Source organism: Dasypus novemcinctus, chromosome 8 (genome assembly GCF_030445035.2).
Source record: "Dasypus novemcinctus isolate mDasNov1 chromosome 8, mDasNov1.1.hap2, whole genome shotgun sequence".
Taxonomy (NCBI): Eukaryota; Metazoa; Chordata; class Mammalia; order Cingulata; family Dasypodidae; genus Dasypus; species Dasypus novemcinctus.
Window position 1 is genome coordinate 95,324,477 of NC_080680.1, and position 72,089 is coordinate 95,396,565.

Here is a 72,089-nt window from a genome sequence, read left to right on the forward strand (position 1 = left end):
TATGCTATTCTGAGATAATTACTTGTCTATGGATATACAATATACATTATGGTGAAGAAATCACTTAAATTCCCAAATTCCAGGGGCAGAACAGGACTATAGAGCAATTATTCATTATTGGAAGAGAATGTGGGTGGACTCAAAATAAAAATATCTTTTAGAAGAAGAAAAGAATGGATTCCAAGGTGTATTAATTATATATTACTGTATAACAAATTACCACAAACATAGTGACTTAACAATGCACATTATATACCTGACAGTAAGTCAAGAATCCAGGAATGGCTTAGCTGAATCCTTTGTTTCAGGGTCTCTCAGAAGGCTACCATCAAATTGCTGTCCAGGGCTGGGGTCTCATCTGAAGGATCTATTTAAAAGCTTAGGTGGCTACAACAAAATTCCATGAGGGTTGTTGGATGGACACCCTTAATTACTAGCAAGCTGTAAGGTAAGAAGGAAAGTCTGCTAGCAAGAAAGAAGTTACAGTCTTTTAAAACTCATCTTCATGATGTTCTATTAGTTAGAAACAAGTCACTAGACAAGCCAGGGATTGGGGATCAATGGAAACCAATTGAGAATCTCCCTGTCATACTATAATACATCGAATGCCTGATGATGGTGATAGTAAAAAAGTATGTCTATGTATATGCATTTATAGATGAATATATGCATTTATATTCACACATGTATGTCTGTGTATATACATATACTTGAGAAAAATTTATAAGAAATGAGAAGTCTATAATGGCAGTACTATTTGGAGGAGTTGATGAAGTAGCTTCCTGGAAGACAGGAATATTCTCTTTAGTGTGATGGAATACTAGACTCATCAGAAAAGACATGCAATAGAACTGCATTATTTGATTCTGCAGTAAGCAATATTTACTTAGTCAAAATAATGTGAATGTTGCTTATTGATTATCAACTTTTACCTGTAAGAGTTAACTGTGGTTAAAATTCAGAATGTACATGTTTTCAATCTTGACAATATACAAATAAAGGTATAGGTTTCTAAAGTTTGAGGGTGCAGGCATGAGGAATAGAAGTGCAGTAAAGGTCAGAGGTGCTAATATCCTCATGTAACATAATATATAGTTGATGTAATAAGAAGAGTGGCCAATTGAAAAACTAAAATAATTATCAAAAGTTGAGTAAAGGAGAGAAAAGTGGGGATATTGTAAACATAATAAAACCATTTTTTTGTAGTAGAAATTAAAATAATATCTTAAATTGATAAACCAGAAATAGGGATTTATAAGAATGTAGTCTACTTTTTAGAGACATAGAGTAAGAACTCTAAGAAGAGTTAAATTAAACCTGAGCTGGGTCAGCTTAGGACAGGGGCCTTTTCTTTTCATTATATGGTCTCCTATACCATCCTGTTTTGTTTTATTTATTTATTTTAAAAAATGCCACCAAATTATCCTTATTCATATAGCAGGAACACAAAATAACCTCTTGTAGATGTTCCTATAGGGGAAACCTGAGCTGGAAAGACATGAGAATCCCATCCATTATGTTATTCACTAGAAATTAATCATAAATGCAATTGATGATATTTAGCCACTTATACTCTCACCCTAGGTTGGTTTGTTGACATAATGAAATCAGACCAACTCTGAACAAAAGAACAAAGTTAAGCTTCTGGACATACAAAGTTAGGACCAGATCCTCACTCAAGTGGCTCCAGGTTGTAGAGGTTCTTAGGTCTGGTTGGCATTTGGATATCCTTCTCTTCCTTTTCCAAACTCTGACAACCACTAAGGTGTAGTGCTTAAATCTAGTGAAACTACCCAGGATTAAGTCCAGGTTTTGTTACTCAAGTCCAATAAGACGTTCAGCAGGGTAGACTCTATGCTTTAATTTCTGTAATATGGGGATAAAAATAGTTTCTGCTATATTAGATTGTTGTGGGGATCAAATGTAAGATATTTAGCATGCTCTCCAGCATAGCAAGTGCCAAAGAACTCCTCTGTTTAGTGATGCCTTTCTCACTATACAATGAAATTTATAAAAGCAGGGGCCATGTCTGATTTATCCTACTGTCCTTAGTATCTATGAAATTGTGAGATTTTAAGTGTTTGATAAATGAACCTGGAATAAATAAAAGGGTGGATAGATGGATGGATGGATGGATAGAGAATGGCAAGGGCAAGAAATTTTTTGAAAAAGCTATTTTGGAAACCAGAAGCATCCCGTGAAAAGAAAGATGTTTCCTGTAAATTATCCTTGCAGTTAATTGCAATCTTATTTGATCCTAATACTTCTTCTTTGCAGGTGATATGATGTGATGGCCTCTAGAAACAAGACGGAAGTGACTGAATTTGTCTTATTGGGGCTGTCCAACTGGCTGGAGATGCAGCCAGTTATTTTTGGGATTGTCCTTGCCATGTACCTGGTGGCAGTTATGGGCAACACCCTATTAATAATTGTTGCCCACTCAGACCCCAAGCTTCAGACCCCCATGTATTTCCTGCTTAGCCAGCTTTCCTTTATTGACTTGTTTCTGACAACCATCACTGTTCCCCAGATGCTGGTGCACACACTGTCTGTGAATCGAACCATCTCTTTTAAATGCTGCATGGTCCAGTTGTTCTTCTTTATGACTGTGGGCAGCATGGAAGGCCACTTGCTGGCTGCTATGGCCTATGATCGCTATGTTGCCATCTGTGACCCCTTAAGATATTCTGCCATTGTCAGCCGCCACCTCTGTCTGTGCATAACCTTGACCTCATGGGTTGTTGTTAGCCTAAATAGCCTCCTTTATATTGTGTTAGTTACCCGTTTAACTTTCTGTGGCAAACAGGTCACCCACTTCTTCTGTGACATCACACCCTTGCTACAGCTCTCCTGTACCCGACCAGTGGTCAATGAAATGTTAATATTCACTGAGGGTGTAGCTGTGGTGGTCAGCCCCTTCTTCTTTATTTTGGGTTCCTATGCCCGCATTGGTGTTGCCATAGCCCGCATGCACTCAATTGCTGCCATGCGCAAAGCCCTGTCCACCTGTAGCTCTCACATCCTGGTTGTTCTACTCCTGTATGGCTCTGTAATCCGCATGTATCTTCGGCCATCCTCCAGCTATGACCTGGAGCAAGATCGTCAGGTTGCCATCTTCTACACAGTAGTTACCCCTATGCTAAACCCACTAATATACAGTTTGAGAAATAAGGAGGTTAAGAGTGCTGTTCAGAGGCTTGGTAAGAAACTCTGCATTTCAGGAAACTTCCAACCTGGTTCCCATACAAACAGAATGGCAGGGCATCTTCTGAAGTCAAGAAGTTAACATCTAACTGGAGAATGCCTCAGTCTGATGGGTTATACATGTAACAACTGATATTGCTCATATTCCCATGGAATTTTCTTTCCGGTTGGGTAGATTTGGGAAGATTGAAGTTGATAAATAAATGGTTAAGGTCCCTGTTGATCAACATAAGATCTCATAACATTGTAACATTAAAATCACCAAACCTAAACCTCTCATCTTTGTGATGTACCATTTGGGATGCAGAGGACTACTGAAAATAATTATCGGGGGGAGGGGGCAAGATGGCGGCTGAGTGAACATCCCTGTTAGAGTCTTCTGCAGGGAATCGGCTGGGCGGCGTTGGAGACTCTTTGGGACTGGATTGTTTCGGGATTTTTGCTGGTCCGGAGGTGTCTGGACATCGATTTGGAGGGAAGGTAACAGAGAGGATTCGTCTGTGAAATATACACGGAGATCCCAGCTACCTGCAGAGGATTCCCTTCTTGGGTAGGCGGAGACGAGGCATCTAGCCCCGCTCGGTGGGGCTGAGCCAGGCCGGGCCGGGCCGCGGTAGCGTTTGGAGCCGGGCGGGGCCGGTGCAGGCCCCGGCTGCGGGCCGCGGTAGCGCTTGGAGCCGGGCGGGCCGGTGCAGGCCCCGGCTGCGGGCCGCGGTAGCGCTTGGAGCCGGGCGGGGCCGGTGCAGGCCCCGGCTGCGGGCCGCGGTAGCGCTTGGAGCCGGGCGGGGCCGGTGCAGGCCCCGGCTGCGGGCCCAGGTAGCGCTTGGAGCCGGGCGGGGCCGGTGCAGGCCCCGGCTGCGGGCCGAGGTAGCGCTTGGAGCCGGGCGGGGCCGGTGCAGGCCCCGGCTGCGGGCCGAGGTAGCGCTTGGAGCCGGGCGGGGCCGGTGCAGGCCCCGGCTGCGGGCCGCGGTAGCGCTTGGAGCCGGGCGGGGCCGGTGCAGGCCCCGGCTGCGGGCCGCGGTAGCGCTTGGAGCCGGGCGGGGCCGGTGCAGGCCCCGGCTGCGGGCCGCGGTAGCGCTTGGAGCCGGGCGGGGCCGGGTCAGGCCGCGGCGGGTACGGAGCCGGGCAGGGCCGGTCCAGGCCGCGGTGGCGGGAGGTGGATGCCGGAGCCGGCTGGGCCGCTGTAGCGAGCGGAGCTGGGCGGAGCCAGGCCAGGCCAAGGCGGCGTGAGGAGCCGGGCAGAGCCGGTCCAAGCCTCCGCGGCGGGCGGAGCCGGGCCTGCGGAGGGGTTTCTGTTTTTTTTTTTTTTTTTTTTTTTGTTTGTTTGTTTTAATTTTACTTAAATTTTTTTTTTTTTTTTTTTTTTTTTTGAGCATCTGCAGTACTGGGGAGTTCGTGGGCCCTGGGCGGCCTATTGGGGGTTTGTGGGAAGGGAGGTGCTTGCAGACCCATTTGGGCAGACAGACGGGGGGTTTTAGGGCAAAGCGGGGGGAAGTTGTTGTTTTAGATAGTGTTGCAATTGTGACACGTGTGTACCTGTATCTCTCTTCTCCCTATCCGTTCCCCACCATTTGCCCATCCTCTTTTTCTTTCTTCCTTTCTTCTTGCCTTTCTTTTTTCTCTATTATAATTAGTTTGTTTTTTTTTTTGTTTGTTTGTTTTTTTTTCGGTTTTCTCTTTCCCTCTTGTCCCTCATCTTCCACTTATTTTTACTTTAATTCAAGTATACAATAGGTGCTACAGGGAACACCTCACATTTGCTGGGTTTTCCCATCCTCCACTGCCTCATTTCTGTGTGAACTGATTTAGGCTACCTACACTATCCCCCTTCCCCTGCATCTTGATATCCACTATCATCTACTGTCTCTCCTATATTCCACCCCCCACCTCCCGTTCTTTGATCCACAAAGTGTCTAACTCTTAATTTCTAATACCTTTGTTCTGTTTTCTGTCTATTATCCACTCTTGAAACTATTACCTTTCTTTTCTTTTTCCCTCTCTCATGAAAACAATAGCTGTGTAGTTCATACCATATTCCTCCCAAATTCAGTCATCAACTTCATAAAAGGTACTCTACCTACAGCTATAACTCTATACAATCTACATGAATCTAACCTCCATCCTTCCAGATCTCATATTCCTGCTTTATTAACATACATCACCAATACAACTTTACACTTTTCCCTTGCTTACACAATTGCCTTTCCCCAACACTAATACTTTCCTCTAAAGTGAACTTAACCAACAACAAGTAACTAGAATAAGAAGAAAAAAGTGACAAAGAGAAGATATAACACCTGTGCAAAAATAACAACTAATTAACCTCCAAGAGCAGACAAAGAAGCTAAGGAACTGATTAAATTCGTCAAAATAAAGAGATGACCAGAAAGCAACAAAAATCTACGAACCAAACCAATAATCAGGAAAACATGGCTGAATCCAATCAACAAACCAATAATCACGAAGGGGAGCAAAACTTGGCACAAGCAATGAAAGATCTCAGAACATTTATCACCGACAAATTTGATGCAGTAATGAAAGAGGTTAACAACATGAAGACATCACTTGGAGGGGAAATTGCAGACATACGCAAAAACATAACAGATATGATGGGAATGAACACCACAGTTCAAGAAATCAAAAATACACTTGCAGCAAATATCAGCAGACTAGAAGAGACAGAGCAGAGAATTAGTGATGTGGAAGACAGTACATCAGAAATCAAACAGATAGTAGAAGGGGTCAATAAGAAGATAGAAAAAATCCAATTAGGATTTAGGGACCTGAATGACAATGCAAAACGCTCAAACATACGTATTATAGGCATTCCAGAAGGTGAAGAGAAGGGAAAGGGGTCAGAAAGAGTGTTGCAGGAAATAATGACTGAAAACTTCCCAAATCTACTGAAAGAGACAGATGTACATATCCAAGAAGCACAGCGCACTCCACAAGTCATAAACCCCAACAGGCCCACCCCAAGACATATACTTGTCAAATTATCCAATGCTCAAGACAAAGAGAAGATCCTAAAAGCAGCAAGAGAAAAGAAAACCATCACATACAAGGGAAGCTCAATTAGATTAAGTGCTGATTTCTCTTCTGAAACCATGGAGGCAAGAAGACAGTGGTATGATATAGTCAAGGTACTAAAGGAATAAAATTTCCTACCAAGAATACTCTATCCAGCTAAACTAGCATTCAAACATGATGGAGAGTTCAAAATATTCGCAGACAAACAGAAACTGAAAGAGTATACCAACAAGAAACCTCCCCTTCAAGAAATTCTAAAGGGAGTTCTGCAGGAAGAAAGGAAAAAACAGGAAAGGCAAAGTTGGAGGAGAGTATAAGACCAACAACAACAACAAAAAAGACAAAAAAAAATATACAAACAAAATATGACAAACACAAATCCAATCAAAATATGGCTAACACAAATAATTCCTTGATAGTAATAACACTGAATGTCAATGGATTAAACTCACCTATCAAAAGATTCAGACTGGGACACTGGATAAGGAAATATGACCCACCCATATGCTGTCTACAAGAGACACATCTTAGACCCAGAGACGCATGGAGATTGAAAGTGAAAGGCTGGAAAACAATCATACAAGCTAACAATAACCAAAAAAAGGCAGGAGTAGCTATATTAATATCAGACAAAATAGACTTTAAATGTGAAACAATTGTGAGAGACAAAGAAGGATACTACATTTTAGTCAAAGGGAAAATCTGTCAAGAAGATCGAACAATCATAAATATCTATGCCCCTAACAAGGGTGCCTCTAAATACGTCAGGCAAACGCTGGAAAAACTAAGTGAAAGAATAGATACATCTACAATTATAGTGGGGGATTTTAATACACCACTATCAATTCTGGACAGAACATCTCAAAAGAGAATCACCAAAGACACAAAACATCTGAATAGTATATTAGAGGAGCTCGATCTAATAGACATATATAGATCGCTACACCCAAACACAGCAGGATATACATTTTTCTCAAGCGCACATGGATCATTCTCCAAGATAGATCATATGCTAGGCCACAAAGAAAGGCTGAACGAATTCAGAAAGATTGAAATCATACAAAACATTATCTCTGACCACAGTGGAGTCAAGCTGGAGATTTGCAAGGGAAAGAAGCCCAGATTTCACACCACGATTTGGAAATTAAACAACACACTCTTAGAAAAACAGTGGGTCAAAGAGGAAATCTCAAAAGAAATCAATGACTACCTTGAAACAAATGATAATGATAACACAACATACCAAAATTTATGGGATGCAGCAAAAGCAGTACTGAGAGGGAAGTTTATAGCCATAAATTCATATATCAAAAAAGAAGAAAGAGCAAAAATTGAAGAACTAACTGCACATTTGAAGGAATTAGAAAAACAACAACAAAGTAACCCAACAGGAAGAAGAAGGAAGGAAATAACAAAGATAAGAGCAGAACTAAATGAAATAGAAAATAAGAAAGCACTTGAACAGATAAACAAGACCAAGAGCTGGTTTTTTGAGAAGATTAACAAAATTGACAAACCTTTAGCAACACTAACAAAGAAAAAAAGAGAGAAGATGCAAATACACAAAATAAGAAATGAGAAAGGCGATATCACCACTGACCCCACAGAAATAAAGACTATCATAAGAGGATATTTTGAAAAACTATATTCCAACAAAAATGACAATCTAGAGGAAATGGACAAATTCCTAGAAACACATAAACAGCCCATATTGACAAAAGAAGAAATTGATGATCTTAACAAACCAATCACAAGCAGAGAGATAGAATCAGTTATTAAAAATCTCCCAACTAAGAAGAGCCCAGGGCCAGATGGCTTCACAGGTGAATTCTATAAAACATTCCGGAAAGAACTGACACCAATCCTGCTGAAACTATTCCAAACCATCGAAACAGAAAGAACATTACCCAACTCCTTCTATGATGCCAACATTACCCTAGTACCAAAGCCAAACAAAGACATCACAAGAAAGGAAAATTACAGACCAATTTCTCTAATGAACCTAGACGCAAAAATACTTAACAAAATACTTGCTAATCGTATTCAACAACACATTAAACGAATTATACACCACGACCAAGTGGGATTCATCCCAGGTATGCAAGGATGGTTCAACATAAGAAAATCAATCAACGTAATACACCATATAAACAGATTGAAGGAAAAAAATCACATGATTATATCTATTGATGCAGAAAAAGCATTTGACAAAATACAGCACCCTTTCTTGATAAAAACACTCCAAATGATTGGAATACAAGGAAATTTTTTGAACATGATAAAGAGTATATATGAAAAACCTAAAGCCAATATTGTTTACAATGGAGAAATCCTAGACTCCTTCCCTCTAAACTCAGGAACAAGACAAGGATGCCCACTGTCGCCGCTCCTATTTAACATTGTCTTAGAAGTACTTGCTCGAGCACTGAGGCAAGAACCAGAAATAAAAGGCATTCAAATTGGAAAGGAAGAAGTCAAAATTTCATTATTTGCAGATGACATGATCCTATACATAGAAAACCCTGAGAGATCTACAACGAAGATTCTAGAACTCATAAATGAGTTTAGTAAAGTCGCAGGTTATAAGATCAATGGGCAAAAATCAGTAGCATTTCTGTACACCAATAATGAGCAAGATCAGGAGGAAATCAAGAAACAAATACCATTCACAATAGTAAATAAAAAAATCAAATACTTAGGAATAAATTTAACTAAAGAGGTAAAGAACTTATACACTGAGAACTATACAAGATTGTTCAAGGAAATCAAAGAAGACCTAAATAAATGGAAGACTATTCCTTGTTCATGGATAGGAAGACTGAACATTATTAAGATGTCTATCCTACCAAAATTGATCTACACATTCAATGCAATCCCAATAAAAATCAATGCAGCCTTCTTTAAGGAACTAGAAAAACTAACTATGAAATTTATTTGGAAAGGAAAGAGACCCCGAATAGCCAAAGACATACTGAAAAAGAAAAACGAAATTGGAGGAATCACACTACCTGACTTCAAAACATACTATAAAGCTACGGTGGTGAAAACAGCATGGTATTGGCATAAGGAGAGACATATAGACCAATGGAATCGAATTGAAAGCTCTGATATAGAACCTCACATATACAACCACATAATATTCGATAAAGCCACCAAACCCTCTCAACTGGGAGAGAGTGGCCTATTCAACAAATGGTGTCTGGAGAACTGGATAGCCATATGTAGAAGAATGAAAGAGGATTACCATCTCACACCTTATACAAAGATCAACTCAAGATGGATCAAAGACCTAAATATAAAAGCCAAGACCATAAAAACCTTAGAAAGCAGTGTAGGGAAACATCTACAGGACCTTGTAATAGGTAATGGATTTATGAATATCTCACCAAAAGCATGAGCAGCAAAAGAACTAATAGATAAATGGGATTTCCTCAAAATTAAAGCCTTCTGCACCTCAAAGGAGTTTGTCAAGAAAGTAAAAAGGGAGCCCACACAGTGGGAGAAAATATTTGGCAATCAGATATCTGATAAGAAACTTATAACTTGCATATATAAAGAACTCCTACATCTTGAAAATAAAAAGATAAACAATCCATTTAAAAAATGGGAAAAAGACTTAAACAGACACTTCTCCGAAGAAGAAATACAAATGGCAAGAAAGCACATGAAAAAATGTTCCAAATCTCTAGCTATCAGGGAAATGCAAATCAAAACCACAATGAGATACCATCTTACACCCATAAGATTGGCAGCTATGAAAAAAACAGAAGAATACAAGTGCTGGAGAGGATGTGAAGGAAGGGGAACACTCATCCACTGCTGGTGGGAATGCAGAAGGATCCAACCATTCTGGAGAACAGTATGGCGGTTTCTCAAAAAACTAGCCATAGATTTGCCATATGACCCAGCAATACCACTGCTGGGAATATACCCAGCAGAACTGAAAACAAGAACACAAACCAATATATGTACACCAATGTTCATAGCAGCATTGTTCACTATTGCCAAAAGTTGGAATCAACCCAAATGCCCATCAACAGACGAGTGGATCAATAAAATGTGGTATATACACACAATGGAATACTACTCGGCTATAAGAACAAACACACTACAAACACATGTGATAACATGGATGAATCTTGAGAACCTTATGTTGAGTGAAGCAACCCAGACATTGAAGGACAAATACTACATGACCTCAATGATATGAAATAAACAAGCTGCCCTAGATAGCAAGAGACTGAACGATAGGCTTGCAGGAAATCGGAGGGTGGAGGAAGGATATGAGCCGATGTCTGCAGGGGTGGAATTTAAGACGAGATGGTGGTAAGTATGAACACAAAGAAGAGATAAAAGGGGGGCAAGGGGTTGCCTTTGCTTGGGGCTTTGCGGGTTTGAGGGTGGCTGGGGAGGGACGGGTGGGTAACGTTGCCCAAAAGTGGGGGGAGGGAGGGGTAGCATACGAACCAGGAGAGGGTCAGGGGTTGGTGGAGAGTAAAATGCCGAGAAAATCATATCAAAATATAATAAAGAGGGTTACCTGTTTAGAATGCTCGGAGGGGAGGGTCTGATGCAGGACGGGCTCCTGGGGAATGTCTAAATGCTCATTCTGCCAGAGTGGGTGACACCATGGGGTAGAAACCCAAGTAGTGAGAGTGGGGGTGGACCCACATCCTGGGGAGGACTAATGCCATCCAATAGAGGGAACTGTATCCCTCGAGAGAAAGGGTGGCTCCCAGGGCATTGGGGCAGTTGAGCAAGTTAGGCCCTGAACACTATTCCATCTATCTCTGGAAGTGGCTCCTCAGGAAACGGAGGTTGGCTATCACTGAGGGCACTAAGGTGGAAGGGAAAATGGACGTTAAATGTGTGGAACCAAAGTAAATGGGGGGTAAGAGAGGAGTTTCTTGAGAGTACACAAGGATGGATATAAAACATGTAATATTACACCATAACATATAGGAGATGACAGACTGATAATGTAAACCATAATGTAAAACATAGGATAACTAAAAATGTAAAGAACTGTGTATCCTAAAGTATGCACCATAATGTAAATACAGATGTCACCTTGTTAGAAAGCTAATGTCTCAGACTCTGTACATCACTTTAAGTAAATATGATATGAATAGGGCGTAAGAGTATCACTGTGGAAGGGAAAAGGTTTTCTGGTGGATGTGTGGGAGTGCTGTATATTATATATATACATTGCTGTGGTCTAGGACTCCTGTGAAGAAAAGCTGAATAATTAGGGGGGGGGGGGGGGAAAAAAAAAAAGAAAAAAATAGGATGTGGAATTTTTTCAAGTCAACATTCTTTATCTAAGTTCTTTATCTAACTTTATCCAAGTTCTTTATCTATCCTTTAAACTCATCGCTATATGCCATTCCCTAGTAAGGGACCATGACATTATATTGGGCTTCAAATTTCGGGGAGTTCTGGATCACAGAGTGTTTCAACAATGGCAATGGAGGGATACTGGTATGGGATACCAATGACAGATGATATATGACTGACAGGGAGCTGTACAGAACATATGTCCAGGGTGCATGGTAATGTTTGGATATACTCATAGTGGCAACAATTAAAAACCACAGTAGGGGGGGTACTGAGTTCCCGGCCAGTGGTGCTCTGTCGTGGTCCCTAGGGGAGCAGCGACAGTCTCCCAGGTACAGTGGTGGGGACCGGGAGGGAGTGAGGGTTCAACAGTGAGCCCCTGATACTAATGACTATGCTTGTGAGCTGATAAACCCAAAATAATAACAAGGCCTAGAGCAACTTTGTGCCTGGGAATTTCCTTCTGTCAGCCTTCATGTTACTCAAATGTGGCCAGTCTCGAAGCCAAACTCAGCATGTAAATGCAATGCCTTCCCCCCAGCGTGGGACATGACACCCGGGGATGAGCCTCCCTGGCAACGAGGGACCACTATCAACTACCAACTGATGATGCAACTGGAAAATGACCTTATACGGAAGGTTCAATGCGGATCAGCAGAATATCCATGTCTACATAAAATACCATGACTTTAAAATGCTGTTTGACCTAAAGTAAGGGGGAAATGGAAAGGAGAAATGAGTTTATATGGCTACGAGTTTCTAAAAAAGAGTCTGGAGGCTGGCAGAAGGTTTGCCCTCATGCACAACTGAGCAGAGTCAGAGAGACAGATAAAGCAGATACAACCCCCAGATATTGGTTCCTTTGAGGGCTAAAGAGACCCATGGGAGTTATGGTCATGGCTGATGGGGTTAACTACCAGGGCAGATGGCCCCTCTTTGGAAATGGTGTTTATGTGTGATGAATCTGGACTCAGATGGGATCTCCCTTCATAAGACTTTCATGCTAATGTGCTGGAGGTGCAGTTAATGTTGGGGTTTAAGATATATTTAGGGGATTTGAATCTCTGGACTGACAATGTGATAGCCAGATCCTGAGCCTCAACAGACTCCAGCACCTACAATCTGATTTATTGGACTTACCACACTCAGCTAAGATGGAGGTGAAGAAGGACAACCACCACACCATGGAGCCTAGAGTGATTACAACTGAAAATGGGAGGATTGCATCCAGCATCCAGGTGGAATCTGAGCCTCCTCTTGACATAAAGGTGCAATGGACACAACCAATCCAGTGTCCACATAGAAGAGGTGGCATTGGATTGGGAAAAGTGGACATAATGGACAAAGGGTATGGGGAAAGGCAGGAAGAGATGAGAGGTGGAGGCATCTTCGGGACATGGAGCTACCCTGGATGGTGCTTCAGAGGTAATCACCGGACATTGTAAATCCTCACAGGGCCTACATGATGGAATGGAGGAGAGTATGGGCCATGATGTGAACCAATGTATATGAGGTGCAGAGGTGCCCAAAGATGTACTTACCAAATCCAATGGATGTGTCATGATGATGGGAACGAGTGTTGTTGGGGGGGGGGGGGAGAGGGGGGGTGGGGGGGTGGGGTTGAATGGGACCTCACATATATATTTTTAATGTAATATTATTACAAAGTCAATAAAAAATAAAAAAATTAAAAAAAAAATAATTATCAATCAATATGGCTTGCAGAATTTTGAAATTTCAGTTATGATATGGCACATATTTTCTTCTGGAGATAAGTCAAAGTGAGTTTCAAAACCCTTATTTAGAGGAATGAGTTTTGAACAAGGCATAGAATAGTCTAAGCCTCTCTTATAATCCCAAGATTTTTATAGTCCCCACTCATTTCAATGACTTCTCAACTCACAATAATAAAAAGCAGTTGCAATACTTATAATGACTCAATTATTTCATCTGTACCCCTGTGCCACCCAATAAAAGATAGGATGGGTCATCGATAATAATGAGAAGAGGAGTTGGCACAGTGTCTCTAATACCAGGACCATGTGGTCAAATCTGGTATATATGGGAGGTAGAACTGATTAGACCTATTGGTGGATAAGATGTAGTGTGTAAAGGAAAAAGAGGAATCAAGAATGGAATATGGGGAAGTGGATTGGGCTCAACTGATAGAGTGTCCATCTACCAAATGGGAGGTCCAGGGTTCAAACCCAGGGCCTCCTGACCCGTTTGGTGAGCTGGCTCATGCGCAGTGCTGATGCATGCAAGAAGGACTGTGTCAAAACAGGGATGTCCCCCAAGTAGGGGAACCCCCATGCCAGGAGTGTGCCCTGCATGGAGAGCTGCCCCACATGAAAAAAGCACAGCCTGCCCAGGAGTGGTGCCACACACAGAGAGCTGACACGGGAAGATGATGCAACAACAAAAAGACAAAATTCCCAGTGCTGCTGACAAGAACACAAGCAGACACAGAAGAACACACAGCAAATGAACACAAAGAGCAGACACTTTGGGGGGGGGGCAGGGAGGACAAGGGGAGAGAGAAAAAAAGAATGGAGCATGAAAATGGATGGAATCATTATGTCATTTATTTAAACAGGGAATGAGTTGGTAGAGGGCATATGGATGGGGGAGGGATGACAAAAACCAATAGCTCTGTTTTGGCTATGTTAATTTTATGTAATGTGGAGCTGTTTCAAGGTTAGTAGTTGGATATGTAAGTCTTGAGGCTCAAGAAGATGTCTTTTCTGAAGATAGAATTGCCAAATGCAGCAAAATATTCATGATATTTGAAACCATGGGACTGGATAGAATTACCTAGTAAGATAGTATAGAAAAGAGTAGAGAACTATGGACAGAAGCTCGAGATGAGTGGGCACTCAAACATTGGAGACCTGGGAGAGAGGTAGCAAAGGAAACTAAGAAGCAGCCATTGGTAAAAGAAAAAGCAGGTTAAATTTGGAATGTCATATGAATGGAAAGGGAATGCTTTTAGAATGGAGGTGCAGTCATTCTCTCAAATGTAGTTGAGAAGTAATTACTGAGAACAGAGAATTGACTGTTAGATTTGGCAAGATGTAGATTATTTGAAAATTTGATAAGAACATTTAAGTGAAATGCTAGGGGCAAAATTCCAATGAGAGTAATTTTAGGATGGATCAGAAAGAGAGGAAGTGGTGATTGTGATTATAGATGCTTGTTTTTTGATACATTATTATTTATTTATTTAAAAATTTTTAATTAATTTTTTTATTAGGGAAATTGTAGGTTTATAGAAAAGTTGCATAAAATACTGAGCCCTCATATACCACCTATTAACACCTTGCATTAGTGTTGTACAGTTCTTTTTTTAAAAAGATTTATTCATTTATTTCTCCCTCCCTACCCCCCAGTGTCTGCTCTCTGTGTCCATTCACTGTGTGTTCTTCTGTGTCTGCTTGTATTCTCCTTAGGGAGCTCCAGGAACTGATCCTGGGACCTTCTGGAGTGGGAGGGAAGCTCTCATTCTCTTGCACCACCTCAGCTCCCTGATCTGCTGCATCTCTTATTGTCTCTCCTTTCTGTCTCTTTTCATTGCATCATCTTGGTGCACCAACTCTCCACATGGGCCAGCACTCCTGCATGGGGCACACTCCTGCGTGGGGCAGCCTTCTGTGCAGGCCAGCACTCCACACAGGCCAGCACTCTGTGTGGGCCAGCTTGCCACACAGACTTATTTGCCTTTACCAGGGGGCCCTGGGCAATGAACCCTGGACCTTCTATATGGTAGATAGGAGCCCAATTGCTTGAACTCCATCTACTTCCCTGTTACAATCTTGAAAGAACATTTTTATAATTCTACTATAAACTATTGTTACAGTTTGAACTTTTTTTTGTGAATCCCAGAAAATATCATGTTATTAAAACTAATCCATTCCTATGGGTGTGGGGCCCTTTGGTTGCATTATATTCAGTTAAGGGAACTTTGATTAAATCACTTTTTAAAAATAGTTTTTTATTTTATTTTATGTTTTTAAAGATACCTAGGTTACATAAATGTTACGTAAAAAATGTAGGGGATTCCCATATGCCTCACACCCTACTCCTTCCACACTGTCCCAAATTAGCAACTTACTTCATTAGTGTGGTACATTTGTTACAATGGATGAACACATATTGGAACTTTGCCACTAAGTGTGGATGATTAAATCACTTTTAATCAGATCACTTTAGGGTCTTTAATTGGACCACATTGGTGAGGCATGACCCAGATTAGGTCTCCACCTTCTTCCTGGAACCACATATAAACTGAGAACTGAAAGTAGAACACATAGAGAAAGACAGTCACCATTTTGATCCTGCCATGTGTGAGACAGGACTGCAGGAAGACAGAGAAACCCTGAGAGGCTAAGAGAGAGGCCAGAGACTGGAGTCAGATAAACAGGTCCAAAGTGAGGAGATGTCACTATTTTGCCTTGCTATGTGGCAAGAGTCCAGTATCTGACCAGCAGCTGGCCTTTGGTGAGAAAGCATCTCTGATGATGCCTTGATATGGACATTTTTTGCAGCCTCTGAACTGTATGCTTTTACTCTAATACATCCCAGTATAAAAGCTGTGGAGCTTTAGCAAACTAAAACACTGTAGTCCATGGTATACAAGAGAGTTCACTGTGTTGTACAGTTCTATGTATTTTTTTATTCTAGTAACATATATACAACCTAAAATTTCCCATTTTTAGCCACATTCACATACGTAATTCAGTGTTGTTAATTTCATTCACAATAGACCCCTCTTAAGTGCAGTTTTTGCCAATAAGGTAGACAAAAAGTGATGTGTAACTGGAGGGGAGCATAGAGTCAATGGAGGGTTTCTTTCAGTATTTTTAAAGACTAGTTCCATTAAAGCATGTTTGTATGCTGGTGGAAATAATCTAGGAAAGGATGAAAATTAATGATTCAAGAGAGAAAGAAAATCATTGCAAGAAACATATAGTAAGGGGATTATTTTATCCAAAACTGAGCCACTTCTTCCATTGTAACAAAAGAAATGAGAGTATAAGGATACAGATATAGGTGGATTAATGGATTTAGTAGTGAAAAATGACATACAGCTAAAGAGACTTCAATTGAGAGTGATGAGGTAAGGGTGTTTTAGAGAATTATGGAAAGAAATATGTGAAATAATCATGCTGGCATTTGGGAAAGTGAAACACTAGGGAACATTATAGGATTATCTGAAAATATTAAGTGCCCTTTTGAGTATTTTGTTCACAAGTTTATTAGTAAAGACAACATAGTTGGGTTAGGTTCGCCAACAATATTTAAGTACTCAGATGCAGGCATAAATGAGTATAACGTTGGGTTTACATAGAACTGGGATTTTACCAGGTAGAAGAAAAGGGGGCAAAAGAAATACGGGTGTTTGCAAGAAGTTGGTTACGATTCTGCAGGACTACAAAATTTATTCTTGGTAAGTGGGAAGGAAGGGCATAAATTAAGTGATAGTTAATGAAAAATAATTTCAATGAATAGTAAATCCCAATGATGTCAGAAACTTGGAGTGGGAGTACTAAATTAAATAAGCTGAAAGAATAGAAGCTGATAGGAAGTGGGATGCTCAAAACTGAGATTTCATAGTGGTGCAATTATTAGTGAGGGCAAAGTCTAAGATAAGCACATAGACTGAGTAGCTGACATGACTAAAATATAAGATTGTTGAAGTGAAAGATATCAGTAATTGAGAATCCACGGTTTTAGTTAAATAGACCATGCATATGGATGTGGATGTTTCCAAGAATGATAATTAAATAGAGATAGAGAACCAAATGCTGAAGTCATCAGCCAATGAGGGAGAAACACCAGGAAATTAGTAGATGACAGTACAAGGAATGGAAAAGTCTAACTGAGAGAACTTCAAAGAAGTTTGAAATTTTTAAGACATGAGGGTCAAGGTCTCATGATGGATTGGAATGAGGAACTGGAAGGCCATAAAAGCCCAAATAACTACTCTTCCTATGACCGTGGAATAGCATTGGCTCTTGATTTTTCTTCCCTCTGTAAATCTAATTCATTTTTCATTCTTTCTGCAAACCAGACTTTTCTCTTGCTTCCTGTTCTTGAGTGCCCCAGACCAGAGAGAGAATTTGATTGGTCAAGATGGGACCAGATTCACTTTGGTCCAATCTAATACGTCTAGGGAGATGGGAACACATAATGCAAACACAAACCCATAGGCCAACTTTGTATTGTTGATGTGTGATTAAACATGTGTGTGTGTGTATACTTTTGTATATGTGTGTGTGTGATTGTCAAAGTAAAAGGAAACAGATCCTTACATCCAGGAACTTAATTCTCTGTTCTATATGGTAACTGTTTTATGTACATTCACATGTCAAGTTAAAAAACAAAAGTCACATGCAGGACTACATTGCAGAAGCTATTTCAAATGCCTGTTTTAAGTTAAAGAACTCATTAAAAAATTAATACTTAGTAAACATGTGGCACCCTTTTTCCATATACCTCCATTATCAACACAGTGCAGCTTGGCATTGATGCAAGAATATTATAGTACTGCTGTTAAACACAGTCTATAGATCACACCAATTGTAGTTTTCCCATGTTTCTCCATATTCCCATCACCCTGCAATAGTGGTGTACATCTGCTCTAGCTCATAAATGCTCTTGCATTTATACCCTTAACCACAATTCTCAACTGCCCCTGGGTTCACTGTGTTATTCAGTCCTAGATTATTCTTTAGCTTTCTTTCTATTGACATTTACTTTCCCAGACTACATTTTTCAGTCACAATCCCATTTATAAAAGTTGCTACTCACTATAATGTGTTACTATCAATTCTTCCCATCTCCACATTTTCACGGTCAAGTTAATTAAAACTTCTTCATATATTAAGCATCCATAGTTCTTCTCAACCCTCCTCTCATATCCTTATAATCTATACTCTAGGTTTTAATTCCATGTGTTTATTATTTGTATTTAGTTCATATAAATGAGACCATGCAATATTTGTCCTTTTGTGTCTGGCTTAGTTTGCTTAGTATAATGTCTTCAAGACTCATCCATGTTATCACATATGTCCCAATTTCATTTCTTCTTATTGCAGCATAGCAGGTGGTAATAGTCTGATGATATTATCTCATAATGTGTAACAAATGTTTCACCAGGGTGTGGAGTTGAATGGAAAATCTACACATCTGTATGATTGTTTTGCAAGTTCACAATATGTGTAACAAACATACATTAAAAAAATAGTATGGGTTGGGGGAAAAATACACCAAATGTAAGATAAGGACTATAGTTGATAGTAATATTTTGGTGATGCTCTTGCATGGTTTGTAACAAATGTTTCACACCAGTGCAAAGGGTTGGTGGAGGTGCGATGTGTGAGACCCCTGTGTGATGCTATGTATGTTTATTTTGTAAGTTTGCAATCTTTACTATATGCTTATTGTTTATATGTGTTCATGTATGAATGATATACTCCAATAAAAAATTAAAAAATAATTAATATTTAAGGCCTTTAAATGAATTTCTACTACTAACTTAATAAGTTTACATTTTAAGAATGACTATTTATTTTTTAAGAATGATTATTTAGAAAACCTGGTTTACATAAATGTACCTTTAGCAGAAGAGAAAAGGACATTGACCATAAACCATATCAACATTTAAGTGAACTGCACTATGCCCTTGTGGCCAGAAAATTACATTTCTTCTCAAAGGAAGACAGTCTTTATTTTTTGGACTTCTGAAGCTTGAGTTATAATACCTACAAATATCACTACTTTTGGAAGGTTATAGAAAAATTCTTAGAAAAAAAAATTTCAAACATTAGTCACACTTTTGAAATACTTGTCCAATATTAATAATTTGTTCTTCAGTAAGATATGGAATTCTTCATAGCAAACTCCCCAGAGTTGCTCAGTTACCATAGCTATTAAAAACCAAACCTTTAAACAGCAACAATCCCCCAACTGCAATGGCAAAGACCAAAAAAGAAGGAAGGTCCAAAAATGAGCCCTTGATACTAATGACTATGCTTGTGAGCCTGTGCACCTGAGATAAGAACAAGGCCTAAAGCTGCAGGGTGCCTAAGAGTTACCTCCTGAGAGCTTCTGTGTTGCTCAAATGTGGCCAGTCTCGAAGGCAAACTCAGCATGTAAATGTGTTGCCTTCCCCCCAGTGTGGGACATGACTCCCAGAGATGAGCCTCCCTGGCACCAAGGGATTACTACAAGTACCAGCTGAGGATGTAACTAGAAAATGACCTTGAATAAAAGGGTCAGCTCAGACCAGCAGAGTATCTCAGTCTACATATAATACCAGGAGTTAAAAATGCTTTTTGACCTGAATAAAAGGGGAAAATGGAAAGGACAAATGAGTTTATATGGCTATGAGTCTCCAAAAAGAGCTGGGAGGTTTTCAGAGGGGTTGCCCTTATGCACACCTGAGCAGAGTCCCAGAGACAAATAAAGTAGATACAACCCCAGGTATTGGTTCTTCTTAGGGTTACAGAGACCCACAGGTTCTATAGTCATGGCAGATGGAGTTCAGTGCCATGTCAGTTGGCCCTACTTTGCAGTTTGTGTTTTTGTGTGATGGAGCTGGGCTTAGATGTGATCTTTGTCCACAAGTCTCTCCTTTTACTTTTACTGAAACTGTAGTTGTTGCTGGGGTTTAATGTATACCCAGGGGACCTGAATCCCTGGACTGACCATGTGATAGCCAGGCACTGAGCCTCAACAGACTTGCAACTCCTACACTCTGGTTTATTGGACTTACCCCACTCAGCTAACATGGAGGTGAAGAAGGTCAACCACCACATGAGGGAACCAAGAGTGCCTACAACTGAAAGCAGGAGAATTGCATCCAGCATCCATGTGGAATCTAGTCCCCCTCTTGATATAGATGTGGAGTGGACACAACCATTCTAAAGTCCACAAGATGGAGGAATAGAGTATGGATTAGAGTGGACTTACTGATATTCTATTCATGAACTATTGTGACTAGTAATAGAAGAAAATGTGGCATTGGTGTAGAGAAAGTGGCCATGGCGCCTGCTAGGGGTAGGGAGTGGGAAGAAGAGAAGTGATGTGGGGGCATTTTAGGGGTTGGAGTTGTCCTGGGTGGTGCTGCAGGGACAGTTACCGGACATTGTATGTCCTCCCATGGCCCACTGGGTGGACTGTGTTAGAGTGTGGGCTATGGTGTGGACCATTGACCATAGGGTGCAGCAGTGCTCAGAGATGTATTCACCAAGTGCAATGAATGTGACAAGATGATGGAGAAGGTTGTTGTTATGGGGGGAGGAGGGGGGTGAGCGGGATGGGGTATATATGGGTACCTCATATTTTTTGAATGTAACATTAAAAAAATAAAGACAAAAAAAACCTTAAAAACAAAACAAAACAAAACAACAACAACAAAACCAAACCTTTAGCTAAATTAGCCAAATGTTTTTGTAGGCCTTTCCGAACACCTGTAGCTCTATCTTCTGTTGTTTGAATAGGCACCAGGTTTATCTAAGTAACAGCAGACAGCACCTGACAGATACGAACACTAAGCTTACATACTGTACTGAAAAAGCCTAATCTTGGTACATGTCCTTGCTGTAGGTGTACTATCTGATGCACATAAAAGCCAATCTAGTTCGTATTCTTTAAGGACATGAGAGTTTACTTTACTTTGGTTCTCATTCTAACCAGTGAACACTAACTTTTTGTTTATAGTGATACTCTTTTTGAAAAATCCTGTAACGTTGATGGTAAAGGGAGCCCATTAATTCCATCACATGTAGTGCATCTGCAGATTACCGAATGACAGATACATTGCAGGCTGAAAGGAAAAGTCCTATTTAATGACCTAGTAAGGAAAGTTTCAAAAAACATGCACGAATTGGGATCTTTGTAATATTCCAAAAATCCTGTTACAGTGGCAAAGAGAAACACACACAGGTCATGGGCATCAAAACTGAAGTTGTGATTCCACTGTTCAATGTGGGCATGCAATGATCTGTTGTAGTGACAGAAGCTCATAGAGAAGAGGTAAGCCTCTTGCACAGAGTCTCTGAGCAAAAATGTACCTTCAGGTTTCCGTTCAAGAAAGTCTTCTGCTTCATATCAGTCCATCACTCCCCTTTCATCAAATGGCATTTTTGGACTAAATTTGAACCAGCAGGAAAGGGGCATTTCTCAAGCATTAATTAAGAAAGACGTAATTTTCTTTTATTAGAAAAGAGGCGTTTTGACTGCTTGTTATAAGTTCTCACGAGAAAACAACCCAACAGTATTCTATACCTTTGTCTCAGAGAGCGACCACCTATGCCATATAGTCTTTCTCTACTTTGAAGTCCATTTTGAGTTCTACCAAACTTTTACCAGTATCCAATGAACTTTGTGTCTTTGTAGAACAGGAATGTTTTTTCCTCCCACCCCATGGAGCATGTGGAGAATAGGAGGCTCTTCGTGTGCAAGTCTTGTTCCTCGGGTGACACACAAATCATTACCCTTTTCAACGCTTATTTCAACAATCTGAGAGATTTCAGTGGCACAGTTTTGGTTTCTCCTTGAAGAAATCTTTGATGGGCTTAATCCCAGTTGTAAGACAACAGTTTCTCTTAAGGGACTGCTTTGTTGCTGAGGAGTTGAGTCTCCTATACAGATAGATGCTCTTCTCTTTGACAGACAGACATCTGTTGGGAGTTCCTGTCCGTATTTTCACTTTGGCTTCCTCTCTCATGACTGAAGTATGGTATTTGAAGTTATTCCACATTTTCCCCACTTTATCCATTGATTATAATATCGGTCTGGGCGTTTGGGGCGGCCTCATCCAGAGGCACTGGCGGCCAAGCAGGACCTGTCCAGATGGAGCAATCACGGAGAGGGTGAATCCATCGGTGCCCTGGATTGGGTCCCCTCTAACTGCCAGAACCAACCAAGTCTCCTTTCCTCGGAACAGAGGCCAGAGACCCCAGCTCTGCCGGATTCCTCCGCCAGCCTCCCACCCTTTCCCCTGGCACACTCGCCCCCCACCCCCCACCACCCCCCAGTCCCCACTGGAATGGTAAATACCTCGTGTACTTTCAGAAAGAATTTAAGTTGACTCCGAGGTGGAGGAGTCAACGGTGAGATCTTCCCAACATCCAAGGTGCGTTATTCACACACTGTGTTTAGGGTATCTCCCTAAGAGGCTCTTTTTTTCTTAGAAACAAATGCAGCAGTGCTCCAAAATTTATTCATCAAATGCAATGAAAGTACCACATTGATGAAAGAGGTTGTTGATGTGGGAGGAGTGGAGGTGGGGTGGGCTGTGGGGTATATGGGATCCTTATATTTTTTAATGTAACATTTTGTGCAATCTATGTATCTTAAAAAAAAAAGACAATAAAAATTTTTCTAAATAAAAAAGAAATATTAGTATATGCTATAGCATGTAGACTTTAGTACTCTCCATGGAGTTTAGGATTGTTTCACATATATTACTTATACGTATATTGTCAAATAACTATTTGATAATACCTCTTCAAATAAAAATCTATAACTATGAAGGCAAACAAAACAAAACAAAACAAAAACAACCAAAAAACAAGAGTAAAGCAAGTGCTTAAATGAGCAAGACTGTACATTGAAATGACATATACTACTTGCTCCCCCTTATGTTCATTTTGTGGTCTGTGTTCTTGGTTTCTTTCTGTGCTAGGAGGGTAACCTTAGCTTTGAGACAGTGGCCAAAGCATCAGGGCTTAGAATGGTGGTGAAAGAAAAATAGGAAAAAATAAATAGGTGAGGTGAATTAAGAATCTGTGTACAGAGATTATGAGAGAAGAAACGTCTTAAAACCCATCACAAGTATATTAGAAAAGGCATTTTCATGGTTAAGAGCTTGAATTTGGGTGTCACACTGACCCCTGGCAGTCTAGGACATATGGCGGCTCTGTTCAGTAAGGTCGTCCAGACCCAGATCCTTCTGGCTTAGTTCTCTGTCATTCCCATGGTGTTGGCCTTGTTTGCATGGTTGAACCTGGGTTATCAAGACTGTGTCTATATTCTAACCCAAAGAAAGAAGCAAAGAAAATAGTTGAGGGGAAAACAATTTCCTTCTAAGTGAGTGAAGCGAACCTTACTTCCACTCACATGCCAAAGGTGAAAACAAAACATCACATAACCACATCTAAATGCAAGAGGAGATGGGAAAACGGAGTCTCTAGTTGTGCCCAGTTGAAACTGGTAATTCTATTAATAGTAAAGAAGAAGGAACCTGTAGATAATAAGGAATAATTGACAGTTTTTGCTACAAACCTTTTTCCACTTTTAGCAAGGCAGAAAATTCCTTGCTTTCACCTCTGAGTCTCTGAGCTATTCAGCTCTGTGTGTCCTTTCTGTACAATCCCCAGTCAAAGGATATTAGGGTTCTCTAGGGAAACAGAGCCAAAAATAGATACAGATACAGACATATATATTGTCCAAATATTGTGGGATTTTTATAGCAATTGGCTCATGCAGTTGTTGGGATGGGCAAGTGCAATTCTGTATGGCAGGCCACAAGTGGGCAACTCCAATAAAGGTTTTTGGTGAATTCCCCAGGAACAGCTGGCTGGCTGAAGTAGAGATGGAAACTCTCCCTTCTCACTGCTGAAATCATCACGCTTTTAAGGCCTTCAACTGATTGGATGACACTGCTCTCATTGTTGAAAGCAGTTTCCTCAGTTGATTGTAGATGTAATTGCGGTCACCCCTCGGGCTGAAGTGTGGTTTGCTGGCCCAGTGGGGGAGCAGCCGCGGCAGGCCAAGCTGCTGCCCCCATAATAGGGTGGCTGGTCGGACTCACCGCCACCCCTGAAGGGAGCTCGGCATGGGCGCAGAGTGCCCTCGGGTCTCCCCTTCTCGGCAGCCATGCTTCTGCAGCCGCCCCTCCTCCCGGATGGCGCCACGCGATGCCTGTGGGGCGGCACCCTTCTTCTTCTTTCTCCCTGCACAGGCGCAGGGCGGAAAATTCCAGTCTGCCCTTTTCCCCTCCCCCGACAGCAGCAACAGCCAGGCGTGGGCGGAAAAATCCAGTCTGCCCTTTTCCCCTCCCCCGAGAGCAGCAACAGCCAGGCGTGGACGGGAAACTCAAGTCTGCCCTCCACCCCAGCAACAGCAGCCACCAATCCCTAAACCCTGCCCCTTCCCCCAGCAACAGTGACAGCCAATCCCTAACCACCACCCCTCCCCCGTCCAGTACCGCCCACTGACCTTTCACCGGCAACCAATCAGAACAGGGCGTGGCTTCGACCAATCAGCCTTCCCCAGCCCCTATAAAACTGTTGCCTCTCCCTCAATAAAGTGGACTTGCGTGTTTACCTTGTCTCCGCGGTAGTTCTTCTGCCGTGTGCCCTCCAGTCCTGAGAGCCCCCGACAAGGGCCTGGCCTCCCTTGTCCCCAGTTCGTCGCCTGCTTCTCCAGGCGACCCCTTCGTCGCCTGCTTCTCCGGGCGACCCCGTCAGCTGAACCGCGCAAACCCTTGTGAGACCGATCCCTTGTCTGCTGCCGGACCGACCCCTCGTCCCAAGTGGGACCGACCCCTTGTCCCAAGCGGGACCGACGCCTCATCCAGAGCTGGACCGACCCCTCGTCCGCAGCCAGACCCCACCTCTACCGACTGAGCAAGCCGCCGCATGTAATCAGCCATAGATTCAATCATCTGATGATTTAAGCCCACAAAATGTCCTCAAAGTGAAAACTAGACTAATGGTTGCTTGACAGAACAACTGGGCACCAAAACCTGGCCAAGTTGACACATGAACTTAACCATCACACCCAACTTTTTTGAGGTTGCCAAATTTCAGACCCTCTTCAGTTTCATCTTCAAAGAAATAATTCTATAATCTTTCTGCATGGCCCATTAATTTTGCCATATTTCTGTAAATGTTCTCAAGAAGTTTTGCTATTCAAAGTGTGGTCTAAGCACCACCAGCATTTTGGGATCTTGTTAGAATAGCACAGTCTCAGACCCTCCCCAAGATCAACTGAATCAGAATGTGCTGTTTAACAAAATCCCAATTTGATTTATGCCCACATTAAACTCTGAAAAGCACTTCTCTTGGATGATGCAAACCTCAGGATAAGTTATTTAAGTTGACAACAAATGTTTAATTAAGATTGGACTGATCACTCTTCAATTTCCCCTACTATCAAGGAATGTGGCAGGAGGGTAAACACTATTCTCCCATTTCTTACTAATATATACTTCATGCTGCTCCAAATAACAGCTGTATATCTGGAAATAGCTACCTCTAGTTGGGAGAAGGTAGAGGAACATATTTGTTCCACCTTAAACTGTCTAACATCACCAACTACATAAAGAGAAAGATTCCACTCTCATAATCAACTACCTCCAAAGCGTTTTAACTGACCATACACAGTTAGACTTCAGTGTATGGCTTGATGGGGCAACAAGAGCAAAAGGAGACTGGAGTGTGTGAGGGCAGATGAAACCTTGGATGGGTAAATAACCAGATTTTAATCAGGTTCCAAAGGGAGTAACCACAGCCCAATGCTTGGTGTTCAATGGTGGAATGACATGATACCAGCATCCCTGTGAAAATGACCAAGGCACAAGTCTGGGCACCAGTTCCTGTGATTAGATACCAAGCACTGAAAGGTTAAATAGGAATTTGGTGTGCTTGTGGGTACACAAGGACTTCCCAAAGTGACAGGAATCAGGGAGCATTAGAGAGAGTCATGATGTGGTGTGGTCAGCAGGAGATGTATCTGCCCTGGAATTATCAATGTGGCTTTTGATCACTTCTCTAGTGATCAGTATGGGGATTTCATTTATTTTTAAAATTTATTTAATATATATTTATTAACAAGGTATTATGTTACAGAACTTGTGCTATGTGCTTGGGATATGTGTCCTGAAAGAACTTACAAAAGATTAGAGAGAGACTGTAAAGAAATAAGAGAAATGAAATGAAGTAAAGGATTTACAGATTTAGTTGTGGGGGTACAGAAAAGGTAAGATCAATCATCCTGGGGTAAGAGATTATGGAGATCATAAAAGGCTTCATAATTTAGGTGGTCATAAATTTATTGTCCAAATTAGGACAGCTTTAAGAGATAAAAGGGGCAATATTTATAATTACACTAAGACAATAGGAGTAGATAGATCTTTCCTGCATCCATCTCATGTCCCAGAAATTAGTCACTTTAAAGAGATCAAAATGAAAACAGAGTTCAGAAGCCAAATCTAAAATACTGAAATCCTTTGTTGTTGGTGTTATAAGGTAGTGGTTAAGAGGATAGACTCTGGAGCCAGATACTGTGAATTAGATTCCCAGCTTTGTCATTACTTGCTGTGTGATCTTAGATAATTATTTAACTACTCTGCCTCAATTACCCTTTAACAAAGAATGAAATAGTTTTAGTTTTGTTGTAAAGAACTGATGTGTAAAATATATGTAAAGTGGGACTCATAACAGTGACTGACTCACAGTAAGTAGCATATTTGTGTATTCTATTATTATTATTATTATTATTATTACCACCCACAGCATACAGTGAAAAAAGAATGAGAGAAAGGGACAAAGAGCTGTTAAGTAAAGAACTGGATATCTTTCTATTTATATATCTAAAGGCTATTGATGAAATGAAAGTATGGCCAGGAATTAATCTGCCTCATTCTTTTTTTTTTTTTGACTGCATAGTAATTCATGGATTATTTGTATTGTATTTGATTTCCTTCAAAATGCTGCATAAAAAAATACTCTTCAAACCTCAGTGGCTTATAACAACACACATTTAATTTTCACTCAAAAGTTTGCCAGTTGGAAAAACAACTGTGCTTAAGAGTCTGGGTCAGGGTCAGGTCTGCTCCATGGGTCTCATATTCTGAGATGTGGGTTTAGGGACTGTAGCTGTCAGAGATAATCTTTCTCATGATGAAAGCAGGAGCTCAAGAGGGCAAACCAAATGATCCAATCTCATTCAAAACTTTTGATTGAAAGCAGCATATGTTATGCCTGTTCAAAAACTACTGGCTAAGGCAAGTCATTTGATCAAGCGTAAGGTCAATGGGATAGAGACATATATTCTGCCCACAGTGAAGCTGTAGAAAGCACAGAAAAAAAAGGAAGAATTGTGAACAAATAATACAATCTGCCTAAATACCATACTCAATTAATCAAGCTCCTATTGGTATAACTGAAGATTGTTTCTAATTTTTAACTACTACTGTAGCAGTTTGATATGGTTATGAATTCCAAAAATAGATATTGGATTGTTTGTAGTCTGGTTTGTACCCGGGCATGATTAAGTTATGATTAGGGCTTTGATTGGGCCACATCATTAGGGCATGAGTCCCCACCAAGGGCATTTACAGATAAAAGGCATGGCAAAGGACAGAGTGGAGGGTTTTTGATGTTGGAGCTTGATGCTGAAACCTTAAGCTGGTGCCCTGGGAAGTAAGTTCACAGAGGAAAGAGAAGTCAGCCCCAGGAAAAGAGGAATGCTGAGCCCAGGAAGAAGCAAGCCCTAGGAAGAAAGGAACCTTGAACCCAGAGAAAAGCAAGCCCCTGGAAGGGAGGAACCCAGGAAGCCTGAACTCTCGCACACATCAGCAGCCATCTTGCTCCAATACATGAAAATAGACTTTGGTGAGGGAAGTAACTTATGCTTTATGGCCTGGTATCTGTAAGCTCCTACCCCAAATGAATATCCTTTATAAAATCCAACTAATTTCTGGTATTTTGCATCATCACCCCTTTGGCTGACTAATAGAATTACCAACAATAGTATATTGAACATATATATATGTATATGTATAGACATATATGTAATATATATTAATTCATTAAGTATATTCATTCTGTGATATAAATTCCTAAAAGAGGAAGGTATCATCTAAATATAAAATTTTTAATAGAATTGCCAAATTTCTTTTCAAAAACCTTGTACTCATTGACTTTCATGTCCATTTCTCTACCCTAAGAAAGTTCTTTATGTAGGAACGGGGAGAGTCATAGAAGAGGCTACAGTACTAAAGGGTGAAGATAAGCAGATGGTAGAGAATAAAGGGGTTGTTCTTGTGAAATTGAAACTTAGCCTAGTATTATTTATTGCCTAAGAGTTACCTCCTGAAAGCCTCTTTGTTGCTCAAATATGGCTTTTCTCTAAACCAAACTCAGCATATAAATGGCACTACCTTCTCCCCCGACTCTGCCCTGGTGTGGAACATGACTCCCAGGGATGAGCCTCCCTGGCACTGAGGGATTATTAACAAATGCCAAATAGCAATGCATTTGGAAAAAGACCTTGACCAAAAGGGGGAAACATTGAATACAAGTGAATTTTTATGGCTAAGAGATTTCAAAGTGATTTGGGAGGTTATTCCAGGGGTTAGACTTATGTACATTTCAGCAGGATTTCTTTGACTGCCACACTAAACAGTGCCTCATACAGGGGGGTTCCTGAGGGCTCTATAGACAGTTGGACACTATAGGCATGGCAGGCAATCTCAGGAATTTGACACCCTGTCAATGGGCCTTACTTTGGAATATATGCTCCCCAATGTAACAGAGTTAGACTCACTTATAATTTCCCTACACATGGCTCTTCTGCCTCTTTTATATTTGTACCAATAATTAGTACTGTACTCATTAATTATATGTCTCAGAGACTTAAATCTTCATTTGCTCATATGCTATTTGAAACCTAAATCTCAGCAGAGCTGCAACACCTACTCTCCAGTTCATTGGAATCACCCAGGACAACTAACAAAAGAATGAAAAGGATGATGATGGACAATGCCCATACCAAAAAACAGAGAGTATCTATAATTGCCAGCAAGACAGCTCCATCCATCTGCTGCATGGGTTCTAACCCCTCTTTCAGTCAGAAGAAGAGTGGGTATCACCATCCTAAAATTCTCAATATTGAGGAATAAACAAACATAAAGGAGGAATGCAACTATGGACGAAAGTAGACATTATTCTAGTAATGGAAGAACTTGTATCATTGATATAAAGACAGTGGCCATCAGAAGTTCTGAGGGGAGGGAGAGGGAAGAATAGGTGTCATATAGGGCATTTTTGGGACACTGAAATTGTCCTGCATGGCATTGCAATGACAGATACAGTCCATTATACATTTTGTCAAAACCTGTAAGATTGTGTGGTACAAAGCATAAACCAGAATGTAAACTATAGACCATGGTTAGTAGCAATGCTTCAATATGCGTTCATCCACTGTAACAAACAAACCACACTAATGAAAGATGTTGTTAATGGGGGCAAGTGTAGAAGGGGGAGAGGGTTGAGTATAACATTTTATATATATATATGTTTTTTAAAGATTTCTTTATTTACCTCCCTTGTTGTTTGCGCTTGCTGTCTGCTCTCTGTGTTCATTCACTTGTGCTCTCTTGCTCTCTGGGTCTGCCCGTCTTCTCTTTAGGAGGCACTGGGAACCAAACCTGGGACCTCCGATGTGGGAGAGAGACACTCAGTCACTTGAAACACCTCCTACTCCCTGCTTTGTTGTCTCTCTCACTATGTTTCTTCTTTGTGTCCCCTTGTTGCATCATCTTGTTGTGTTAACTTGCTGTCTGTCATGCCAGTTTCCTCTCTTGCTCATCTTCTCCAGGAGGCACCAGGAACTGAACCCAGAACCTCCCATGTATTAGGCAGGAACTTAACTGCTTGAGCCATATCCACTTCCCTCCCCTATGTATTTGATATAACATTTATTTAATCTAAAGCCTCTTTAAAAATAAAAAAAGATAGACATATAAATCAATGGAATAAAACTGAGAAATAAACCCTCACATTTACATTCAGAAAAAAAGAATAAAGGGGACCAGTAATGGAGATGTTACCTAGAGACATACAGAGGGGAAAGGTGGGGCAGGGAGCAAGGAAATAGGAAGAAAGAGGTAATAGTGGAGTCCAAAAGGAAAATATTGGGTATCTATGAATAATTTAGGGCAATGTGAAGAATAACTAGAATTAACTAACCCAAAGTTGATATTATTTCCTTGTTATTAGAATTTTATATAATAAGTGTCAGGGCCTCCTTTAACTTGAGAGAATTTGTTAACCTGGTAAAGCCAAAGACTTAGGGAGTGTAGCTTTTCAAACCCATTTCAAAGGTGTAAATTTTGACTAAGATCTATTTATAGGTTATAAAAAAACCCTTCCTCTAGTACAACATGATGCAGAATTACCACAATTTTAGCTCCTTCTCAACTCAGTGTCAAAATCAATCACTCTATAATAGAAATTTTATCCAGACAAATGGAATAAATCAGTCTGCACTTGCAACTTCTGCCCCATGTCCTGAGAGGCCCTTCTCACCTTTTCCTTTTGATCCTACACCCATAAGTACCAGAGAATATACATTTTAATAGATATCTTTGCTCCATGCCTAGTATTGATTTGTCAGCAGATAAATATCCAGAATCACATTAATTCTACATGCCAACTACAGAAAAGATCAGGGTCATACTGAGACTAAAGAAGTTCAAGTTATCTCTGAATGGCACAGGTAAAGAAGGTTAAGGAAGTGTAAGTTGGTGAGCTATGACAGTTCAGAATCCTGGGACATATATAACTCCTGACCCCATATGGTAGATAATTGTAATTATGTGGATGCCCCAATACCTGAACCCTCTTCTCACACTGGAGTAGGTCCCTATCTCATTTGTCTCGGTAGGAGGAAGAACCTCCCTCTAACTTATAGAAATGAAAAGCGCCAGAATTGTTTATCTCATTTTCCCTGAAAGCTGGAGCATTGACAAGTGACCAGGACTTGGCCAGTTAGATCCACCACCTCATTTTGAATCTAGAGGTAGTGGTATGAAGAATGAGAATTCTTTCTGGAAAACTTCACATATGGTTTATAGGCCTCTGAGGGCTATGCCCAGTGACTCTTGCTGTCTGTGTTGGTGGGGGTATACAAGCTCTAATGAATAGAGTTTGGTGGTTGCAAAGGTGCTCTCACCAAACTTGTTCTGGGGTATGATTTTGATTGTGGTTCTAACTATATGACTTTTCTCCTTTTTAATTTTTGAGCCTGGTTTCTTAGCTTTCTTGGCAATTCATGGACTCCACAATATACTTTGGTCTAGAGAACTCTCTCAATTATAGTTAAAACCATATTAATGACTTTTGTTTTATGTGCCTTAGTTTTAAGGGATATCTTAGGACAAAATCTCATGAGAAAATTTGTGATATGTACTTTGTTTAGATATTTATGGAACATTCAAAAGGAAGCACATCTATAAGGGGTAAAAATGTGTCTCCAGAATCACAGAGAAAACTTGGAACTGTGTTTTAGGGTTTTATCTAATGAAAGAAGTTGATATTCTGCTCATCCATTTCCTGAAGGCTCTCTTGGCATCCCCATTCCTTAGGCTGTAGATGAAGGGGTTCAGCATGGGGGTTACCACTGTGTACATGACAGTCACAATGCGATCTTTGCTTACTGAATAGCTGGAAAGGGGCCGGAAGTAGACCCATGTGAGAGTGCCATAGAATATAGCAACCACAGTCAGATGGGAGCCACAGGCAGAAAAAGTTTTCCACTTGCCCTTGGCAGAGGGGATCCGGAGGACTACAGAAATGATGCAGACATAGGAAGCAATGATGAAGGCCATTGCTCCATTGATGATAATAACACCTTCTGTGTGAATCATCAGAGTGTTGAGGTGGGTGCTGGAACAGGAGATCTTCATCAGAGGGTAGAGGTCACAGAAGAAGTGGGGGATCCTGTTTTCTTTACAGAAGATCAGGCGACCCATGAGAAGGGTGTGTAGCAGGGCATGGAGGTGGGAGAGGACATGGCACACAACCACTAGCTGTGCACAAAGAATTCTGGTCAGAATCATTGAGTAGTGGAAAGGGTGGCAGATGGCTATGTACCTGTCATAAGCCATTACAGCCAGGAGGAAGTTTTCCATGGCTGCAAAACAAATGAATAAATAAGTCTGGACTAAGCAGCCCATGTAGGAAATGGCCTTTGTAGGAGAGAAAATGTTTTGCAGCATCTTAGGGACTGTGGTGGATGTGAAGCAGATATCTGCCAAGGCCAAGTTACTGAGGAAGATGTACATGGGGGTTTGAAGCTGTGGAGCAGAGATAATTAATGTGATGATGGCAAAGTTGCCAGAAATGTTGACTGCATACATGAGTATAAAAAGAAGGAAGAGTGGGATCTGCTCATCTGGGCTGGTAGAAATGCCCAAGAGAACAAAATGGGATACACTGGTCCAGTTGGATTTGTCCATCTGTTGCCATAAGAAAAGAAGGATAATTTGTATTATTAAATGCTGTTCAAATGCCATTTCCACCATCAAAGGAAAAGAAAGGTCTATCTACAAGGCACTAGTACGTGTCTTACCTACTTTCATATCACAATAACCCAATGAGGCAGGGATTATGAATCCCATTTTACAGAAGAGGAAATGGAAGCTTCAAGAAGGAATTTCCTTGTCCATGATCCCAGAGCTCATAATTGTGAAACTGGAATTCCGGAGCAGGTTATACACTTTTTATACTAATTTACAGATTCCTCTTGTCAGAATTAATCTTTCTCTTCTTGCTTGCTCAATCAGGAGCTAACTGTGTGAACTTGGGCTGGTCCTTTGAGCTCTATGATCATAAACTTCCTCCCTAGAAAATAGGCATAATACTATCTATTTCCTCAGAGTTGTAAGAAAGGTTAACCTGATATGAAGAGAATGTTAAGTACTACATCACCACCAATTTCACCACAACTATTGTCACCTTCTCTTCTTCTCTGTCTTTCCACAACAATGTGTTTGAGCACTCTTGTCATATTATTAATTGTATTATACTAATTAACATTTTTGTCTTACCTCATCTATTAAATTGTGGGCTATTTTAGAGCATCATATAGAAGACACTTAATTTTTATTGCATTTCTTTTATCTACTAGGCGTGTCTTTTCTTCCTTTGTCAGTGTATTGAATTTCTATTTTTCCTATGAGTTTCTAAGAAATCACTTTTTCAGTGAAATCTTCTCTTCCTTCCAATGCCACCCATCTAAGTGCAAGGAATCAAATTTCTTTTGTCCTCTCAGTGTGCACTATGCAAACCTCTAGCATAGCATATGTGACACTGTATTTGCAAATGTGGTTATTCTCCATTCTCAAGGACAGGGATCTATTTTAGTATCTGTATTTCCCAAGTGTGTGGTACAGTTTTGAATCCTAAGAAAAACTAGATTAATATTTAATGAATGGATAGATGGATAGATCTAATAGACTATAAAATGGGAAAGGAGAATTTATGCTCCCAGAACTTGGTTTGAGCTAGTCTTCAAGGATAGGATTCTTTCATTGGGATCTTTACTATGAAAGAAAAAAGGAAAAGACTTGGACATCCGAGTCGGCTGTTAGTTATAGTTGCTATTGTGCTCCAGGGTAAATCTACAGTGTTGTTAAAGAGATCAAGTGCTTAACTTGGACTATTTATATTTTCCAAAATAATAAGTTATGGATTTTCATTGTCATCAGCATGACTACCATCATCATAGCTAACACAGAGCATTTACCTTGTATCAGTGACTTTGCTACACTATCACACTTGATTCTTAGGATAACCCCATTAGTTTATTATTATAATTATTTCAGTTTTACAAATTAGAAAACTGAGGTATGGAAAGTTTAAACTCATGAGGGGCAAAATCTGAATTTAAAGTTATACTTACCTGACTCCAAAGCCTATACTATTAACTATTAATTAACATGACTCCCCGAAATAAAACCAAGACTTTTTAGTTCATGGTGGTATGACTTGTTGAAGGGCTATATAACCAAATAATCTGCCTGCTGAAAAGGATGTCAAGTTCTTTGGTCCAGCAGTTTTCATTTTAAGGAATGCATACCCCTGGTGGTACCCAAAGTCTTCTCAAAGAGTATACAGACATTGTTTTAGAATAAACAGTTTCCAGATTCTCAATTTCCATATTTCTCTTTCCTGAACTCACTTTATCTCATAAAGTACCTGCTGTGAAGAGTTCATCTTATGCATTACTAGTCTCCCACTTCAGAAGTGAAAGACATCTCTTTCATCTACCTCAGCTCTTACTAGATGTATTGGCTAGTAATGGATCAAATGAAGGACAATTAAAAATATTGAAATAATTAATGACTTTAGTGACCAGATAACCAATCCCTTTGCAGGCCAGGAGGTTTCCAATTCTTTGCATGTGAAAAAATTGAAGAATGAGGATTATGGGAAGATGGTGATGGACTAACAGGCAGAGCTGAATGCTCTCACTAAAACAATAAAGAAAGAGCCAAAAGCTGTCTTTGGGACCTGCTTTGCGGGTCAGCAGACCAGGACAGAGCTACACAACTCCCAGGAGGGCAAGGGACAGAGAGATGAAGAAGTAAAAAAGACAAATGTGAGTTACCAAGCCCAGAAGGGCTCCTCTCCCCCACCCCCAAGATATCATACTGGGGTAAAACACCTGTCTCACTGTAGCCAACTGAGAGGGGAACAGACATCTTCCTTCCTGTCAGTTGTTTAAGGGAAAAGGGAGGGGAGGGAAGCGTGCTTTTCTTCAGTGAAATTTGGCTAGCAGAGCCTGCTTTGAATCTCCAGTCTGGAGATTCAGCACAGGAACACAGGAAAGCCAAGCCTGAACACCTCCATGGAAAGGTACACCAAATAATGCCATCTGCTGGCTGTTCTAGAAGCTGCATGGACAAAAACAGTTCAAGTTCTCTGTATTCAACCCCTGGGAGAAAATCTGCTCCCCACTAGTGTGTCCCTGGCCTGATATTGAAAACTTAAGCTGGGCAATTTTAAATATTGAGAATTAGTTGAATCAAATATCAAAGAAGAACTGTGGGAAAAATAGGCAAGAGAGAGAAATTAGCCATCAGAGTAAATACAGCCACATATTCCGATGCTGAGACATCAGCAAAAAATTGCAAGCCATATTAAATAAATAGGAAGAGATTGCCCAGCCAAAAGTATAAACCAAATATCCCAAAGAGATACAGGATTTAATGCAATTAATTAGTGATTATCACAGAACTCTCCTAAATCACTTCAAAGAATTTCAATAATATATGACTAAAGAAATAAAGAATATTAAGAAGATACTGGGAGAACAATTTGAAAGCCTGCAAAGAAAAGCAATAGACCTTATGGGAATGAAAAACACAATGGATGAGATTAAAAACACAGTTGAGGTTCATAAGAGCAGATTTGAGTTGCTTGAAGGCAAAATTAGTGATTTTGAAGACAGAACATCTGACCTGGGAAAGGCAGGAGAACAGAAAGAGAATGGAAGAAATGGTAAGAAATCTCAGAGTACTGAATGACAATGTGAAACACACAAACATTTGCATTATTGGTGTCCTAGAAGAAGAAGAGAATGAAAAAAGGCAGAAGGAATATTTGAGGAAATAATTACTGAGAACTTCTCAACCCTTACGAAGGACATAAATAGCAAAAACCAAGAAGGACAACACACCCCAAACAGAATAAATATGAATAGACCTACTACAAAACAACTGCTATTCAGAATGACAACTATTAGAGATAAAGAGATGATTCTGAAAACAGCAAGAGTAAAGCAAAGGATCACATACAAGGGAAACTCCGTAAGATTAAGTGCCGATCTCCCGTCAGAAACTGTGGAGGAGAGAAGAAAGTGCTATAACGTATTTAAGGTACTGAAAGAGAAGAATGGCCAGCCAAGAATCTGTATCCGGCAATGCTTTCCTTCAAAATGAGGGTGAATTCAAAGTCTTCATAGACAAACAAAAACTAATAGAATATGTTACCAAAAGAGAAAATTTGCAAGGGATACTAAAGGGAGGTGCTGCAGCCTGAAAAGAAAAAAAAAAAAGAGCGAGAGATTTGGAGAAGAGTTAAGAAATGAAGATTATTAGGAAGGGTAAAATAAAGGTTATGAAGACAGACAATAGAATGATATGACAACAGAGAGCTGAAGGACAAAATGGATGAAGCAGTTCAAAATTTTCAAGTAGCCCTCACATCCATCCAATGAACCCTGAAATAGGGAAAGAAGATCTTTCTTCGGCAAGAACACTCCAGAAGCATCAGAAAGTGGCACAGAGAATTTAAAAGAGTGAATCATCAGAAGTAACACATTTCTCACCAAAGTCAATTCCTGAAAATGACTTTGAAAGTGATGAGATTGCTGTTTGTGTAGCTATTGCTGAGAAACAGAAGACATTTTAAGTAAGTGAAACAAGGATATTGTGTCTGCTTCTGGCACTGTAGGGATGTAACTGAGAAGGAAGATGGTGCTCCAACACCAGATGACTCTGTTTTTATCAAAGCTCCATGAAGGAAAATGCATAGTATGAATTATTTGAATCTGTTTTTTTTTGATTATCGTTTAAAGTTTTAGACATAGGGACATTTATTCTGGAGAAACAGGGCAAAACTCCTGTTTGTAAAATAAGTTTTTCAGATGAAACATATAAATCTAAATGGTAGCATTATTGTATATTGTTTGGACTATGCTTTTTTAAAAAATTTTTTTATTTAATTCATTTTTTTAAAAAAATATTACATTCAAAAACATGAGGTCCCATTCAACCCCACCGCCCCCACCCCACCACTCCCCCCACAGTAACACTCTCCCCCATCATCATGACACATCCATTGCATCTGGTGAGTACATCTCTGGGCATCGCTGCACCCCATAGTCAATGGTCCACATCATAGCCCACACTCTCCCATGTTCCATCCAGTGGGCCCTGGGGGGATCTACGATGTCCCGTAGTTGTCCATGAAGCACCACCCAGGACAACTCCAAGTCCCAAAAACGCTTCCCCATCTCATCTCTTCCTCCCATTCCCCGCACCCAGCAGCCACCATGGCCACCCTTCCCACACCAATGCCACATTTTCTCTGTGGACATTGGATTGGTTGTTGGACTATGCTTTGATAAGCTATGGTTTATATTTAAGATTAGAATTCTGAGCAAAATGTTTTTGATGTATAAATTTAATTTAATCCAAATTTATGGATGGATACATTTTAAAGGTACAACCTGAAAAGCAAATTCTTGAATAGTGAATAACTTGGTCAGTGTTATTAAAATGTTGATCACTGATTTTTGTTTTATGATAAAGGAAATGTATGTTTTCTCTTTCTCCTAGAAATATACTGCTGTTACTATTCACTCTATTTTCCTTCCTTCTGTAGAGTAAGTTTGTCACAAGACTTAAATGTTTTTAATATTCATTTTGATTCAAAGTTGTGGTTTTGTTATACATGGAATCTTTAAAAGTTCAGCCAAAAATGCATGCAAATGTGAACATTCTGATGTTTCTCTTAATCCTGCATTGTGCTTAAATTTTTGGCTTTAAAGAAGTTATAACAATAGTAGTTGCCTCCTTCAGTATTTGTTAGATGTGTGAAGTACTGATAAATGTTACAAGGATGGTTTTATTTTTTAGATTTTACTGTAGGTAGGTTAGTCCTTACTATAAGTGAGTCATTTTTTAAATGTGTGTTTTAAAATTTTTTTACAAGTACATCATGACGAATTGTACTGGTACATTTAAAAAAAATAAAGGATGATGTTGGAGAAGGAGGGGATGCATGGGAATCCCTCATATTTTCTCTTTTTTCTCTCTCTCTCTTTATTTCTTTTTGAATGTTACATTCAAAAAATATAAGAGGTTCCCATATACCATCCACCCCCTCACCCCATTCCTATGTAACTTTTCTGTAATCTAAAACCTCTTCAAAAATAAAGCTTATTTTATTAAAAAGATTGAAGGAGGAAACATAATCTTGTTAGTACATCATTTAAGATAATTTTAGATAATAAGCCACACTGTCCTATTACTTGGATGGGGTTCAAAAGGTTGAGGGGTACTACTATAAAAAAAATCTCTAATTCCCATCTATTTATGTATATGAATAATCCCTACTTTTATAACAATAGAATTAATGCTGACTTCTGACTTACTTAATAGTATTAAGTAACACTTATGAATGCATGAACTAATTGAAAAAATATATTTGCATTAAATGCCTTTCCAATAAAACTTTTATTACTTAGGTTTAATAATTATTTTCAAAACTTATATTAGGTTGAATCATATATTACTGTTTTTGTAGGTCAGAATAGGTGACTACTGGCAACTTCATGTAATTCAAGGGAACAATGATATGATTTTGATAATTTGTTCACTACTAATAGTTCATCTTAATTCAGATGAATTTTTTAAAAGAAATTTTTATTGAAGTATATAATTTGTTCATGAACAGACATAAACAATAAGTGTATACTATAACTTGTGAACTTATAAAACAAACATTCATATCATCTACAGGGCTCCCATATATCACCCCTTCACCAACACCTTGTATTGTTGTGAAACATTTGTTACAAATAGGAAAAAGCATCATCAAAATATTTACTAACTATTAACCCATATCTTATACTTGGTGTATTTAAACCCCAACCCACCCGATTCAGATGAATTTTAGCTCTTAAATCTTATCATCAGAAGAAATTACCGATAAATTGAACTTTATATGATTTTTTATTGCAGAGAAATATGATAGGTGATTGCAAAAAACTTTCCTGCATAAAACTATATTACAGTAGGATAAACTTTGTGTAGGGGAAGAAGATTGTAAGTGCATGTTTAATTGAAAGGAATGATATAAAACTTATAACTATTAAGGGTGAGCTTGTTTTTTGCATTTTAAAAGTGGATGATGTGAGTATCAAATAGCTATGGTGTTTATATGTTATTGGATACATTTTAAGAAGTGATGTAAAATTTCATTTTAAAATTCATTATTTGCAATAAGCCAGATATTATTACATCCTTACTACTATTTAAATGTCTGATGAATAATTTTTGTCAATTTTAAAAAGTGCATAGTCTTTTTTCCCCCAGAGTAGTTGGCAAAAAATTATTTTTATTTATTTGCTTATTTATCTATTTTAAAGAAACTTTAGATTACACAAATGTCACATAAAAAATATAGGGGATTCCCTTATGCCTCACTTCCTCCCCCTCCCCCACTTTCCTATATTAACATTCTTCATTAGTGTGGGACATAGGTTTTAATTAGGGGATATGTGAACAAAATCTACGAGGATTGCAGATTTAACTGGACCTCTTAATCAATTTCAAGCCCCTATTATAGGACCATGGGAAAATGTACATCCTTTCTCTTCTTGAATACATTCAATGGTAGGATGCACCAGTTGTCAGATTTTTTCCCCCTTTCTTTTGGAGAAGCCAAAGTCTGATTACCTCGTATCTTTTTCTGCCAGAATGAGCTAGGTCTTCTGGGACACCACAGAACAGCCTAATCTTCAACACAAAAGCATTTAAATATTAATCAACAAAGGCAGCTTTGTGCAACAGTTAAAAGTCCAGATACTGGGCTAGAATCCTGACCATTTCATTTAACAGCTGTATGACCTTGAGGAAGACACTTACCTTCTTTGAGCTCCAGCTTTTTCCATCTGTAAAATGGGGATATTAATGCATGCTTGTAGGATTATTATGAGGATTAAATGAAAGTGCCTGGTCCTTGACAAGTGCTCCATAAATGATGGCAATAATGCCTACCAATTTATCAAAGTCTTATTATAAACAGAGTCTCTGATTTAATATCCCAGGTTTTCTAGGTTTTTTGGGGAGGACTTTGTTTCTGCCATTCTGTTCTCTCTACTGTGAACCTGCTCCATTTTGTCCCTGTCCTTAAAATGTGGTTTCCAGAACTAAGCCAAGTTCTATGGATCTGTTTTTGTTTTTGTTTTTTCAGTCACTGGCTAATCAAAATGATTTGGTCTGGTCATAAATCATAAACAAATAGCCTTTTTTGGGGGGATGCACAAAAAAGTAGTGTCAATGGCTATCCAAAGAATTCTTAAACTTCCTGATTTGGTCGTTGGAAGAAAAAGTGCAAACAATTAAGAACTGTTTCTGTGTAAGATACTTTCATATGTATTATCTCATATAATTCTTACAGTAATCCCAGAACACTTCTAGTTGCATGCCACTGGAACTATTACTTATCCTAATTTCTCAGATGATAAAACAAGCAGTAGGGAGGTGAAGTGGTTTGCTCAGCATAACTCAGTATTAAGTGGTCCCTCTGAACCTTACACTTATGTCTGTATACCTTGAATGCTCATGTCTGTCTGTACCACACTGCCCATTTCATTTACCTAGCTTCTTCCCTGTGGAAGTAGATTTATTCATCACTCCTGGTCTATCTGCTTTCATGCCTCAAATTATAGTATAATACCATGGAACAACGTAGAGAATGAATGTTAGCCAAATATAAAAGACTGGAAATTCATAATATACCTCTGAACTGGATTAAACTGAATTCGATATGAGATGATGATGAATGAGACTAAGAGTGGAAGCCACATTTATTGAGCACTTACTATATATCAGGAATTGCTCTAAAAACTTTATATATGCATTTTCCATTTGGTGATCACAGAAATTCTGCCAGGTAGGTATTATTATTTCCATTTTATAGCAGAGAAAACTGATACTCAGAGGGGTTCTATGACACAGTCAAGGTCTTAGAGCTAGTAAGTGGTAGAATTGGAATTTGAATTCAGCTCCAACTGACCCCAAAGCCCATGCTCTTAACCCTGCCTGATTATTCTATTTCCTGTTTTTCTGTGTTTCTTTTTTTCTCCTACACTGTACATTCAATCAGTGATAAGTGCCCATCACATTTTTAAAAGTTTAATCCTCATTATAGAATGATGAAGTAGATACTATTATTCCCATTTTTAGAGCATGAAACTGAGGATCAGAGGGATGAATAATTTCTCCAAGACCACAGAGAGTTTGGTTGGAGTCAGGCTGGTCCTTGATCTCTCTGCCTAGCCCTCCTCACCTTATTTAACACCCAGGATTCATTGTCTTCCTGTTCTTTCCATAGTTAGTCTGTTATTGGAATTGGACTTTCCAGGTCAAAGCTCCCAATTCTAGCCTCCAGGGCTGGAGATCAGGTAGCCCCAAGTTTATGGTTTAGGAAACATGAGGTGTCTCTTTTTAGTTCTTAGGGAAAGTCTAGGAAGAAACTGAGCTGTACTTGACAGCAGGCCATGGAAGGTTCTGTCTTGTGCAATGTTCGTTCAGCTCTGTTTCAAAGCATCCTGTAAGGCTAGTGAAAACCTCAAAAGTGGTTGGAGGGTAAGCTATGGAGTTCTGTTTGTCTTACTCATGACTGGAAGAGATGATCTTGCCTGACTCATTCAGCTCATTAGAGGAAAAGAGAGGAATGTGCTGTGGGATGAGGTGATGGGACGCCCAGAAAGGGGAACTAGAGAGAATTTATATAAGGCTGTGGATAAGGAAACAGGAGTGTGGTGTGCAGGCATGGATTTTGACACAGAATTCAAAAGAATGGGGCTTTTTTCACCAGGCTATCATGAAAATTTTCTTTATGACTTTGGGAAAATCTCTTTGCTTCTTGGGGCCTTGGTTTCTTTATCTTAGAAATGGGAAAAATAATGCCTTCTTTCAGTACAGAGGTTTTGTAAAAAACAGAAGAGATGTGGAAGCTCTTAAAAAGCCTTATGAGACTTTTTGGGAAACAGTTTTATGAAAGAATAACAAGTTCTTTCAAATTTCTATAGAAATTTGGGCTCTCTATCATATACTGGATTCCTGTAACTGCTGACATTCTGATCCATAGACTTCCTTGATCTTAAGTTTGCCTCTTTTTTCTCTCTTTAATAAATCAAGTAGATATTTGGATAACACAACTTAGTCTATCCCTGTTTGGTCAATAATACCCAGAAATGAGTAAGCTGTTAAGAGAAGACAAAGTGGGCAACCATTTCCAGGGGATGATTCAATAGTTCCCAACCCTGTTTTTCCACAAAGCTTCCCCAACTGATTGATGCTGTCTGTAATTCCAGTAGATACTATCATTGTGACTCAGTGGAAATTTCCCTGAAAGGGACCACTCTTGACTATGTAAAACATATGTATTTTTTTTGTGGCTGGGTTTTAATAAAAGGGAGGGAAGAGAGTCCATGAAGACACAGCATATCTAAGGGCTGGGAAAGGAAGAGGCACTGTGAATGAAAAAAAAAAGGTAAAAGAAGGCTTAGGGAGTCAAAGACAAACTTTACAATACTCACAATACTGTACGAAGGATCAAATTTGAGAAAGCTCTTTGGAATTCCTTCCAGAAATTACTGATAGCCTATCCAAGGATTGCCAAAACTGCTATGCAGATGTGTAGCCCTCTAAGTGCAGCTACATTACCATTGGATTCCCAGCTGGACTGCAGTGGGCTATTCAGGAAGCACGTTTCATCATATATTTTTTTGACAGCAGCACCAAGCTCCACTCAGGAATGATGAAGGAAGTTGCCCAGCACAGAGGAAAGAAAGTCATCAGGGAAGGGCTGAAGGGAATGGTGCCTCTGCTTTGTCAGAGGCAGAAGTACATGTGTGGACACGTGCTGGAAGCTGAGGTTTTATCACATGTTTCTGCATGAACTCTGTGGTTCTCACTAGCATGGAGCCCAAGTATGTCATTGTCCAAACTTGTTGCCTTCTCTGGGGAGAGGGACACATGAGGCAGGTACTTCTGGTATCAGCATCTCAGCTAATCCCAGAGCAGTCAGGACCTGGGAAATCAGCCTGGATGATGGATTCACTGATGTATGCCCCAAAATTTGTCTTTGAGAAGGAAACCCACAGAAACTCAGATGTGGTCAAGGTATTGGTAGGGTGTTTCCCTGCCCTGAGGCTTTGGAGATGTATCCTGTTTTATTTTTCTTTTAAATAATACATTCTTATTTTAAAAATAATTAGCACTAAAATATATATCAAGTAAAATGTGAGAGTCTGTTTCTCATTCTCCCCAATCCTCTCCAGGAATAATGTTGATGTTTTAATATATATCCCTTCAGATATTTTTCTATGTTTGATAGGCCCCAGCTAACTTTTGAGAGGAATAAACAAGAGGCTTTCATTCTACACTGACAGCCAGAATTTTCCAGTGAGATTAAACTCCAGTTACCACAATGAAAACCTGTTTGATAATGCACCATTTTTGGTTAACTTCTATTCTCTGTCTCACTTCTCCATTTCCCTGCTGGCATGTTTTGATCTTTCTTCTCAAAGAAACTACTTACACTTAAATTCTTTTCTCAGGCTCTGCTTCAGAAGGATCATACTAAGAGAGTTGACACCAGAAGTGATCTTAAGAAGCAGCTTCTCAGTGTGGAATTTTAGATACATCCATTGCATCTGGTGAGTACATCTCTGGGCACCGCTGCACCCCATGTCCTGTGGTCCACACCATAGCCCACACTCTCCCACATTCCATCCAGTGGCCCATGGGAGGACATAAAATGTCTGGCAATTGTCCCTGGAGCACCACCCAGGACAACTCCAAGTCCCGAAAATGCTTCCACATCTCATCTCTTCCTCCCATTTCCCGCACTCAGCAGCCATCATGGCCACTTTTTCCACACCAATGCCACATTTTCTCAATTATTAACCACAATAGTTCATGCATAGGATATCATTAAGTCCACTCTAATCCTTACTGTATTCCTCCTTCCCGTGGACCTTGGCTTGGTTGTGTTCATTCCACATCTATGTCAAGAGGGGGTTTAGATTCCACATGGATACTGGATGCAATCCTCCTGCTTTCAGTTGTAGGCACTCTAGGCTCCATGGTGTGGTGGCTGACATTCTTCAACTCCATGTTAGCTGAGTGGGGTAAGTCCAATAAATCAGAGTGTAGCAGCTGAAGTCTGTTGAGGCTCAGGGCCTGGCTATCATATTGTCAGTCCAGAGATTCAAATCCCCTAGATATATCTTAAACCCCAGCACCAACTACAATTCCAGTAAAGTAGCATGAAAGGTTTGTGAAAGAGATCTCATCTGAGTCCAGCTCCATCACGCAGAAACACCAGCTCCAAAGAAGGGCCAACTGGCATGGCAGTGAACCCCATCTGCCATGACCATCGAACCTGTGGATCTCTTTATCCCTCAAAAGAACCAATACCTGGGGTTGTATCTACTTTACCTGTCTCTGAGACTCTGCTCAGGTGTGCATAAATGCAATCCTTCTGACAACCTCCAGACTCTTTTTTAGAGACTCATAGCCATATGAACTAATTTGTCCTTTCCATTTCCCCCTTACTTTAGGTCAGACAGAATTTTTAACTCCTGTTATTATATGTAGACAGGGATATTTTGCTGGTCTGCATTGAACCTTTAATTCAAGGTCATTTTCTAGTTACATCATCAGCTGGTACTTGGTAGTGATCCCTCGGTTCCAGGGAGGCTCATCCCCGGGTGTCATGTCCCACGCTGGGGGGAAGGCATTGCATTTACATGCTGAGTTTGGCTTCAAGACTGGCCACATTTGAGTAACACGGAGGCTGTCTGGAGGGAACTCTTAGGCACAGTGCCACTCTAGGCCATGTTCTTATTTCAGGTGTATAGGTGCACAAGCATACTCATTAGTATCAGGGACTCACTGTTGGACCCTCATTCCTTCCTGGTCCTTACCGTTGCACCTGGGGGACTGCCATTGCTCCCCTAGGGACTACGACAGAGCCCCCTCCCCTGGCCAGGAACCCAGTACCCCCCCAGCTGTTGTTTTTAATTGTTTCCACTATGAGTATATCCAAACATTTCCATGCACCCTGGACACATGCCCTGTATAACTCCCTGTCAACCATATATCGCCTATCAATAACATCCCATACCAGTATTCCTCCACTGCCATTGTTGAACCACTCTGTGATCCAAAACCTCCTGAAAAGTGAAGCCCAATATAATGTCAGGTTCCCTTACTAGTAAAATGGAATATAGTGATGAGTTTAAAGGTTAGATACAGGATACATATTGATTTGGAAAAATTCTACATCCTATCTTTTTCTTTTCTTTTTTCCTAGTTATTGAGCTTCTCTTCACAAGAGCCCTAGATCACAGTAATTCATATGTACAATATACAGTACTCCCACATATCCATTATAAAACCTTTTCCCTTCCACAGCGATAATCTTTTAACTTATTCATATATTTACTGAAACTGATGTACAGATATTGAGACAATAGCTTTCAAACAAGGTGACATTTGTGTTTACATTGTGATTTATACTTTAGGCTATACAGTTTTTTAAATTTTTTAGTTATCCTATGTTTTACATTATGGTTTACATTATTAGTCTGTCGTCCCCTATATGTTTTTGGTGTAATATTACATGTTTTATATCCATCCTTGCATACTCTTGTGAAACACTTCTTTTGCCCTCACATTTACTTTGGTTCCATCTATTCAATACCTATTTCCCCCTCCCCTTGGGGCCCACAGTGGCAGTCAATCTTCATTTCATGAGGAGCCAAGTTCAGAGATACTTGCAACAATGTTGAGGGCTTGACTTGCTCAACGGCCCTAATGCCCTGGGAGCCACCCTTTCTCTTGAGAGATACAGTTCCCTCTATTTGATGGCATTAGTCCTCCCCAGGATGTGGGTCTCATTATGTGGGTCTCTTTCCAATGGTATAACCCACTATGGCAAAATGAGCATTCAGATATTCCCTAGGAGTCTGTCCTGCATCAGATTATCCCCTTTGAGTATCTTAAACAGATAACTTTCCTAATTATATTTTGAAAAGGTTTTCTCAGCATTTTACTTTCAACCAACACCTGACAATCTCCTATGTTCATATGTTGCCCCTCCCTCCCCCCAATTTTTTGGGCAATATTACCCCTTCACCCATTCCCAGCCTCCCTCAAGCCTGCAAAGCCCCACCCAAAGGTAACCCTATGCCCCCATTTTATCTCTTCCTTGTGCACATACTTACCGCCAGGTTATCATAGATTTCACCCATGTAGATGTCAGCTTACATCCTTCCTCATCCCCCGATTTCCTGTAAGCCTGTCTTCCAGTCTCTAGCTCTCTGAGGCAGATTGCTTATTTCATATCATTGAGGTCATGTAGTATTTGTCCTTCAATGCCTGGGTTGCTTCACTCAACATAAGGTTCTCAAGATTCATCTATGTTATCACGTGTGTTTGTAGTGTATTTGTTTCGAAAGCTGCGTAGTATTCCATGGTATGTATATACCACATTTTATTGATCCACTCATCTGTTGATGGGCATTTGCGTTGATTCCAACTTTTGGTGATAGTGAACAATGCTGCTATAAACATTGGTGTACATATATCGGTTTGTTTCCTTGTTTTCAGTTCTGCTGGGTATAAACCCAGCAGTGGTATTGCTGGGTCATATGGTAAATCTATGGTTAGTTTTTTAAGAAACCGCCAAACTGTCTGCCAGAATGGTTGGATCCTTCTGCATTCCCATCAGCAGTGGATGAGTGTTCCCATTTCTTCACATCCTCTCCAGCATTTGCATTCTTCTGTTTTTTTCATAGCTGTCAATATTATGGGAGTAAGATGGTATCTCATTGTAGTTTTGATTTCCATTTCCCTGATAGCTAATGATTTGGAGCATTTTTTCATGTGCTTTTTAGCCATTTGTATTTCTTCTTTTGAGAGGGGTCTGTTTAAATCTTTTTCCCATTTTTTAAATGGGTTGTTTATCTTTTTATTTTCAAGATATAGGAGTTCTTTATATATGCAGGTTATACATCTCTTACGAGATATATGGTTGCCAAATATTTTCTCCCATTGTGTGGGTTCCCTTTTTACTTTCTTGACAAACTCCTTTGAGGTGCAGAAGGCTTTGATTTTGAGGAAGTCCCATTGATCTATTTTTTCTTTTGCTGCTCGTGCTTTTGGTGTGATGAAGCCATTTCCTATTACAAGGTCTTGTAGATGTTTCCCTATACTGCTTTCCAAGGTCTTTATGGTCTTGGCTCTTATATTTAGGTCTTTGATCCATCTTGAGTTGATCTTTGTATAAGGTGTGAGATGGTAATCCTCTTTCATTCTTCTACATATGGATATCCAGTTCTCCAGGCACCGTTTGTTGAATAGGCCATTCTTTCCCAGTCAAGAGGGTCTGGTGGCTTTATCAAATATTATATGGCTATATATATGAGGTTCTATATCAGAACTTTCAATTCAATTCCATTGGTCTGTGTGTCTCTCCTTATGCCAATACCATGCTGTGTTTTCACTACTGTAGCTTTGTAGTATATTTTGAGGTCAGGTAATTTGATTCCTCCAATTTCGTTTTTCTTTTTCAATATGTCTTTGGCTATTCGGAGCCTCTTTCCTTTCCAAATAAATTTCATAGCTAGTTTTTCTAGTTCCTTAAAGAAGCCTGTGTTGATTTTTGTTGGGATTGCATTGAATGTGTAGATCAGTTTTGGTAGGATAGACATCATAATAATATTTAGTCTTCCTATCCATGAACAGGGAATATTCTTCCATTTATTTAGGTCTTCTTTGATTTCCTTGAACAGTCTTGTAGAGTTCTCGGTGTATAAGTTTTTTACATCTTTAGTTAAATTTATTTCTAAATATTTGATTTTTTAAATTTACTATTGTGAATGCTATTTGTTTCTTGATTTCCTCCTGATCTTGCTCATTACTGGTGTACAGAAATGCTACTGATTTTTGTGCATTGATCTTATAACCTGTAACTTTACTAAACTCATTTATGAGTTCTAGAAAATTTGTTGTAGACCTCTCAGGGTTTTCTATGTATAGGATCATGTCATCTGCAAGTAATGAAATTTTGACTTCTTCCTTTCCAATTTGGATGCCTTTTATATCTGATTCTTCTCTCAGTGCTCGAGCAAGTATTTCTAAGACAATGTTAAATAGAAGGGTATCCTTGTCTTGTTCCTGACTTTAGAGGGAAGGATTTTAGGATTTCTCCATTGTAAACAATGTTGGCTATGGGTTTTTCATGTATACTCTTTATCATGTTCAAAAAATTTCCTTGTATTCTGATGTTTTGGAGTGTTTTTATCAAGAAAGAGTGCTGTATTTTGTCCAATGCTTTTTCTGCATCTATAGATATAATCATGTGATTTTTTTTCCTTCAATCTGTTTATATGATGTATTACATTGATTGATTTTCTTATGTTGAACCATCCTTGCATACCTGGAATGAATCCCACTTGGTCGTGGTGTATAATTCGTTTAATGTATTGTTGAATATGATTAGCAAGTATTTTGTTAAGTATTTTTGCGTCTAGGTTCATTAGAAAAATTGGTCTATAATTTTCCTTTCTTGTGGTGTCTTTGTTTGGCTTTGGTACTAGGGTAATGTTGGCATCATAGAATGAGTTAGGCAATGTTCCTTCTGTTTCAATTTTTTGGAAGAGTTTCAGCAGGATTGGTGTTAGTTCTTTCCGGAATGTTTTGTAGAATTCATCTGTGAAGCCGTCTGGCCCTGGCCTCTTCTTAGTTGGGGGGTTTTTAATGACTGATTCTATCTCTTCATTTGTGATTGGTTTGTTGAGATCATCAGTTTCTTCTTTCATCAATATAGGCTGCTAATATGTTTCTAGGAATTTGTCCGTTTCCTCTGAATTGTCATTTTTGTTGGAATATAGTTTTTCAAAGTATCCTCTTATGATAGTCTTTATTTCTGTGGGGTCAGTGGTGATCTCTTCTTTCTCATTTCTTATTTTGTGTATTTGCATCTTCTCTCTTTTTTTCTTTGTTAGTCTCACTAAAGGTTTGTCAATTTTGTTAATCTTCTCACAAAACCAGCTCTTGGTCTTGTTTATCTTTTCAAGTGCTTTCTTATTTTCTATTTCATTTAGTTCTGCTCTTATCTTTGTCATTTCCTTCCTTCTTCTTCCTGTTGGGTTACTTTGTTGTTTTTTTTCTAATTCCTCCAAATGTGCAGTTAGTTCTTCAAGTTTTGCTCTTTCTTCTTTTTTGATGTATGAATTTATGGCTATAAATTTCCCTCTCAGTACTGCTTTTGCTGCATCCCATAAATTTTGGTATGTTGTGTTATCATCATTATTTGTTTCAAGGTAGTCTGATTTCTTTTGAGGTTTCCTCTTTGACTCACTGTTTTTCTAAGAGTGTGCTGTTTAATTTCCATATCTTGGTGTGAAATCTGGGCCTCTGGCCCTTGCAGATTTCCAGCTTCACTCCACTGTGGTCAGAGATATTATTTTGTTGATTTTGATCATTCTGAATTCATTAAGCCTTTCTTTGTGGCCTAGCATATGGTCTATCTTGGATAATGATCCATGTACACTTGAGAAAAATGTACATCCTGCTTTATTTGGGTGTAATGATCTGTATATGTCTATTAGATCCAGCTCCTCTAATATACTGTTCAAAGTTTTTGTTTCTTTATTGATTTTCTTTTGAGATGTTCTGTCCAGAGTTGATAGTGGTGTATTAAAACCCCCCACTATAATTGTAGATGCATCTATTCTTTCACTTAGTTTTTCCAGCGTTTGCCTCACATATTTAGAGGTGCCCTTGTTAGGAGCATAAATATTTATGATTGTTCATTCTTCTTGAGTGATTGTCCCTTTCACTAATATGTAGTATCCTTCTTTGTCTCTCACAATTGTTTTGCATTTAAAGTCTATTTTGTCTGATATTAATATAGCTACTCCTGCCTTTTTTTGGTTATTGTTTGCTAGTATGATTGTTTTCCAACCATTCACTTTCAGCCTCCATGAGTCTCTGTGTCTAAGATGTGTCTCTTGTAGACAGCATGTAGATGGGTCATATTTCCTTATTCAATGTCCCAGTCTGAATCTTTTGATAGATGAGTTTAATCCATTGACATTCAGTGTTATAACTTTCAAGGAATTATTTATGTTAGCCATATTTTGATTGAACTTGTGTTTGTCATAATTAGTTTGTTTGGTTTTTTTTTTTTCTTCTCTTTTTGTCTTTTTTGTTGCTCTTACACTCTCCTCCAACTTTTCCTGTACTGTTTTTTCCTTTCTTCCTGCAGAACCTCCTTTAGAATTTCTTGAAGGGGAGGTTTCTTGTTGGTATACTCTTTCAGTTTCTGTTTATCTGTGAATATTTTGAACTCTCCATCATTTTTGAATGCTAGTTTAGCTGGATAGAGTATTCTTGTTTGGAAATTTTTTTCTTTTAGTACCTTGACTATATCATACCACTGCCTTCTTGCCTCCATGGTTTCAGATGAGAAATCAGCACTTAATCTTGTGGAGCTTCCCTTGTATGTGATGGTTTTCTTTTCTCTTGCTGCTTTTAGAATTTTCTCTTTGTCTTGAGCATTGGATAATTTGACAAGTATATGTCTTGGGGTGGGCCTGTTGGGGTTTATGATGATTGGGGTGCACTGTTCTTTTTGGATATGTACATCTGTCTCTTTCAGTAGATTTGGGAAGTTTTCAGCCATTATTTCCTGCAACACTCCTTCTGACCCCTTTCCCTTCTTTTCTCCTTCTGGGATGCCTATAATATGTATGTTTGAGCATTTTACATTGTCACTCAGGTCCCTAAGTTCTAGCTGGATTTTTTCTATCTTTTTATTGATCAATTCTACTATCTGTTTGATTTCCGATGTACTGTCTTCCACATCACTAATTCTGTGCTCTGCCTCTTCTAATTTGCTGTTATTTGCTGCGAGTGTATTTTTGATTTCTTGAACTGTGGTGTTCATTCCCATCATATCTGTTATCTTTTTGCGTATGTCTGCAATTTCCCCTCCAAGTGTTGTCTTCATATTGTTAACCTCTTCCTTTACTTCATTAAATTCGTCTGTGATATATGTTCTGAGATCTTTAATTACTTCTGTGAAGTTCTGCTCCCTGTCCTGGTTTTTAGTTTGTTCATTGGATTCAGCCATGTTTTCCTGATTACTGGTTTGGTTTGTAGATTTTTTTTGCTGTCTGATCATCATTTTATCTTGACAGGTTAAATCAATTCCTTAGCTTCTTTGTCTAGTCTTGGGGATTAATTAGCTGTTGTTTTTTCTAAGTGTTATATCTTCTCTTTGTCACTTTGTTCTTCTTATTCTAATTTCTTATTGCTGGCTGAGTTCATTTTGAAGGAAAGTATTAGGGCCAGTGTAGCTATTGTGTAAGCAAGGAAAATGTGTAAAGTAGTATTGGTAATAAATGTTAATAGAGCAACAATATGAAATCTGGGAGGATGGATATTAGATTCATGTAAGTCGTGTAGAGATATAGCAGTAGGTAGAGTACCTATAATGAGGTAGTCGACTGAATATGGGAGGAATACGGTATGAATGAAAAAGCTAGTGTTTTTGTGAGAGAGGGAAAGAGAAAGGAAAGGCAATAGCTTCAAGAGTGGATAAAAGACATAAAATAAATCAAAGGTATTAGAAATTAAGAGTTAGGCACTTTTGGGATCAAAGTAAGGGAGGTGGAATATAGGAGATACAGTAGATGATGGGGGATATCAAGATGTAGGGGAAAGGGGATAGTGTAGGTAACCAAAATCAATTCACACAGAAATGAGGGAACAGAGGATGAGGAAAGCCAGCAAATGTGAGGTGTTCCCTGCAGCACCTATTGTATAATTAAGATAAAATAAAATAAGAAGAAAATGAGGGACAAGAGAAAAAAAAAAGAGAAGAAAGAAAGAAAGAAAAAGGACGTTGGTAAAGGGAGGGGAACAAGTAAGGAAAAAAAAAAAAAGATATAGAACAACCACAACAGCAACAACAACAAAAAACCGTAAATAACTGGAAAAAAAAATACTTTGGGGGATATGATGGGAGAAAAGACTAGGAGATAATGCAATGTTAGCAATCAGGACAATAAAAAATAAAAAAATAAAAACAAAACAAAAAAGAAAAAACACAAATGTTGAGGGCTAGGACATTCAAGGACCTCAGATGGACCTCAGGGCATGATGGATTCAGGGATGGAAAGTCTGTGATATTGCAAACTCAAGAGGTGTGAGTCTCTGGGGTGTGGGTCACCAGGGTTTAGGGGACTCAGACCTGGCAACCTCAAATCTTGGTTAACAGGGAGCCTGGGAGCACTGTAGTGCAACACAGCCTTCAGGGATCCCTGCAGCTGGGTGCCATCCCTATGGGGGAGGTCACATATGCAAACTCTGACCTATGTGTCTGAACCCTACAATTCACCCTCTCACTCGGGTCTCTTCTGTGGCTGTATCACCAATTTGTCTTCAGGACACCTCCCGCCCTGTAAGCCCCCAAAATGGCACCTGGGGGCACCTCTACACTGCAGCCAATTTAATGATGCTGATCAGTAGCCAGGCCCAGGGGGTGGGGCTCCAGCTGGAAACGCTGATATCAGAGTCTGAAGCCGAAATTCCCACGCTTCAGAAAATATTCCCCTAATCGGCTTACAGACTTCTCCCACCCTGCCAGTCCCTGAAACAGCCTCCTGGTGACATCTCTTTATTCTTAGCAATTTAAGGCTGCTGCAGATTGGCATTTGGCCTTGGGGGTGGGGCTCTAGCTGGAAGTGCTATTATTTGTGTCCGCAATCAAAAATTCCCTGCCTCACAATAAAATTCCCGTTTGTCTCCCCAAATCGGTCTGCGAAGGCCTCCTGTCCTGTTAGCCCCCCAATAACCGGCTCAGGGCTTATGAATTCCCCAATACCGCAGAGAGAATGTGGCAAAGATCCAGGCTCCCACTCCAGGAGTGAGCGTCCCGCGTGCAGCCCCCACTTCCATGTAATAGAGCCTCAATTTTATCTTATACACAAATTTTCTCTGTTACCTTCCCACCAAATCGATGTCCAGACACCTCCTACCCTGCAAAATCCCAAAACAGCCTGGTCCTGAAGAATTTCCAATGCTGCCCAGGTGCCTCTTTGCAGGAGAGATTATCAGGTGTGCTCACTCAGCCACTATCTTGCCCCGCCCCTCCTGTTTCCTTTTCTTAAGATCTTTGCCACATTCCCTTATTTTTCTTAGAGTAATAAGTAGGCACATGTCTCTGTATGACTTGAATGGGGAAGTGCTGTCCCTGCCATGGGAGTAAAGGTTTTATTCACAAAAAGAGCAGCAGGACCTGGCTAATATATACTGGAAGGAAGTAGAAGGATGTCTGGGAATGGATCTTGATGGTAGTGGCCAAAAGGGGTTGAATATAAGGCTGATGAATATTAGGGATTGAATATACTGATATGGGACATCTCTTAGACTTAGGATTTATCAACCTGCCACGTATACTTAGAGTTTGTTCTAACAGACTGCTGGGGTAGCTACTCAAAGCTTAGACGTGATTGTGGCCTATAGAAAATGAAATGGATATGCCAGAATTACCTGTACTAAGGAAGGGATCAAAGACTCAGATCATTGGGCACACTAAAATAGAAAATAGGTTTATTGTATCAACTATCAACTAATGTTCTATAGGAGATTCTAGAGGACATTCTTGATATTAAAGCAATAACAAAGCACTAGCAAGTAAGGAGCAGTTATTACTGGGAAGCTCAGTGATGGCTTTTCTTTGTAGGTTATGGTTGACAATAGAGGATGCTACTAGGAAACTGTACTCTTCAGTGACTTTGAAGATGATAGGATTCAAGAAAAGCAGAATCCAGGAGACAGAACTTAACCATCAGAAGTAAGGCAGACAACTACTTTAACTCACCCCAAGGTCAGAATGTCAACCAGGGATCTGTGACTTATAGACCGTGGTGCTTCTTGGAGCAAGATAGATATTTGGGTATTGCTTGACTTACCTGCCAAGCAATGCCAAGAAGTAGTGAATAGAAGATTGATATTAGTTGCTATAATGGAAATCACAATTCCTTATCTGATTTCTAGACCTGAAGCTGGTTCTAAACCTATAACTCCTGGGTATTGGTTCTTCTGAGGGCTGCAGAGATGCACAGGCTCTATGGTCATGGCAGATGGAGTTCAGTGCCATGTCAGTTGGCCCCTCTTTGGAGTTTGTGTTTCTGTGTGATGGAGCTGGACTCAGATGTGATCTTTTTTCATATGTCTCCCCTCTTACTTTTACCAGAACTGTAGTTGGTGCTGGGGTTTAATATACACCCAGGGGATCTGAATCTCTGGACTGATCATATGATAGCCAGGCCCTGAGCCTCAACAGAATTCAGCTCCTACACTCTGGGTTATTGGACTTACCCGACTCAGCTAACATGGAGTTGAAGAAGATCAACCACCATACCATGGAGGCAAGAGTGCCTACAACTGAAAGCAGGAGGATTGTATCCAGCATCCATGTGGAATCTAAGCCCCTTCTTGATATAGATGTGGAGTGGACACAACCATTCCAAGGTCCACAGGATGGAGGAACACAATATGGATAAGAGTGGACTTACTGATATTCTATTCATGAACTACTGTGATTAGTAATAGAAGAAAATGTGGCATTGGTGTGGAGGAAGTGGTCATGGTGGCTGCTGGGGGTGGGGAATGTGAGGAGGAGAGGAGACGTGGAGGCATTTTCGGAACTTGGAGTTGTCCTGGGTGATGCTGCAGGGACAGTTACCAGACATTGTATGTCCTCCCATGGCCCACTGGATGGAACGTGGGAGAGTATGGGCTATGATGTGGACCATTGACCTTGAGGTGCAGTGGTGCTCAGAGATGTATTCACCAAATGCAATGAATGTCTCATGATGATGGAGGAGATTGTTGCTATGGGGGGAGGAGTGGGGTGAAGGGGGTGGGGGATATATGGGGACCTCATATTTTTTGAATGTAATATTTAAAAAATAAATAAAGACAAAAAAAAGAAAACCTATAGCTCATTGATTAGAGAGTGGAAGATGCCCTCAAAGAAGGATGCTGCAATGCTACAGCACAAGTGTACACAACAGTAATTTTCCAAATCCTTCCCCAGTCCTTCCCCAAAGTATTTATTCTATTCATTTATAGGGGACAAGGGAATAGACAGATTTTTTGAGAGTTTGGCCACTAAGATGGAGATGATACTGATATTAGGGTAATTTAAATGCCATTATGTCCTTCTTTGAAAGTAGGAGTAAATGGAGATTAGATGATAAATGATGTCCTGGTCTGCATCTTTATCCTTATAGGTCCAAGAGTCCACGGTCCCACCCTGTGGCCTCTTCCCTATTGAAATCAGTGTCATACTCAGGGGGTGGTGGTGGAATTCCTTATCTTAGCTCTTATTCTAAGCAAACAAATAGGTAGTCCATTATATAAGATAATTTTAAAACAATGTAAAATTAACTGAATATTAGTTTAATATTTATTTACTTAGTTTTTAAAAAAACCTATATATTTTTATTAAAGAAACTGTGAGTTTACAAAACCATACAAAATATACAGAATTCCCATACATCACCCCTCCACCAACACCTTACATTGTTATGGAACATTGTTACAGATTATGAAAGAACATATCAGATTATTACCATTGTGTTCCATTGCTTACATTTGGTATATTTTTCTATACACCCCCTATTATCAACATTATGTGTATTAGGCAGCCAAAGGGGTGCTGATGCAAAATACCAGAAATTGGTTGATTTTTATAAAGGGTATTTATTTGGGGTAGGAGCTTACAGATACCAGGCCATAAAGCATAAGTTACTTCCCTCACCAAAATCTATTTGGAGCAAGATGGCTGCCAATGTCTGTGAGGGTTCAGGCTTCCTGGGTTCCTACATTCCTGGGGCTTGCTTTTCTCTAGGTTCAAGATTCCATTCTTCCTGGGGCTGGCTTCTCTTTCCTCTGTGTGTTTACTTCCCAGGGCTCCAGCTTAAGTCTTCAGCATCGAATTCCAACATCAGAAACCCTCAACTCAGTTCTTTGCCATAACTTTTATCTGTGAGTCCCCACTCCTTGGTGGGTGGGGACTCAATGCCCTAATCATAACTGAATCATGACCAGGTGTATATCAGATTACAAACATAATCCAATATTTCTTTTTGGAATTCATCGATTATATCAAACTGCTACACCATGTATTAGTATTATACGTTTGTTATAGTTCATGAGAAAACACTCTTATATTTGTACTATTAACCACAGTCTATCTTCCACCACATGATTCACTGTATTATACATGGTGCCATGCATTGTACAGTCTATCTACAGTATACAGTGTACAGTTGGTGGCTCTCACTTTCATCACAGAGTTGTGTAGTCATTGCCTCAGTATATTAAAAAAATTTTTTTTAATTAAAAATTTTTTTGCTGTTTTTAAGGTTATTTCTGTGTTGCAGAGATTATTTCCCCTTCGTCAAGTACTTAAAATTTCCTGTATTCCATTAAATCTTGGTTGCCACAACCAGACAGACAGAAAGGGCAAGGACCTTCTTTTCCTTGCATCTATAGTGGAAACCTTAGCAGCAGACATTAAGTGCTCCAGGTCTGTCAGAGATGCATTAATTAGTTTTTAATATCACCATGAGTTGACTATTCTAACCAATGACAGGGATAAATCTTCTTCCATCCATGGTGGATCACTATCACTATCCTTCCCTTTTCATATACCATTGCTTGGAGTATACAGTTGAGAAGGATATATATATATATATATATATATAAGTATCTGGCCAAAACTTGACATTGTTTCTATGACTGTGTCATGAGAGCCATAGTGATAAGAAAGGACAAGCAGAGGTCCCTGAAACTGCTCCTACCCTGAGCCAACATAGAAAATCCCTCTTAATAACCTAGGTGGAATGGCAAAAATTAGTCCATCCTCAGAGCTAAAGGAAAGTGATTGGTTGGAAAACAATTTTACATTCAAACAATAACCAAAAAATGGTGAACATAGCAATACTATTTTGGACAACATAGACTTTAAATGAAAAACTATTTTAAGAAACAAGGAATGACACTATATATTAATAAGAGAGATACTCTTTTAAGAAGAAAGAACAATCATAAGCATTTATGCAACAACCTCAAAATACATGAGGCATACATTGGAAAAACTAATGGAGAAATAGATGCTTTATAATTATAGTGGGGAACTTTAATACACCATTATCACCATTACACAGAACATCTTTTTTTGTCTTTATTTATTTTTTTAATGTTACATTAAAAAAATATGAGGTCCCCATATACCCCCCACCCCCCTCACTCCACTCTTCTGCCCATAACGACAACCTCCTCCATCATCATGAGACATTCATTGCATTTGGTGAATACATCTCTGGGCACTACTGTACCTCATGGTCAGTGGTCCACACCATAGCCCACACTCTCCCACAGTCCACTCAGTGGGCCATGGGAGGACATACAATGTCTGGTAACTGTCCCTGCAACACCACCCAGGAAAACTCTAACGCCCAAAAATGCCCCCACATCACATCTCTTCCTCCCACTCCCTACCCCCAGCAGGCACCATGGTCACCTTCTCCACACCAATGCCACATTTTCTTCAATTACTAATCACAATAGTTCATGAATAGAATATCAGTAAGTCCACTCTAATCCATACTCTATTCCTCCATCCTGTGGACCTTAGAATGGTTGTGTCCACTCCACATCTATACCAAGACAGGGCTTAGATTCAACATGGATGCTGGATGCAATTCTTCTGCTTTCAGTTGTAAGCAGTCTTGGCTCCCTACACAGAACATCTTGACAGAGGATCAATAAATGAACAGAGACTTTGAATAATATGTAAGAAGATCTAGACCTAATAGATAGATACAGAACAATACACCCAAATACAGTGAGATACACATTCTTCTCAAGTGCACATGGATCATTCTCCAGGATAGACCACATGTTAGGCCACAGAACAACTCTCAATTAATTCAGAGAGAATGAAATGATACAAAGTAATTTCTCTGACCACAATGGAAAGAAGCTAGAAATCAATAAAGGGCAGAGAACCAGATTAGGCACAAAGATTTGGAAATTAAACAACACACTCTTAGAAAATCAGGGGGTCAAGGATGAAGTCACAAAAGAAATTAATAACTACCTTGAAATGAATGAAAATGACAGCATAATGTATCAAAACCTATGGGATGCAGCAAAAGCAGAGCTAAGAGGGAAATTTATAGCCATAAATGTGTATATTTAAAAAGAAGAGCTAAAATCATAGTTAATTGCACACCTGGAGGAATTAGAAAAAGAACAACAGAGTATTCCCAAAGCAAGTAGAAAGAAGGAAATAAGAAAGATTAGAGCAGAGTTAATGAAATTGAAAAGAAAGCCCTAGAAAAAAATTAACAGAACCAAAAGCTGGTTCTTTGAGAAGATTAATGAAATTGACAAACCCTTAGCTAGACTAACAAAGAAAAAAGAGAGAAGATGCAAATACATAAAATAAAAAATGAGGAAGGGGATAGCACCACTGATCCCATGGAAATAAAGAGTATCATAAGAAGATACTTTGAAAAATTGTTTTCCAATAAAATCGATAACTTAGATAACATGGGTTGGAGACTGTGGCCCAAAGGGTATTGGGAATGAAGTCAAAGAGAGAAGGAATTAGGGGATCTGTGAGTAGAGACTCATCAGACAACTTTATTGTTTACAAGGGGCTCTATATATACCACAGTCTACATGAGAACAAGCAGCAACATGCAGTTAACTATTACATTATTCATAGTATAAGGGACTAAAAAAATCTTATCTCAAGGTACGAAGGCTAAGTGTCCTATTTAACTACAAAGTGTATGTGCTCATTTTTATCTCTGCCTGTGACATCATCCTGATAGCCATCAAGCATTCAACTGCTGCATTCCTTATGCTACAGGCATAATTATGGGAACAGCACATCTCTTCCAGAGACCATGAAATCCTTTGTTTCCATCATTTCGACATGGAAAAATTTCTAGATGCACACAAGCAGCCTACACTGAACAAAGGAAGAAATTGATGAACTCAACAGAACAATCACAGGTAACAAGATTGATTAGTCATCAAAAACCTAAGAAGAGTCCAGAGCCATATGACCTCACAGGTGAATTCTCCCAATCATTCCAGAAAGAACTAATATCAATCCTGCTTAAATTCTTACAAAAAATAGAAGTGGAGAGAACATTGCCTAACTCATTCTATGATGCCAGCATTACCCTGATACTAATGCCACACAAAGATGCCACAAGAAAGGAAAACTATAGGCTCATTTCTCTAATGAATCTAGATGCTAAAATTCTCAGTGAAATACTTGCTAATCGTATTCAACAACACATCAGACAAATTATACACTATGGCCAAATGGGTTTTATCCCTGTTATGCAAGTGTGGCCCAACATAAGAAAATCAATCAATGTAATATGCTACATAAACAGGTCAAAAGAAAAAAATCACAAGATAATCTCTATTGATGCAGAAAAAGCATTCTATAAAATTCAACACCCTTTCCTGATAAAAACACTTCAAAAGACAGAAATAGAAGGAAACTTCCTCAACATGATAAAGAGCACATATGAAAAACCCACAGCTAACATATTCAATGGTGAAATCTAAAAACCTTCCCTCTAAGATCAGGAAAAAGATTAGGATGCCCACTGTCACCACTATTATTTAACATTGTGTTGGAAATACTTGCTTAGACACTTAGGCAAGAAAAAAGATATAAAAGGCATACAAATTGGAAAGGAAGAAGTAAAAATTTCACTGTTTGTAGATGATATGACCCTATACATAGAAAGCTTCTAGAGCTGATAAATGAGTTTGGCAAAGTGCCAGCATATAAAATTAACACACAAAAAGTTAATAGCATTTCTGTACACCAATGATGAGCAATTTGAGGAGGAAATCAAGAAAACTTTCCATTTACAATAACAACTGAAAGAATCAAATACTGAGGAATAAACTTAACTAAAGATGTAAATGACTTGTAAACAGAAAACTGCACAGCATTATTAAAGGTAATCAAAGAAGACCCCCCCAAAATGGAAGAATATTCCTTGTTCATGGATAGGAAAACTAAACATCTTTAAGATATCTATCCTACCCAAACTTATTTACAGATTTAATGCAATCCCAATAAAAATTACCACAGCATCTTTTAGCGAATTGGAAAAGCTAACTATGAAATTTATTTGGAAGGGGAAGGGACCCCAAAGAACCAAAGACATATTGAAAAAGAAAAACGAAATTGGAGGAATCACAGTACCTGACTTTAAAATATACTACAAGGCTACAGTGGTCAAAATTGCATGATATAGACATACTGACCAATGGAAGAGAACTGAGTTCTATTACTAATACAGATCCTCACATATATGGTCAACTTTTATTAGATAAGGCCACCAAGTCCACTCAGCTGGGAGAGAATGGCCTCTTCAACAAATGGTGCTTGGAGAACTGGATATCCATATCCAAAAGAATGAGAGAGGATGACCATCTCACACCCTATACAGAAATTAATTTGAGATCAATTAAAGATGTCTGGACATTCCACAGAAGATTATATTAGTTCAATATATTGAACTAATCATGTTAACTGCCCTTGTGGAGAAGGCAGTGGTAATACTCTGTACATCCTGAAAAGTTACATATATGAAAGTGGTTGTGAGATAAGTCAAACAAAGATTCAGAGACCTGCCACATGGGTCAAACTTTTAGGGATCCAGTGGTCTGGGGCATGCCAGTGTATCCTTTTCAAGATAAAGAACAAATTATTGCACGTTTCACCTCCTGCCAGAAGAAAGAGGCACAGCATTTTCTAGATCTCTGTATTTTTGAGAAAGCACACCCTGATGCTGGGTATTTTGCTTTAATAAATATTTATTTAGTGACTTTAAGGTTGACAGATTTGAGTAGGGCCTAAAGCAAAAGAGGGCTCTATTGTAGGTTCAAGCTGTGATGTAAGTGACCCTGCCACTAGGCCATATAGCGCGACAAATCCTATGATACTAGAAGTTTGTGGTAGATAAGGAGTCTCTGGAAAGCATGAGGAGGAGAGTTGTGGAAGGTCCCCTAAGGTTTTGGAACAAGGCAATGTTAGCTCCAGTAGTGATTTTGTGTATTGGTGTCCTCTAGACCTTAGGCATGTAGAAAATGCTGTTGGAAGTGCCCCTAATGAGCTGGATATTGTCACATCCAAGTCATATGTTTGCATGGGCATCGATGTAATCCATCATCCAATGGATATGATACATTTGAGATTAGGCCCAAGAAGGTCAAGAGGACACTGTAAGTTACAGCAAAAGATGGCCAAAACCCAATGTCCCTATGCCATCTACCTCTGTAGCACTGAGCTTACACATAAGACCTTTAAGGAATTTTTTTTAATTTAAATTTTTAATTAAAAAAAAGATATTTAGTATTGCCTAGATATTACATAAAAAATATAGAGGATTCTCATATGCCCCGCTCCTCACACCACCCACAAAATTAACCACATTAACAACATCCTTCATTAGTGTAGTACGTTCATTGCAATTGATGAACTCATTTTAAAGCATTACCACTAAGCATGGATTATAGTTTACATTGTAGTTCACACCCTCTTCTGCACAATTCTGTAGGTTGCAGAGATAGAGGTTATGCATGGACCCAACAACATGGGCTTTTTCTCACTAAAGTTGATTTATCTACTGCTGCTGAACCTCAAACTTTTCATAACAGTGAACAATGCTAACTTCTTGGTATCTTGGTGTGGTACCTCCTAGAGAACAAAAAGCATTTGCTGGTATTGCTTTCACTGCAACTCTTAGATGACAGAGGGAGGAAGCACAATTAATCTCCACTGGGATATGTACTGTAATTTATTTTCTGTCTGTAGTGTCTCTGGCAGAGTTTCTGATTTATTGTCATGAGATACCCATAATATCTCCTCAGACCAAGTGACCCAGTTTATGTTGAAGGAGATATAAAGTGAGTAAGTGAATATGTGATTTACTGATCCAACCATATCTGCATCACTCAGAAGCTGCCCCCTGATAGAATGTTAGAATGGCCTCTTAAAAATATAGTAGGGGTGCCAGCTTGGAGAAAACATCCTGTGTGGTAGTGTGTTGTCCATCAAGATGCAGTATATACTTTGAGCTATTAGCATTATACAGGAATGTGTCCCCAGCAGCTAGTATATATGGGTCTGAGAACTTGGGGCTATAAGTCTACTTATGAACGCAGTCCTGTTTCTATTGCAGGTAGTGGTTCACTTATAGATTTTGAGTATCCTGTCACCGCAGTTTTAAACTCTGCTACACTGGAGGCCCTTGTTTCAAGGGTAAGGGAACACTTCTAATAAGGAATATGGTAAGGATTCTAAAATTTGAAATTATTACTGCTGCCTGGTCATTTTTAGGTTCCTCATTTCAGTGGACTAGCACATAAAGAGAGATGTTATTCTCCTGGCATAATTACTTGATCCAAATTATTATATGGACAGAGGACTGCTGCCATGTAATTGGAACTTACTGGGACACCTCCTGGTGCTTCCATGACTAGTGATAAATGTAAATGATTGTAATGAGTTAAACCGATGATGTGTAGAGAATCTTGGTTCTAATTGTTCATCAGAGAAATCAAAGTTATGATATAGCAGCTGCTCAGTGATAAAATATTATATAATAAGAAATGCAAAACATCTATTAAGAATGAATCATTGGTAGATAAATGCTTATAAACAATGTGGCATAATTGGTAATAAAGTATGTGTGCTTGAGAGTTGATAAAACTCAACTGTTTGAAATGCTTAGGGAAGATGTAATTTCCTACTGGGGAGATAAGAGGAATAACTCTCTTAATTGGGGGATCCCCAGCATGACCAGAATTCTAATTCTCTTTAAACTTATTGTTTCATTTGCTATCATACAAACACATTTCACAAAGATTTTTGGAACTTTAAAAATGTTCTGAACAACAGGCGACTGCAACAATCACAGCCTAAGAAAAGACATGGTAACCAGAGTCTGAGAACTATCATTAATGAAGATCTGAGTAATGAAGGTCTGAATGATATCATGATCTATCAACATAGACCAGCAGAAGTGCTAGACAAGTATAAGGGAAATACAAAATTATTGGTAGAGGAAAGAGATATATCAGTTATAATCTTGGGCCCAATGGGAGTAGTGGAAGTAGTAGTTACTTGTCCCAGTAACCCTCCTACTGTCTTTCTTTTTTTAAAAGAACTTGTGATTGATTACCATCTTAAAGAAACAATAATAAATTGGTGTGAACTTATTGTGCCGCACAAATGTATCTAATTGGTATAAGGGGGCAAACTGTAAAAGATGCTCTTGTTGCCCCACTTCAAGTCTTATAATGGTAGTACACACTACCATGTGAATTTCCCCCACATGCTTCCTGATGGCAACATCGGTATCTCTATCTGAGAGATAGCTCTGACAGTCAGAGCATTCCAGTGAGTTCCATGAGTTCTAGACATAAACGCATAGCAGGCCACAAGTGTCGAGGAATTAATGCTACTTGGAATTAATGATACTTGGGAGCAGCATTCAATCTCAGTTGATAGGAGTTCATGAAAAACCCCAGTTACCTCACCTCTTGGGTGAGATAGCTAGAGGTGTGTCTTCTGCCCTGGTTTTCAGAATTCTTCAGCCATATTAAGCTCTAATTATTCATAGCAGTAACTGACTTGATAATGTCCCTTTATTGCCTACTGTCCCTTTTCTGTCTCAATTCCCTATTCCATATTAGTGTTTCCTGGGAATCACTTCACAAAGAAATTGTTTGCACTCAAATCTTTATCTCCTGGCCTGTTTCTGGGCTAACAGATAGTATTAGAATATAATGTTATGACTTAAAAACATATTTTGAAAAATCATTTCTCTAGTAAGAATTGGGTCAGGAGGGAGGTTTGTGGGAAGATGATGGAGTAGGGAGCTTCAGGACCCAATCCTTCAACCAGAACAGCTATTAAACAGACAGAAACTGTCTAAACAACTATTTTGAAACTCTGGATACCAGAAGAACACTGTACCACTTCCAGGGCAGAGCAGGAGAAAGAGGCTAATGAATTATGGTAAAGAATAGTGAATTGGTCTCTCTGCACCTATCCTCCATTCTTGTGGCTGGCCGTGTGCGGTCCGGCCACTGGCTAGCTCACTGGTGACAGAAAGGGGCATACAAATCTTCTAACCCCAAACCAGGGTGGGCATGGCCAATCGCTGATCATGGCTTTTGATTAGCGATTTCAGAATGCTCGGGGCCTGACTCTGACGGCACCCATTGTTCCAACCTGCCTTGGAAAAAGGCAGTGACAGCCATTGTTTCAAACTGCCCTGGACAAAGACCATGATGGAGGAGACTTAAAGAGAGTTTGCTTCTCCAGGGCTGCAGGGAGACAGTTAGTTGAAGGGCTGCATTTGTTGTGCAGGCTAGGAAAGCTTAGCTTTGGGGAGCCATCTGAGTAGCACTTGAGGCCCACCTGACCCCTCCACAGGGTATTGTGGAACTGGTCTACACCCTGTTCATGGGTCCCTGGCCTTGTTTCTACAGGGAAAGATTGTCTTGGGAAAGTCCTCTCCAGTGTGCCACTCTTCCCAGAATTTGTCCTGCAGGCAAAAGCAGCTTGAGACAACAAATGTCTGTAAGAAATCATAGAGACAGACAGTCTGGGGCAATGGTTTGTTGGATTCAAACACCCAGGAAAAGGAAGTGTGTCTTCTGGGAAACAAACTCCTGTAAAAAAGGGGAGCTGTAAAATAACTAAAAAACAAAAACCCCAGACAAGACTCAGTTCCAGAAAGACAGGGAAACCCTACATACTACATTCACTTTGGGCACACCTTCCTGATTAGAAGGCTGAAGCTCAAAAAAATCTGTCATCACCAGCAGTTTACAAAGTCAAGAAACACATCTCAGGGAATAAATGCCAGAGTTAATATTTTAAAATATTAATTTGTACAGAGTGTGAAAAAAGAGTACAAGACAAAGAAACAGGAAATGGTAGCCCTTTGAAAGGAACAAGACAAAAATTCAGAAAACACCAATGAAGAAGACCAGTACGTATACTGAACAATGCCTTTTAAAAATGATCTTAAAAGGCTCAAGGAGATGAAGAAAAATAGAAAGAACAACTAAAAGATATTAGAAAAATGGTGAATGAGCAATATGAGAGCCTTAGTAAAGAGATAGAAAGTCTAAACAGAACAGCTGTAGTTGAAGACCACAATAACTAAAATGAAAAATTCCCAGGAGGGTTTCAAGAGAAGATTGGAGAGAGAGAAGAAAGAATCAATGAATTCAAAGACAAGACACTTGAAAAAAGTTAGACTGAGGAACAGAAAGAAACAAGAACTGTAAAAAGTGAAAAAAAAAAAAAAAAAAAAAAGCTGAAGACACCAGTGGCTACATACCAAAACAACAGAACAAAGTCTTACATTATAAGTAATGACTGTATATGTGAGGATTAAACTATCCAGTCAAAAGGCAGAGACTGGCAGAATGGATTAAAAAAGCATAACCCAACCATGGTTACATTATGGTTTATATTATGGTTTACAAAGAAATTATATAACTGATGTGGAGACAGTGGCCACGGGAGTTGCTAAAGGCAGGGGGAGGGAAAAAGAGGTGTGATATGGGGTCATTTTTGGGACTTGGAGTAGTCCTGAATGATATTGCAGGACAGATGCAGGGCATTATATATCCTGCCATAACCCCCTGAATGGACTGTGAAAGAGTATAAACTACAATGTAAACTATAATCCATGCTGTGTAGCAGTGCTCCAAAATATTCATCAAATACAATGAATGTACCACAGTAATGAAAGAAGTTGTTGATGTGGAAGGAGCAGGGGGTGTGAGGGAATGGGGTATATGGGAACCTCTTGCACTTTTTAATGTAACATTTTGTGTAATGTATGTCGTGTGTTATATTAATTGATTTTCTTATGTCAAACCAACCTTTCATACTAGGGATAAATCCCAAAGAGAATCAAATTGAGAGCTTAATAATCAACCCTCACATTTTTAATCAAATGATTTTTGTCAATGGTGACAAAGACAACTCAATTTGGAAAGAACATTCTCTTTAACAATTGATGCTGGGAAAACTGGATCTCCATCTGCAAAATTTTAAAAATGGATACCTACCTCACATCTTTATAAGAATGAACTCAAAATGGATCCAAGACCGAAATATAAGAGCTGCACCTACTGAATTGCTAGAAGAAAACACAGGGCCTTGTATTTCTTAGACTATATACCCAAAGAACAAGCAACGAATGAAAAAATAGATAAATGGACATCATCAAAATTAAAAACTTTTGTGCATCAAAGGACTTTATCAGGAAGACAACCTACAGAATGGGAAAAAATATTTGCAAAGCACATATCTGATAAAGGGTTAATATCCAGAATAAGAAATCCTTCAATTTAATAAAAAGACAAACAGCACAATTAAAAAAGACTTGAATAGACATCTTTCCAAAGAAGATATACATATGGCTAGAATGCATATGATGCTCAACATCATTAGCCATTAATGAAATGCAAATCAAAACCAAAAGACACCATTTCACAACCATTAGAATGACTGGTATTAAAAAAATAATAAAAATTATTGGAGAGAATGCACTCATTCATTACTGGTGGCAATGTAAAATGCAGCTGCTGTGGAAGACAGGTGGTGATTCCTCAGAAAGCTAAGTAGAGAACTACCATGTAACCGGGCAACCCCACTGCTAGGTATATACTCCAAAGAATTGAAAGCAGAGACTTGAATAAATAGCAGCATTACTCACTATTGCCAAAAAAAAATGGAGGCAGCCCAAGTGTCCATCAACTGATGAATGGATAAATAAAATGTGGTATATGCATACAATGGAATATTATCCAGGGATTAAAAGGAATGAAGTCCTGATACATGAGACAACATGGATGAACCCTAAAGACAACATGTTGCATGAAGTAAGCCAGAAACAAAAGGACAAATATGGTATGATCTCACTGATTTGAAATAATTAGAAAAAACCAACTCCTAGAGTCAGAATAAAGAATACAGGTTACCAGGGGACAGAGTGGGAATAGTGAATGGGAAATGTATCAGGTTCCTATTTAGAATGATGGAAATATTTTGGTAATGGATGGTGGTGATGATGGCATAATACTGTGAATGTAATTAATAGCACTGAAATATATGCCTGAATGTGGTTAAAAGGAGAAATGATAGATTGTGTATAAGGTAACAGAATTCAAATTTTAAAAATCCATGGAACTACGCTATACACAGTGAACCCTACGTTAAACCATGGATTATAGTTAATAGTACAATTATAAAATGTACTATCATCAATTTTAACAAATGTTCCATACCACTGCAAGGTGTTGTTGCTGGGGTGGTATATGGGAATTCTGTATTTTATGCATGTTTGCTCTGTAAACCCACAACTTCTCTTATAAAGAAAAAAAAATTGGGCCAGGACATTTTAAATCTTTTATTGTATGGTGGATGCTAGTGGGCATCTAAAATAGCACAAGAATATGCTTGTCAAACTCTATGCAAGTGCTACAACCATTGAAAAAGCATGTGAGTCAATTAGTTGATGGTAATTAACCAGCAAGGAGAGGTTAAGCTAACAGGATCAACAATAATAAGAGTAACTATGAGAAGAACAGCTGCGGCATAACAAGAGCAGCATTCACATTCTGGGTCTTTCATATGTGCCCCGTATCATGCTAGGTACTTGAACTACATATTCTCATTTCTCATTTAATGTTTCTTCAATATTATAAAGCTTATATTATTATCTTATTTCAGACAAGGAAACCAAGACTCAGAGAGGTTAAATATCACCCAGCTACTAAATGGTGGAGCTATGCTTTCCAGATTGTTGGGAATATGTGAGGGAGTACAGTAAGTCATCCCTCCTCATACTTGAATTTTTAATCAATTGATAGATAAGGAGAACGAGAGACAGGCCTAAAATGTCACTTTATTGCTGATAAAGTCTAGGTTGGAGGACACCATATGGGGTGAGAGCCTAAGTTGGTTTTCTAACCAACTCCAAAAGTGTGGGATTAGGGAAGACCTCCCAGGTATGTATGGATGGCTACTTGTTCTTGGAGTTACAGGGCAGGCACACATTCCCTGGATGCAAGCTGGTTCTCAAGAAAAACAGGGAGGGTTTGACTGAGCATGTCCAAATTAATCAGTTTGATGTTCCTGGGGGTGGGGGTATTTAGTAAAGGAGCAAAATAGGACCTTTGTTATGTTAAGTTCCCTCCACAAAAAGATATAGATCAAGTCTGGTAAAGAAACATTCCCCCTAAGACTACCCACACTCTTTTTTTTTTTTTAAGATTTATTTATTTATTTTTATTTCTCTCCCCTTATCTCCCACCCGAGTTGTCTGTTCTTTGTGTCTATTTTGCTGCGTGTTCTTTTTATTGCGTCATCTTGTTGTGTAAGCTCTCCGTGTGTGCGGCGCCATTCCTGGGCAGGCTGAACTTCCTTTTGCATGGCAGGCTGAACTTCCTTTCGCGCTGGGCAGCTCTCCTTACAGGATGCACTCCTTGCGCGTGGGGCTCCCCTTCGTGGGGACAGCCCTGCATGGCACTGCACTCCTTGCACACATCAGCACTGTGCATGGGCCAGCTGCACATGGGTCAAGGAGGCCCGGGGTTTGAACTGCGGACCTCCCATGTGGTAGATGGATGCCCTAACCACTGGGCCAAGTCTGCTTCCCACCTACCCACACTCTTTTACCTACATTAAGTCAACTTTTGGTGACTTGCACGAAGAAATTATGGAGGCATTAAATAATTACTGGAGGAGTTCTCTTAAAGAATTCTTCAACTCAGTATCCAGAGACCTTTAGCATATATCCCAGAGAAATAATCACCTAAAAGGTTCTTGATAACTGATAAGAAGCCTGGAAATAGAGGTTCCAGAGATGGGAGTGATTGGGGATTACCCCAATAGATAGAATGGAAGCCCTAAGATTGATAAGGATAAATAATAGAACTGAAGGCCTACACTCAATAAATGTTTATTGAATGCTTGTTGTGATTTCAAGTGAGTTTTACATATTATTTAACATTCAGAGATAGCCTATGAAGTAGCTGTTATTTCAGTTTTACAGACAAGGAAACCGAAACTCAGAGAGGAAGAAGTTGCTAGTTACATAGTCTGAAAGTGTTAGATTTAGGGTCTTGCCTTATAACTTCTGATATCAAGTATTGAATTCTTGCCACTATAACACTAAATATTATTTGAACTGGTCAGGGTATTTATGGGGGTCCTTAGACTTACATAACCTAACCACTTTATTTTAGAAAGGGGGAAACCAAGGCTCAGAGACATGAAGTGATTATCCAAAGTTACACAACTCTTTAATGGGGAAGTCAGGATTAGAACTCAGAGCTTAAATTAAATCTCCAGTTTTGTTCTTCTATTGAATATTGCCGGTTTAAATGTAAAGTATCAGATTATTTCCTTTGTCTTTTATTTCACAGTCATAATAAATATTCTTGTGTTACAGATACCTTTCATATTCCCTTGTAACTTGAGCTAAACAAAAAGGTTTACTTGCAGTTTCATTATATATATGAGTCCCCCACATATAGACTTCTCTTGGGCATCAAGCAAAAATAAACAAGAACCATTTCACGAGTGGGGAATGAGGACTATTCAGGGCACAGGGAATTCACAAAGATGATTCATGATTACTGATGTCACTGGTCCTCTCTCTGTCCTCACATGTCAACCCATAATTTGAAATTTTAAACATGAGGAAAAAGAAGTCTCAGGCTCATGGAAGCTACAGTAGTTTCCAGGAGACCAGTTTTCAACTCTCTTTCTTGAGGCTTGGAGTCAATATCCTAATAACTTGGGAAGACAGTGTTAGAGTGATTTTCTTCTGAGTAACTTCCCCAGTGCCTCCTTTATATCCCTGTTTCTCAGGCTGTAGATGAAGGGATTCAGCATGGGGGTTACCATTGTGTACATTATTGAGAAGACTCTGTTCTTCTGTCCTGAATGGGATGATGGAGGACATAAATAGACCCCAATAGCCGTGCTGTAGAACAGAGAAACTACAGAGAGGTGAGAAGTGCAGTTGGAAAAGGCCCTTTGCTTACCCTTGGGAGAATCAATTCTCAGGATAGCAAATATAATGTAAAAATAAGATATAAGGATGCAGGCAAAGGGTCCAATAAGCAATGTGCCTGCCACAAGGATGAGCACCAGGTCATTGATATAAGTACTGGAGCAGGCAAGCTTCAGGAGTGGAACCAGATCACAGAAAAAGTGGGGGATGACATTGGGGCCACAGAAGGAAAGCCTCGTCACTAAGAGAGTATGAACTAGGGCATGGAAGGTAGTGACGACCCAGGACCCAGCCACCAACAGGACACAACGTTGGGAGTTCATGTTCATGGCATAGTGGAGGGGGTGGCTAATGGCCACGTAATGGTCAAGTGCCATGACAGCCAGGAGAAAGTTGTCCAGATTTGCAAATAGGCCAAAGAAATAGAGTTGTGTCAGGCACCCGTCATAAGAGACCAGTTTACTTCCTGAGCCAATATTATCTAGCATCTTGGGGATTATTGTAGAGATGAAACCAATGTCAGAAAAGGAGAGGTTGGCCAGGAAGAGGTACATGGGGGTGTGAAGGTGCAGATGAAAGCCGATGGCCAGGATGATGAGCAGATTCCCCACCACAGTGATCAGATACATGCCCAGGAACAGCCCCAACAGGAGATACTGCTGCTCCAGCCACTCCGAGAGGCCTAAGAGGAGAAATTCATAGATGCTGGTCTGATTTCTTCTGTCCATATTTGGAATTCTGTGTGAAATAAATGTTAATACAATATAATGAACAAAAAAAGTAAAACAATGATATGTTAAGCCCCTGTTTACTAAAAAAAAAAGATATGTGCTTTAAATGAGAGTCTGTTTTGGTAAAGCTTGAAATTATAATCATGCACTTTAAAAAGACAGTTTGGGTCAGACTATTAGTTAAATTATGGATTAGTGTTAGCACTTTGATCAGATATTCAAGGTTCCTTCGAACTATTTTGGCTGTTTCCATGATATGTGTCAGGTACCATGTAAAAGTGTGCTCTGGAATGCATGAATCCTATCAAAATTTACTATTTTTTCCACTTAATAATAATTAAGTAAATAATATATTAAATAAAAAGGTTAAATTTCAGAACAACATTTTTTGTAAAAATAACAGAAATGTTTGTACGTGAGTAAGAAAACTGAAAGAACACCCAGATGAATAGTGTGCTTAATAGAGTGTCATAGTGTTAATCCTGGGAAGTGAGTGTGGACTGAAGTGTGGTCGCTATTAACTTCTATATTACTCAGACTTTTTACAAGCTCACATTATCTTTGTAATTAAAAGATTAGTTTTGAAAGTGTGATGGGTGTGATTGGTTTAATTAATCCAAGTGACAATCTAGAAGCCAACATGGTGATTTTGTGTGAACTGGAGTTTGTCAAGTTAACCAAGGTGTAATCTCTGAAAAGCAGGTGGGGCAAGTAAATAGAAGGACAAAAATCAAATGATTTTGACCCTATGTGAAGACAAAAAATGAAGTTATAGAACAGGAATTTTCCATCATGGTCTACTCCATTTAATGTTCATGGCTTTCCTAGGGGAAAGGCTGTAGAAGTACACAAAATACTGCTCTGAATACATCCATAATGGTTAGGAATTACTTGATCTTAATTCCCCCTCTTATGCATGCTTCTTCATTAGGGGTATTACCTCTTCTGCTAGCTCCTTGTATTTAAAAACCTGAGTTTTAGTCTAACCAT

The 72,089-nt window shown here is 39.4% G+C and overlaps 3 protein-coding genes and 1 pseudogene across 3 annotated transcripts; 1 reads left to right on the plus strand and 3 right to left on the minus strand.

Moving 5' to 3' along the window:
- The first annotated feature begins 2,290 nt into the window (after nt 1-2,290).
- Nucleotides 2,291-3,286, plus strand: LOC101436188 (olfactory receptor 1f45-like). Its single transcript, XM_012520267.2, has one exon. It carries the CDS (start codon nt 2,291-2,293, stop codon nt 3,284-3,286), a length of 996 nt encoding a protein of 331 aa, XP_012375721.2.
- An 18,406-nt stretch (nt 3,287-21,692) lies between these two features.
- LOC101436595 (suppressor of cytokine signaling 5-like) lies at nt 21,693-22,354 on the minus strand (annotated as a pseudogene).
- Nucleotides 22,355-31,882: 9,528 nt separating this feature from the next.
- OR1Q1 (olfactory receptor family 1 subfamily Q member 1) lies at nt 31,883-32,827 on the minus strand. The gene has a single exon (XM_004480101.2). It carries the CDS (start codon nt 32,825-32,827, stop codon nt 31,883-31,885), a length of 945 nt encoding a protein of 314 aa, XP_004480158.2.
- Nucleotides 32,828-70,163: 37,336 nt separating this feature from the next.
- Nucleotides 70,164-71,096, minus strand: LOC101437432 (olfactory receptor 1f45-like). Its single transcript, XM_004480102.2, has one exon. It carries the CDS (start codon nt 71,094-71,096, stop codon nt 70,164-70,166), a length of 933 nt encoding a protein of 310 aa, XP_004480159.2.
- Between the last annotated feature and the right edge of the window lie 993 nt (nt 71,097-72,089).

Bases quoted from the DNA above. Each gene is read 5' to 3' on its own strand.
- OR1Q1 (XM_004480101.2), bottom strand. From the start codon at position 32,827: ATGGACAAATCCAACTGGACCAGTGTATCCCATTTTGTTCTCTTGGGC.
- LOC101436188 (XM_012520267.2), top strand. From the start codon at position 2,291: ATGGCCTCTAGAAACAAGACGGAAGTGACTGAATTTGTCTTATTGGGG.
- LOC101437432 (XM_004480102.2), bottom strand. From the start codon at position 71,096: ATGGACAGAAGAAATCAGACCAGCATCTATGAATTTCTCCTCTTAGGC.